A 71,290-nucleotide genomic window follows, 5' to 3' on the forward strand; every position below is an offset into this window, starting at 1 on the left:
ATGTCTGACTCCTAAAAGGGGAAAAAAAAGAAAATGAAGAGAGAGGGCATTAGCCCCTCTTGGAAGTCAGCTGGTGGGGGAAGGGCTTGAAACAATTGTGGGAGGTCCAACAATAGCCACCCGCGTCTTTTTCTGTATCTCTCTGATCACAGGCAGCAATCAGTGATCAGAACAGAGATCCCTGATATTTGGATGATGTGGTTGTTTTTGCCCACCCTGACTTTGACACATAACACACTAGCTGTGTGCAGGTTGCTCCAGGAACACATGCACAACTGTCCGCCAGGGGCTGAGAGTCAGGGATGGGCAGCTGCATTGTGCTAAGAGCTGGACTTGACCAAAATTAACCACAATTTGCCATCCATGCCTTCCCCTGGAAGTTGGAAGCCTTCAGTACTCTCCAAACTTGTTAAATAGTTACATCAGACGGATTCTGCCAGGGTAGTTATTGTCCAGGTAGGGAGACAGATTCCTGGTGCTTCCTACTCTATCATCCTCCCAGGATCCTTTCTCATTGCCCTTCTTTGTTCCTCTTTTTTTGTTTTCCACTTATTTTCTGCCTTTTGTGGTTTTAATTGAGCATTTTATGTGATTCCATTTTCTCTACTTTCTCAGCATATCTCATCCTTTTAATTTTCTTAAGTGGTTACCCTAGAGTTCCCAATACACACTTAGAACTAATCCAAGTCCACTTTCAGGTAACACTATACCACTTCACTGGTAGTGTAAGTACTTCATTTGCAAGGCAGGCCTACTGGTGACAGATTCCCTTGTTTGAGGAGATCTTTATTCCTTTTCACTTTTGAAAGAAGTTCACTGTGAGCTTCACACACACTGTTCGATTTTTCTCCCCTTTTGGATGGAATCTGCAATTGAATATTCCCATCCCCCAGGGTTGTTAGGCTCTGATAAAACACGAATAGTTTAGGCTCTGGTAAGATAAGTTTTTCTTGGGAGTAGACCTTAAGAACTGAATCCTCTGGCTTCTTTCAAACCCCTCTTCTTACCAGAAGCAGATTTTTCTCCAGTATTGACTGTGGGAACCAGGAGGGAACCTGGAGGTAAACTCACAAAAGTGGGAGGGCACCCCTGGTGGTTTTAACCTGCAGACGTATGACACTTGAGCCTCTAGCAACTCCTTAATATAGTTTATTGAGGTTTTCCTACCCTGTACTGGTTCCAGGGGGTTTCTCCAAATGGGTTTCTGTTCTGCAAATTTGTGATTCTCTGTATTTGCCTGTCAAGTTTTGGCACAGCAGTTTGCCCTGTGCACCTCACTGCTCTGATGCATCTTAGAAGAGTTGATTTTTCGGTTTGTTCAGCTTTTTACATACTAAGATGAAGTGATAACCTCCAAGCTCCTTACATAATAGACCAGAAACCTAAAGTCTAAACATGTCAGTTAAACAGTAGAAATTGCCAGGTCTGACTAAAACAAAACAAACACAAGATTCAACTATATGCTGCCCACAAGAAACTGATTTTAAATACAAAGACTAGTAGGGTAAAAGGAGAAGGATGGAAGGAGACACCACAGTAACACTCCTCAATAGAAAGCTGGACTGTGTATGTCTGCAGCAGACCAAGTAGATTTCAGAGCAAGGAATTTTACTAAGGATGAAGAGGACCATTTTATAATAATAAAGAGCTCACCAAGACTACATAGCAGTCCTAGATGTTTAGACCCCTAAAAACAGCTTCAAATTCATGAAGTAAAACCAAACAAAAATGCAATAAAAAATAGACATTCATAATTACAGCCAGATATTTTTAACACCCCTCTCAAGAACTGACATGAGTAGACAAAAATTGGTTAAGGGTCTTGAAGACATGAACACAATTAACCAGCCTGACATAACTGAGCTTTGTAAAATACTCCACCCAAAAAAGACAAAATACATACTATTTTCAAGGTCATATAGGACATTTACCATGATGGACTATGTTCTGGGCCATAACAAGCTTCAATCAATGTAAAGGGATTTAAGTCATAAGGAAATATATTATCTGATCAACAATGTTTTAAATTACAAATCAGTATATCTGGGAAAGTCAAATACTGTAAACTAAGTGACATACTTCTAAATAACCATGAGAAAGTAGGAAATTAAATGGGGGAAAGTAGAAAGTATTTGAAACTGAATATACAGCTGCAGTAATTGAGACCGTGTCATACTGGCATCCAGATAGACACGTAGGTCAATGGAAGAAAACAGTGTATCATAATCATCCACCAAAAATGATCAGTGGAGTTTTCAGCAAAGATGCAAAGGTGAAGAAAAGATACAACAAATGGTGTTGAAATAGTTGGATGTCTATATTGCAAAAAATGACACCACATACAAAAACTAACCGAAAATTCTTCCTAGACCTACATGTAAAACCCCAAACTAGAATTTCTAGATGAAAATATAGGAGCAACCCTGTGACCTTGAGTTTGCAAAGATTTCTTAGATACAATATCAAAGACATGATCCATAAAATACTGATAAATTGGGCTTCATCAAAATTAAGAATTTCTGCTCTTCAAAAGACCTTAAGTATGTGGAAAAGATAAGCCAGACTGGAGAAAATATTTGTAAATCACATTCATAATGAACTTATATTCAGAATACACATAGAATTCTCAAAACTCACAGCCCAATAAAAATGGGCAAAAGATTTGGACATGCAAATTAAGTATGAAAAGATGCTTATCAATCATTAAGGAGATGCAAATTAAACCAACTAAGACATAGCACTACACACGTATTAGAATGTCCAAAATTAAAAATAATACCAACTGTTGGTGACTATATGGGACAACTGGAACTTTCACATGTTGCTAGTGGAAATGTAAAATGGTACTTTTTCGAAAATAGTTTGGCAGTTTCTTGAAAGGTTAAAGATACACCTCCCAGATATGCATTCCAGAGAAATGAAAGCATCTGCCTTTACCAATACTTGTATATAAATGTTCATGTCACCTTTAAGACAAAAACTGGAAATAATGCAATTTTATATTAACAGATGAATGTATACACAAGTGGTGGCGTATATATACAAGGATTACTACGCAGCAAACAAGGGAACGAACTATCAATACACACGACATGGATGCATCTCAAAATCATTACGTTAAGTGAAAGAAGCCAGACAAAAATGATTCTGTTTATACAAAATTCTAGAAAGTGCAAATTAATCTACAGTAACAGAAAGCAGATCAATGGTTGCCTGAAGCCTGGAGAGGGTGGGCCGGGGCGGGTGGGAAGGGAACGGAAGGGCATCAGGAAGCTTTGGAGGGTAATAGATTGTTTGTTGTCTTGGTGGTGGTGATGGTTTCACAGTGTGTATGTATGGCAAAACTGATGGAAGTGTGCAGTTATTTAAGCCTCATTAAAACTGTTGAAGCGTTGTAACCACCAGGGGGCAGGAATATCTCCCTCAAATAATCCCTGGTCTGTTTATTGAATGAGGAATGTAGAAATTGATTGTGGTTGAAATCCGTCGTTCCTCTCAAAGAAATATTTTGTAATTAGAAATGCTCACCTACTACATGCGTAAACTATTTCAATTTGAAATGCTTGATGTGGGGAACCCCAGGGTCTATAAGCACCTATTAGCTCAGTTCAAGTTAAGCTTTCACATATGCGTGGCAAAGAGTACCTTGAAAGAACCACATTTGCTTCTCTTCCTCCCTTGAGGAATATTCAAACTTGTTTCAGCTGCAGATCACTGCATTCAAACTGAGGTTTATCAGAACCCAAAGTGTAAGTCAGGGTTGTGGGGCAGCTGGAGGAAGCTCCTAGGATCTGAGGACTATAGCTTGAAAATCCATCAACTTGCTGTGTGACTTCAATCCAGTCATTTAACCACTCAATCCACCCTCAGTACCCTGTCTCAGCTTTCTAAAAATGAGGAACGAGCTCTCCATGACATGAGTGATGTTCATAAAATCCATACTGCCTGACAGTGTGGCCAGGGCCCATTTCAGAAAGAGGGCACGTATGAGCCAGGTACGGAGGGGAGAGCTGCGGCTGGTGGGCGTCAGGGGACAGATGGCAGTCCAGAGAGTGGAGTCTTCTGAGTCAGGCATTCCTGGGACCTGTGACATGTAAAGTGAAGCCAGCTTCTCTCACCAGTCTAGTTCTGCTGTCTCTAAGAGACTCACCTTTTCAGAAAAAGACAGTGCTTGTGGGAAAATGAGCACCAGGCACCGGGCAGAAGGTGCTTCACTCTGAGCACACTTGGGAGCAATTAGCTGCCTGTATGCCGTGACCTGTACCACGCAGGAGCACCCCTTTTTCTTAGCACTAACTCCAGGATTCCAGACCCTCAGAAACTTGCTCATTACTCTTTTATTGAGACCCTCATTCTTACCAAGAATATTGTTTGGCATGTATTTATGTCCTGTGACTTTAAAACTTTTCCTATAATAAGCATGATAAAGATTGACATTTATTGAGCACTTCACTAGCACTTAAAGTACTAGACAGAGTTGTAATCCACTTACCCATTTAAACTAAAAACTCTTGAGCCCTGTGATTCCCAGATTAAATAACTTGTTCAAGGTGACACAGCTAATAAGTGGCAAGGGCAGGGTTGGTGCCCAGGCAGACTTGCTCCAGTGCCCAACCCTGAGGCCAGGCTGCCCCAATAAAGCTGGACATTTTCCTTTATGCAGGAATCCTTTGAGGCCCAGAGGGTATCAGCCCAGCTCAGAAGGATGAAGGGAGGTCACCGCATTTCAGAGGCCTTTGGAAAGAAGGCTCTGGAGACCTGAGAAGTGAATGGATTTTTGCGTAGGGTTTTAAGGGATGAGTAGGAGTTGTGTAGGTGTGAGTCAGGGGGCCCCCAAGCCGAGGGCCTGGACGCCAGCCCCGGGGCCTAGCAGTGTTAGTGCAGGCTCTGCGGGGCCAGGCAGGCCTGAACCATTCTGAGCCACGCGGCTGTGGAGGCTTGGGGAGCAGAGGGAAGCGGTGCAGGCGTGGTGCATGGGGTGCGGTCATGTGGCCCGGGCCCTCTGCCAGCCTGGCCTTGCCCTGCCTACTGGCGCTTGGCCGGCGAGCCACCACCATCCCTGAGGTCTGAGCCCACGCTCCGCCCAGGGCTCTCTGAGCCCTGGGTGGACATGCAGTTCCTGCCTGCGTTGGGCTCTCCGTGGATGCCAGCCCGGCCTGAGAGCGCCCCGGCCCGGCCAGCCGCGGGCCTGCACGCCGTTCTGCTGGCAGCGGGAAGCAGCGCGAGATCAGGAGACTGTGCTTGCTTGCTTTGCTCCTTTCCTGCTGCGAACCTGAGTTTCCAGAGCCGATCTGGCACAAGGCAGAGAACGGCAAGCGGGCAGCACTAGAGAAGCTTCAGAAGGGTCTTTCTTTGATGTGTTATGCAAAGAGAAACCCTACAGAATAAGAGGCAGAAATAAAAAACTTTCTTTTTTCACATGATGGGAAACTGGGTCCAACCTCTGATATGTATTCAGTGAATGTGTAATATACACAGCTGTGTGGCCGTGCTCTCTCTTCCTTGGGCCTCAGTTTCCCCATCTGTAAAACAAGGGATGGACTAAGTGAACACTGTGGGCTGAGCCCACAGCCTCAGGCTCACAGGGACAGATCTTGATACTCACTGAGCACAGGGTGGTGGGTCCCAGCCCCCAAGCGCGGGGAATGAATGCATCCACAGGACACAGTGCGCAGTCCTCTCATCAGGGCACCACATGGGACTTTCAGCCGCCATCTGATTGAAGCCTGTGGATCAAACACAGGTCACCTGATCCACAGCTTGCTCACACCTAGGGAAGGGCCATGAGGTTGGTTAGATAATGAAGCTTATTCCTGGTGTCTTTGTGGGCTTTACAGAAGCATTTGAGGCCATTAACACATAGACTTTTTCTACTCAGATTTGGCAGGTTGAGAAGTCACCTAAGAACCTAAGAGTCAGCCTGAAGGGGAGGGGGCAGGGCCCCTCTAGATGGCAGCCATGGTGACTCCCCTCCCACATACACACTGTCCCGTGGTCACATGACCCATTCCATCCCTGGGCCCCAAGCCTACTTTCTAGTGGAGCCCTCACTGTCACAGACAGGAATGACTCAAGTCCTGGACAGCACCCAGGCCAGATGGTCACCCACGTGGGGTAAGGATTGCTGGGGAACTGCATAGTGTCCAGGGCAGTGGCCACCAGCTGCTTGTTAACTTAAAAGGCCACTGCTGCCTCCAGAGAGGAACTCTCTTCTCCCTAGGATTTCCCAGTCTTTCCATGGATGAAGGTCTTTATTTAAAAATTTAAAAATAAAAGATAAAAATCACAAATTGGCCCTCTGCCCAAGACACATACAATAATAGCTGCACTTCCAGTAACTGTTGATAGAGAAAAATGAAACCCCTAAAAGGCTGCTCTGAGTTCAGCAGTGCTGTTAAATGATGTTGTATCGTATGCATTGCAAACATCTACACATATTTGAAAAAGAGCACTAAAGACTATATAGGTGCTGGGAGCATAGATAGACACTCAGATCCACTTCCCAGGGCCCTTGTTGGTAGGGGGGGCATAGGTTTATGAAACCAGAGAGCACCCCCACTCCCCAGCAGGTCTGGCCTCAGCAGTGTGCACACAGGCACACACAGTCCTGCTTCACTTTGGCTAGAACTGGCACTAGGGGATCGGGCTGTAAGGTCGTGGTGTCTATGTGATTTCTAAGATCCATGAGCCCCTAGATCTCAATGGTGATGAGGCTGCTCACCCTCAACCATCTTTCTACCAAGGGTGCAATTTCTCTGGAGCCTGAAAGTCCTGGGCTTTGGAGCTAGTAGCTCACTTGGTTCCAGAGGTGGACACAAAGGGGGTCTGGCTGCAATCTATAACCAGACCCTGGGGACATGACCGTGGGGGTGTGGGGGTGTTCTGATTGCTTGCTTATGGGCCTTAAAGCAGAAATCACAGGCTGACTTGGCACCTTCCTCCTTCAGGACCTAAAATGTACAACTCTTCACTAAATAATAAGCGAGTCCAAACTCCAAAGACTGATCAGAGAAGGGAAGTGTGCGACCTACACAATGTTGCTAGGTGAGGTTATCTTCCAGGAAAGCAGCTCGCAGGTACTGGTGAAACTTCCTGAGAGTATGGGCCCTGGTTCTTTCCCTATGTGCTTCCCTAAGAAGGAGAAATTGTCACATGATGGGCGTAGGGTGTCCAGAATGCTGCCAGAACAGTGGTTCCATGATTGCTTCATCCCTAGTCTGTCAAAGTAATTTAGTAGAGTAATAGCTTAAGAGGGGAAAATCTAAGAGACCCCAGAAAAACTGATCATAGTTGTACCCACTCTTGATAAATTTCCTGGCAAACTAAGAGTAGAAGGGAACTTCCTTAATGAGATAAATGGTACTGATTGGAGTAAACCTGGAACTTAATGGTGAAACCTTACAAACATTCCTTCCATTCAATGATGGAACAGGGCATGCATGACTGCTCTTCAGTCATTCGGTTCTGTCCTGGGGGTTGACATGGCACAGCAAGACAAGAGGAGGGACAGAAAGGAACAGAGCAGCCGTCATTTATAGGGGACATGATTGTCCTCCTAGATAAGCCAAGGAGATCAATAGACAGATTTTAAAGCAAATATAAAAGAGGTTTGAGGTGGCCAGATATAGGTGATCACATAATAAATCATTGGGTGGCCTGTGCCCCAGAATGGCAAGTTAAAAAAAGTAACATAAGAGATCCCAGCCATGAGAGTAACACAAATTATAAAAAGCACAGGAACACAGGTAACAAAAAATGTGCAAGAATTTTCAGGGGAAAAAAGTATATCTCTACTGAAGGACATAATCATCTTAGTCAAATGAACACACATGACCTTCATGCATGACAATACTCGGTAGGCAGTAGTGTACACGGATCTGGAGCTTGGACAGAGAGAAATAATAAATGGATGTGGCAGTTGTTGGCACAGGTCTGAGTGATTTCTTCAAGGAAGCATATGGACATGGCAAGAAGAGAAGATCGCCCCAGATGGCGCTGAAGCCACCAAGCCAGAGAAATAGGCGGGAGGCCAGGACGGCAGGAGGTCACAGAAGCCCAGGAAAGAAGCAGTGTCAAGGCAGGAGGCCCAACGGTATCAAATACTGGGAGAGGGAGAGGTTGGGGAAGATAAGGGCCGATTGGGGTCCATTGTGTTCGGTAAGAAGGAGTTAATGAGTGACCTGGGAAGAAGCAGACTTTCATGGAATGGTGGGATCAGAAGCCAGATCGCAGCAATTTGAAAAGAAAAGGAGTTTTTCAGAGGGTAAATATGGGAGATTAAACATAGCTATCTACTTTAGTGTTTTCTTAAAACCACATTGAAATGACAGTAAAGGTGTTTTTTTTTTTAAGGTTATTTTTTTAAAGGCATAAACCTACAAGGATAGGAATAATGGGAGAAAAAAGCAACAAGGTGTTTGAAGTTGGAAATCAGATGGAGGATTGTAACTGGTTTTTAAGACCAAAAAAGTCCCCTGAATCCTGAGGAGGCAGTAGGGAAAGCCTAGAACCAAACCCGACTATAACCCAGAATCCCCCAAAGGCTCAGGGATTGACCCCACGGAGCTCTAGAGATGGGGCTGAAGGAGTCTAAAACAAGAATGGTTGTAAGATCTGTTCAACAGGGAGAAAGATCTCCTCAATTCCCTCCTCCACTCTGGATAGGTGGGGGATTTCTCTGGAAAGAGTGAAATCGAATCCCTCCCCCAGTTCCCAGCCCCAGTGCTCTGAACCTGAGCCTGGACCTGGTGAGGAGGGGAGGGACTTGCCACCAGACACAAGGTGTCCAGGGGTGCTGACTGCTGGATGCTCTCTCCCTGGGCTCCCGCAAGCCCACGAGGCGGGCCGTCAGCCTTTCTTCTTCAAGCTGGATATGGAAGAGGCTGCTCTGGGGAATCTGGGCAAGAAGACCTATGGATAGTGATATCAGAGACTCCTTCACTGAACAGCCCTTTCAGATCACCCTACAGTGATGCCAGGAAAGCCCACCTTTGCACTCAGAACTTCCAAGCAGCCTTTAGACCCTACTTTATTTATTTATTTTATTAAGGTGCCATTGATATACACTCTTATGAAGGTTTCAAAGGAAAACAATGTGGTTATTCCATTCACCCTTATTATCGAGTCCCCCCCCATGCCCCATGCAGTCACTGTCTGTGTAGTAAGATGCCACAGAGTCACTATTTGTCTTCTCTGAGCTACACTGTCTTCCCTGTGACCCCACACACACCATGTGCACCAATCATGATACCCACAATTCCCTTCTCCCTCCCTCCTCCATCCGCCCACCTCTACCCCTCCCCTTTGGTAACCTCTAATCCCTTCTTGGAGTCTGTGAGTCTGCTGCTATTTTGTTCCTTCAGTTTTGCTTCATTGTTATACTACACAAATGAGGGAAATCATTTGGCGCTTGTCTTTCTCCGCCTGACTTATTTTACTGAGCATAACACCCTCTAGCTCCATCCATGTTGTTGCAAATTGTAGGATTTGTTTCTTTCTTATGGTTGAATAGTATTCAGTTGTGTATATATACCACATCTTCTTTATCCATTCGTCTACTAATGGACACTTATGTTGCTTCCATTTCTTGGCTATTATAAATAGTGCTGCAATAAACATAAGGGTGCATATGTCTCTTTGAATGTGAGAAGTTGTTTTCTTTGGGTAAATTCCTAGGAGTGGAATTCCCAGGTCAAATGGTATTTCTATTTTTAGTTTTTTGAGGAACCTCCATATTGCTTTCCACAATGGTTGAACTAGTTTACATTCCCACCAGCAGTGTAGGAGGGTTCCCCTTTCTCCACATCTTCGCCAGCATTTGTTGTTCCTAGTCTTTTCTATGTTGGCCATCCTAACTGGTATGAGGTGATATCTCAATGTGGTTTTAATTTGCATTTCCCTGATAATTAGCGATGTGGAGCATCTTTTCATGTTCCTGTTGGCCATCTGCATTTCGTCTTTGGAGAAGTGTCTCTTCACATCCTCCGCCCATTTCTTAATCAGGTTATTTCCTTTTTGGGTGTTGAGGTGTGTGAGTTCTTTATATATTTTGGATGTTAACCCCTTGTCATATATGTCATTTACAAATATATTCTCCCATACTGTAGGCTGCCTTTTTGTTCTGCTGATGGTATCCTTTGCTGTACAGAAGCTTTTTAGCTTGATGTAGTCCAATTTGTTCATTTTTTATTTTGTTTCCCTTGCCTAAGGAGATGCGTTCAGGAAAAAGTTGCTCATGTTTATATTCAGGAGATTTTTGCCTATGTTATCTTATGAGTTTTATGGTTTCATGACTTACATTCAGGTCTTTGATCCATTTCAAGTTTACTTTTGTGTATGGGGTTAAACAATAATCAAGTTTCATTCTTTTGCATGTGGCTGTCCAGTATTGCCAACACCAGGTGCTGAAGAGGCTGTTATTTCCCCATTGTATGTCCATGGCTCCTTTTAATTGACTGTATATGCTTGGGTTTCTATCTGGGCTCTCTGTTCTGTTCTACTGGTCTGTGGGTCTGTTCTTGTGCCAGTACCAAACTGTCTTGATTACCGTGGCTTTGTAGTAGAGCTTGAAGTTGGGAAATATAATCCCCCCAACTTTATTCTTTCTTCTCAGGATTGCTTTGGCTATTCAGGGTTTTTTGGGTTCCATATGAATTTTAGAACTATTTTTTCTAGTTCATTGAAGAATGCTGTTGGTATTTTGATAGGGATTGCATTGAATCTGTAGATTGCTTTAGGCAGGATGGCCATTTTGACAATATTAATTCTTCCTATCCATGAGCACAGGATGTGATTCCATTTATTGGTATCTTCTTTAATTTCTCTCATGAGCGTCTTATAGTTTTCAGAGTACAGGTCTTCACTTCCTTTGTTAGGTCTATTCATAGGTATTTTATTCTTTTTGATGCAACTGTGAATGGAATTGTTTTCCTGATTTCTCATTCTGCTAGTTCATCATTAGTGTATAGGAATGCAACAGATTTCTGTGTGTTAATTTTGTATCCTACAACTTTGCTGAATTCAGATATTAGATCTAGTAGTTTTGGAGTGGATTCTTTAGGGTTTAGACCCTACTTTAAATAGGAGTTGTCACCCAAAGAAGACTTCTGGTTCAGATTAATTCAACCAAATATTTTAAGAATAAAATAATACCAGTCCTACATAAATTCATAAATAGAGGAGGGGAAATTTCCCACCTCATTCTATGAGGCCAGCATTACCCTAATACCAAAATTAAACAAATACATTACATGACAAGAAAACTGAAGACCAGTAAGTCTTAGGAACAAAGACACAAAAATTGTTGCAAAATATTATAAGGTTGAATGGAGCAAAATGTATTTTTATATAAAACATTAAAAATACACCATGACCAAGTGGAATTCATCCTAGGAATGCAAAGTTGGTTACATTAGAAAATCAATTGATGTAATTCACCATATGAACAGAATTTTTAAAAATCTATATGATCATTTTGACAGAACAGATAAAACATTTCACAAAATTGGCAGTATTCAACAATGGTTCATGATAAAAATCTCTCAGAAAATTAGAAATAGGAGGACTTTTTTTCAACCTGATAAAGACCATCTTGAAAAATCTGCAACAAATGCATATTTAATGATGAAAGACCAGATGCTTTCTCTCTAAGGTTGGAAATGAAGCAAGAATGTTCACTCTTACTAAATCTGTTCCACACTGGGCCTGGGGTCCTAGCCAGCATATAAGGCAAAGGAAAGAAATAAAAGGTGACCAGATCAAAAAGGAAAACAGTAGAATGGTCTTTATTCATAGATGACAGGATTGGATATGTATAAAATCCTAAGAAATCTATAAAAAACTACTAGAACTAAGAAGTGAGCTTAGCAAGATCATACAAGATCAATATACAAAAATTAATTATATTTCCATATATATAGCACCAAACATTTAAAAATTAAAATTAAAAACTATCATTTGTTATAGCATAGAAAAGGAAGAAAACCAAAAGCATGGATAAGATATGTATCTAGAAAACAAACTGGCTAAAAGAAATTAAAGAGAGGAAATAAATAGATATGCCACAGTTAAAGATTAGAAGATTCAATATTGTTAACGGTCAGTTCTCTTCAAATTGATCTATAGATGCAATGCAATCCCAATCATAGACCCATCAGCTGGTTTGCTGAAGTTGATAAAAAATTTATATAGAAATGGAAAGAACCTAGAAATGTCAGAACAATTTTGAAAAAGAAGAAAAATGAAGTCTTACAATATCTGACTTCAAGACTTATTATAAAGGTGCAATAATCAAAGTAGTGTGGTGTTGGCAAAAGAATAGACACCTGGATCAATAGTATACAAAAAAGAATCCAGAAGTAGACCTACACACATATGGTCAACTGATTTTTATTATTTTGGTATCATTAATGTACAATCATATGATCAAAATTATGGTTACTAGACTCCTCTATTATCAAGTCCCCACCATAAACCCCATTACAGTCACTGCCCATCAGTGTAGTAAGATGCTGTAGAATCACTACTTGTCTTTTCTGTGTTATACTGCCTTCCCTGTGCCTCCCCCACCCCCATACATTATATGTGCTAATCACAATGCCCCTTTTTCCCCCTTATCCCTCCCTTCCCACCCATCCTCCCCAGTCCCTTTCCCTTTGGTAACTGTTAGTCCATTCTTGGGTTCTGTGCTTCTGCTGCTGTTTTGTTCCTTCAGTTTTTCCTTTGTTCTTAAACTCCACATATGAGTGAAATCATTTGGTACTTGTCTTTCGCCACCTGGCTTATTTCACTGAGCATAATACCCTCTAGCTCCATCCATGTTGTTGCAAATGGTAAGATTTGTTTCCTTCTTATGGCTGAATAATATTCCATTGTGTATATGTACCACATCTTCTTTATCCATTCATCTATGATGGACACTTAGGTTGCTTCCATTTCTTGACTATTGTAAATAGTGTAGTCAACTGATTTTTGACAAAGTCTCCAAGATAATTCAACAAGGAAAAGGACAGACTTATTGACATGTAGTGCTGGAAACTTTGGGTATCCATATGGAAAAAAAATCTTGACCTTACTTTAGGCTACACACAGAAGTTAACTCAAAATTGATCATAAACCTAGATATAAAAGTTAGATCAATAACATTTCTAGAAGGTAACATACAAAATAATCTTCAAGACCTTGGGGTAAGCAAAGGCTAATGTGTCCGAGAAACATGGAAACCACAGATCATAAAAAGAAACATTGGTAAACAGTTTTCATAAAAATAAAATCTGTTTTCAAAAGATAGCATTAAGAAAACAAAAAGACAAGCCACAGACTGGGAGAAAATATTCACAACACCTGCTTCTAACAAAGGTCTTGTATCCAACTTGGGACATGTATTCTTCTGAATATATAGTATGTACAGTTGCTTCTCATTGTGGATTCCCTATTCCAAATTCATCTACTCACTAAAATCTATTTGTAACTCAAAATTCAATACTCATGGCACTTTTGCAGTCATTTGTGGACATGTGCAGATTTATTAAGAGTTTGAGTTGCCTGATAGGCATGTTCTGGTTGAGGTTGAACAAGGTGACACCTTCATGTTTCACCCCTCATACTGAAACCAAATGTCCTTTCTTTGGTCTATGTGGTGCCATGTGTTTTGAATTTTTCTGCTTTTTGTTAGCGATTTTGCTTTTAGAAATGGTGCTTAAGCATAGTGCTGGGTAGTGTTACTAAGAAAGCTGTGATGTGCCTTTTGGAGAATACACATGTTAGATAAGCTTCAGGAATGAATTCTATTGCTGTAGGCCATGAGTTCAATGTTAATGAATCAAAAAATATATTAAATAGGTGCCTTTAAACAGAAAAACAGATATGTATTTGTCAACTGATGAAAATGTTGTAATTATAGACTCATATAATCTAATCCTGTTTTTAGGAGCAGCAGTTTAGTATTTGCTAAGTCAGTGTTTGTGGTGACTTTATACTACATAAAGTCACCACTACAGAACATAACTACTGTAAATAATAAGAATCAAATATATACCCAATACACACATGCACAAATACACACACATATATGTAGAGAGAGAGCCCAACAGGAAATGTACAAAAGATTTCAAGAGAAGAAATACAAATGGCCAACAAGCACATGAGAAGTCTGACATCATTAGTTCTTAGGGAAATGCGTATTAAAATCTCAATGGGATACTATTACACACCAATAAGAATGGCTAAAATTGAAAAAAACTGACAATATCAAATATTGGGGAGGATATAGAGGAACTGAAAGTCTTATGCATTTCTGTGGGAGTGTAAAATGGTACAGCTATTTTGGAAAACAAAATGGTTTTCTATAAACTTAAATATTCACTGACCACATGACTCAGCCATTCAACAACTAGGTTTTTACTCAAGACTAAAGAAAACATATGTTTACACAAAGACAAAGCTTCATTCATAATATCTCAACCAACCCAAATGTCATCAACAGAAGAATGGGTAAGTAAATTGTGAATATTCATTCAATGGAACATTAGGAAAAACAACAATAAAAAGGAATGAATTGCTGAAAACTCAACAACATGGATGAATTTCAGACACATCATGCTGAGCAAAAGAAGCCAGGCACAAAAGAGTACATTATATAAAATTTCATTTATATGAAACTCTAGATATGACAAATCAAATCTGTAGTGACAGAAAGCGGGTTAGTGGTTACCTGGAATCAATGGCTAGGAGAGATGGAGATTGATTGGAAGGGGCACAAGGAAACTTTTTTATGTGATGAAAATGTTCTGTATTTTGATTGTGGTGATTGTTACATAGGTGTATATATTGGTCAAACTTATCAAAGTGTATGTGTAAAATGTGTGCATTTTATTATATACAAATTATGCCTTAATAAAGTTGGTTCAAAATATGAGCTAACAAACATCTCAAGTTCCTCTAATATGAAACAGAGGCCAAACAAACAGAAAAGACAACTTGAAAGAAAAAGAGATTGTAGAGGGAGAAGAAAGCACACATGAAATTATTAACATCCTCAGAAGAATAAAAGAAGATAATAGTTCCACGAGGCAAAAGAAAGATGTCTTTAAAAGGAAAATCAGAACACAGAAATCTCTTTAAAAAAAAGTGCTAGTAAAAATGAAAAACTCAGTAGAAAGAAGTGTTGGAAGATAAATGAAAGGGACCTCCCAGAAAGTAGAGCAAAATGACAGAGATGGAAAATAGGAGAGCAAAGATCCTTAGAGAATCAGTGTAGAAACTCTAACACCCAAATAATAGAAGTGCTAAAAAAAAAAAAAAAAAGAGGAGAGGAAACCATCAAAGAAATAGCAACTTTGAAATCTTGAATGCAATAGAGCATTGCACACATAATAATTGCCACATATAGAAGGAAAATTACTTTTGGTCCAGTTCTATACCCAGCTCAACTGGGAGTTGAGTGTGAAGGTAGAATAAAATCATTTTCAAAGAGGAGCAGGCTACAAACCAATCACCTCAATTCCCATTAAACTATTTTCTAGGAAGTTAGTAAAGCATGTGTTTCCCTAAATGAAGAAGCAAACCAAACAAGGGACAAGGACTGAACAGACTGCAGGAAACCAGAAAGCTACACAGGATAGAGACAGGAACATGTAGGTGATGATGAGGGGACAGCTGGGCACCCGGTGCTGAAGCCGCCCAACGCATATCAAAAGGCTCCGCGAGAGACAAGTTCAGGAAGAGGACACTGGATAGAACACCAGGCGTGTCTGACAGCCTTGAGAAACTGCCATAGTGTTCCAGTGAATTAATGATAAGTGAATAGAAACAATAAGCCCCTTCCCCCTAAAAATAAACACAAGGCAAAAAGCCACAGACAATTATTATCACTATGGAAAATAAAAATGGAAAGAGAGGAAAAGAAGTCACACCATGTTGAGTGGCTCATCTCTGGATGCATGTGGGGCCACCCCTCGGAAATCTGTGAAGTGTGATAGAAAGATTTGGGTTTGGTTTGGTTTGATTTGGGTTGTTCATTTCTTGTAATTTGGTCTTGGCTTGTTTCTGTGTTGCTCTGTTTTGGTTCCTGCTGACGTTTGTTGTCTTAAAAGAGGCAGCAACCTGGACATTTGCTGAGTAGGAAGCCCCAGCAAGGGGCAGGGCAGCCGCTGATGGCTGGGGGCTGGGAGGAGCATTGGAAGGGGGCGTGAGGTCGGGGGTGTGGCAGAGCACGCCCCGGGCAAGTGCAGGGCTTCATGTCACCTGGAGGAAGGGGGCAGGCTATGGAGTGGGAGGGGAGAGGCAGCAGGAAGGTGCCCAGAAAGGAGTGCGGTGGGGCAGTCCCTGATGGGGCAGTCCCTGATGGGCGGCTGCTGCTGCTTTCCCCTTCCTCTTCTTTTTTGAAATTTTTAGAAGTAGGTGGTAGGAGGTGAGGTCACTCCCGTGCTGGCAGGAGGTGACTAATAAGGGCTTGAGGAAAGCTGCAACTTTCAAATTGCATTTCAGGCCATGCTGATCCTCCATCGCTGGCTGAGACACCAGCTCTGAGCCCCAGAGTGTTTGTAACAGCCCAAGCAGGAGGACAGAAAGAGCCATTTCTTGAGCAGGGGAGAAGGAAGGGCCCGCGGTGCCCACCCTCCAGGCAGGTGGCAAAAGAGGGGCCCCGCATGTGGTCTCACCCTAGTGCTGCTGATGTGGAGACTCCAAGGGAAACAGGCCACATAGAAATCAGGACACCAAGCCCACATCTGCTGGTGTGGTCATGCCCAAGACAGGAAGAGATCAGTTTATCCACACTTGTCAGTGCGCCTCTCCCAGCTGCCCGACAACTTGCAGACCCTGATGGCTTCGTCAGCTGCATCTGTTCTTCCTCACAGCTGTCTGGGAAATAACTCACCTGGACCCAAACTGCCCAAATGAATGAAGCTTGCTTAAGCAGCCTGGGGCTTCCTACTTACTGCTCCTCAAGATTGGGTGGGGGGTTTGTTTTCCCACCCTAGTAGGAACAACATTCTCACTGAGAGAAAAATTTTGGAACAGGAAAGAGTAAGATTATTAATCTGAAACACCTCCATTGAAGGCTTCCTCGCAGATTCACTAGGGTCTTCTGCTACAATGCAGGCAGCTTCCAGAACATTAGCCCTTTTACACCTTGAAGGTGAGTGAAGGCAGCTAAGAACCTGTATCCATCCAGGTGTGGGGGCTGGGGGCAGTGGGGGAGACAAGTGCTCAAGGTGCACAGGGGCCCATCAGGACCACCTGGTCTATGTGGCACTCCTGCATGGATGGCTGCATCCCTGCCTGGATTCCAAGCCAACCGGCCCTGCTTCAAGGCCTGCCTCAGCCACTTAGCAGTGGCCTCAGAGGGGCAATATTCAGTGTCAGAGAACCTGCTAACCCAGCTGCACAGTAGTTACAGCATCTACTTAGCAGGATTGTCATGAGGTGACAGCAAAGAGCGTGCGGGGAGCCCTTAGCTTCGTCACACTGAGAATGCCCACCAGCCACGGGGACCCTCATGTGTAACGAAGCAGGGAACAAAGCTGAGCAGATGGGGAGGGGCGGGAGGGGTGTGCACAGCTTTCTCTACCCCTCCGTCACCCCTTGCCCACTAACCCCCTGCTGGTGAGGCCAGAAGCCCCTCCTCCTTCCATTACAGGGCAAAGAGGGTACTTTTGGGGACACCCCAAAAGGGTTGAGCATCCTTCACCTGTTAGCACCAGGGCCAGAAAGCTGCCCAACTCAGTGAGTGGGGTTTGAAGGGCAGGGCTGCCCTATCGGAGCATCTGGCTGACAAGGCGGCTCCCTGGGCGGGCTGTCTCAGCACGCATTCCTGTCGTTGTTTGCCCAAGGCAGGGACCAGGCTGAGACTGGAGGCCCAGCCCTGCTTTTGGAAGTGAGAGGTCTGTGGAAATATGCTGTCTGTCCACCTGCACCTTCCCTGCTGGTCACCCCTTTCTGGCCTGGGTGATAGGACTGAGTCATAGGACGGCGCCCCAGGCCAGTTCACCTCCTCCTCCCTCTGTACTTCCCATCCTGGGGGTTCCTCCATCCTTCTGGCCTCACTGTCCTGCTGGCAGGTGTGGGGGTGAGCATCTGGTCACTTCATCTGTCAGGGAGGTGGTGGGGTGTGGGGGTGCTTGGAGGCTTAAGGAGCAGAGGTGGGGGTGTGGAGAGCAAGGATACCCAGGAGCAAGAGCTGGCTGGGTTTGGGGACAGTGCCCTGGGGGGCAGGGCATGCTGGCTGGGCAGGGTTTAGGCTGGTGGATGACATGGTCACTGTCATATCATCATCACCATCACCATCACTGACATGCATAGTACAGTTACGAAGCATGTGCTGGGTGGTTTGTGCTGGTGCTTGGGGACAGTGGGGATCCTCACTCTGGCCACAGCTGGATGTGCATCCTGTTTGATCCACAAGATTGTCACCGGTTCTAACCCCAGAAACGGAAGACCTCAGGGTCCCCCCACTCATGGGTAGGGCACTTTTTGCCCCTGGCTGTGTCATCAGTGAAGGTTGCTAATTCAGCCCCTCTGTCTGCATTGCCTCAATGCAAGCATCAGAAAATAGTGGAGTATCTTAAAAGAGGATGGTTATAATGCCCCCTAGGTCATCCATGTTGTCACAAATGGCAGGACGTCCTTTTTTATGGCTGACTAGTATTCCATTGCACACATATACACCGCATTTTCTTTATCCATTCATCAGTGGACACTTAGTTATTTCCATGTCTTGACTATTGTCAGTAATGCTGCAGTGAACGTGGGGGTGCAGGTATCTCTTTGGGATAGTGATTTCCTTATGCTAAGTGAAGTAAGTCACAGAAAGACAAATACTGTGTGATCTCACTTATGTGTGGAATCTAAAAACAAAACACAAGCTCATGGAAACATTGCCTGCCAGTTGCCATGGGCTGGGGGAAGGGGTTTGGGTGCAGGTGGTCAAAAAGTACAAGCTTCCAGTTATAAGATGAATAAGTCTGGGGATCTAATGCGGGGTGTGATGACTATAGTTAATGAAACAGTTCTGTATATCTGAAAGTTACTAAGAGACTAAATCTTAAAAATTCTCATCACAAGAAAAAAAATAATAACTCTATGAGTTGGTAGATGTTAGCTAAACTTACTGTGGTCATCACTTCACAGTATATACATGTATCAAATCATTATGCTATATACACCTTAAGCATCTACAATATTATGTAACTACGTTTCAATAAAACTGAAGGGTAAAAAAGGTAGGCAGCAGGGGCAGGAATGTGAGGGGGTGCTGGCAGGGGAGGGTGCCGCCAGGAGAGCCGCAACCTGGGTGCCAGCTCCAGCACTAAGTTGCCCTGTGCTCTGGGCGAGTCTCTTGGCCTCTTGGGCCTCCTGCTCTTCTTCTGTAACTTCCCAGACCTGGCTGTCTCCATCGCTGCTGAATCCTGGCTTCTCATGCCCCAGGGAACCAGGGGCCCCATGGGTCTGGTCAGGGGACCTGACGCTCTGAGGCACTTCACTTGGTGGTCAGAGGCCTCTGGCACAGACGCCCTCCTTCCCAAGGGACTGAAGTTTAGTTTACTTGGTGAGGCTATTTTAAACTGTGTCATGGCTGATTAAATGTTCAGTTCTGTGGTGAAAAGCAAAGCACCATCCCAGTCTCTGACAACACAGGGATGTGGTTAAAGAATAAATACATGGGAATACCTATCATCTGCTGGGGTTGGAACTTCAGGGTCATTCTAGACCTCCCCCTGCTTCTTTCCCACAGTGGTGACAGAGGCGGGCACCTCCTCAGTCTTCCAGCCTGAGCCAAGTCCTGGAATCCTCCCAACAACCTGTGAGGCAGGAAGACCTTTCCCACTGCACAGGCAAGGACTGGGGCTGGGCAAGAGCACTTGGGTCGGCTCAGCCTCGGTGCCCTCGGTCACTCTCTTCCATCTGTTCACCCCCGTCTGGCCAAGTCTTTCCTCCTGCCCAGCCTGCTGCTGCCGCCCAGATCTGCAGCACCTCACACCTGGACAGCTGCCACTGCCAACAGGTATTCCCGGCAGGTGCCCTTGGTAAGGCTGGGCTGCAGCCTCCTAGCCCCGAGGGGCTTCTGGCTTGGTGTCCCTGACTCTCACGTGCTGCTTGGAACCTTCAGGATCGTCTGTCAGTGTTGTGGGTGTGAAGGGTTTGCATGGCATGTCTGTGCCCCCTGCTTCCAGGGGAACAGGGAACCTGTCGCTGCGAGTACCACATGACAGGTGACTTCAGGGCTCTGCAGCCAGACCCCTGGAACTGGAATCATGCTGACTTGCTATGTGACTGTGGGGAAATCATTTTATTTATAAGGAACCTCTGGGCCTCAGATTCCTCCAACTGGAATCAACCACAATACAGCCGTAGCAAGGATTACATGAAGTAAAGTGCTTTGAGCAGCACCAAGCCCGCCGCCAACCCCCACTACTCCCCACTCCCCCTTCCTCCCCCTCCTCCGGGTCCTTGGCAAGTCTTTCCCCTCCAGTCCCTAGAGGTCCTCCTGGCAGGCGTTGGCGGGAGGAAGTCCTGGAAGCTGAGCTCCCTGCATGCATCAACCCCCAGGTACCGTCTATAGAGCCTGGTGCTGTGACTGTGCCCATGTTACCCGGGAGGGAAGAAAGAGGTTACTGCTTGCAACCCAGAGTCTGCCTCCAGTGCCCCAGCCTTTAGGGCTGACCCATGGGTATGATGGAGAGAGGACAAAGGCCTTTACATCTTTCAGAAAGTAGGGGAATCACTTTGTTTTTCCAAATTGTGTTATTATAAATGCTCTGGGTGGATGCCCACATGTGCAGGGGCACTTGGCTAGGCCAGTGGCGCATTGTTCCCTGAAAGGCCCCATTGTGACCCTGAACTGGCCAGAGTGACTCTCGGAACAACAGGCCTCTGTGTGCACCCAGGGCTGGCAGTGTAAATGCTTTGCTGTCTCTTTAAGGTCAGCATAGGGATGCCTTAAATCCCCCACTTGGGCTGCTGGGGCTCTGATTGGAGGTGCTTTTAAGGGTCTGGGTCTAGAATTTCTGTGAAGCTCAGCTCATATAAACGGTGTCCTCTCCAGGACAGATTCAGTGAGGACAGACTGTGAGCAGCTCAGGGGGTCAGGGGCTGGTCACCAGAGGACATGTGCAGATGAGGCCCTTCCCAGGCCATTCCTCCGGCACAGGGAAGGCCGCCAGGACAGTGTCCCCAGAGCCCCGACAAAGCCCCGGGGCCACAGCCACTGAAGTCACAGGTGAGAGCCTTCCAAATGTCCTGGCAGGATTCGATTCACACTGCCTTTCGCTGTTGGCCTCTGTGATGTGCACCCTGACAATATATTTGTGGCAGCTGTGGTTTGTTCTGCCTGTGAGCTTTGGCTCTTGGTCACATCATAGACATCAGCTTCTTAATCCTTTCTCAGGCCCTTGGAGGGATATAATTCTTTGTTCCATTAGCTTAAAAACACCCAGTCATTTGTCTTCTTTACAAGCGTCAGCTGGACTGTGGGAACCTTTGGCAAAGCAGGGTGCAAAGTAGGACGTGGTAACTGCTGGTAACTTGTCATCAGTGTGCAGCTCAGAGCAGACTTTCAATAAGACTACTGAGTCCAGCACCTGGACGCAGACATGTGGCCTCCTGCAGACCTTGCTCGTGATCTGGAGTTGTCCCACGTCCCAGGCTTCACCCCCCACTAAAGGTCCCATCCACTGGCATCAGGTCCACTGCAAGGTCTCTGTAACTGCTTGAGAGGCGGGAGGGCAGAGACACGTGAGCACAGGTCTGGGCACCCTCAGGTGGTAAGCAAGTTCACAGGAGCTGGCCCTAAATCCAGCTCCAGATCTCACCGGCTGAGTTTGTTTCCTACCAGTAAAATGGCAGTAGTGGCTCATCCCACAGCCTCTGGATGTGGGTGACAAAAGGTTGTATATAGGTAAGGTGCCTATGCAGGGCTGGGCCTAAGGCAAGGGTGCCACAAATGGCAGGCAGGGTGGTCACACAGGTGCGGACGTGGGGCCTTTGGACAGCTGTGTTTGGGTGTTGGCACTACCGACCTTGGGACCAAGTCAAGGACACGAAGCAGGCAATATTTAAGGAATGTCCCGCCTGCCCTTGGAGTGGAACCCAAGGTTATGTCCCAGAGAAGGTCTCTTGCCCAAGGTGCAGGGGCAGACAGGTGAGGCATGCAGCTGCAAGAAGCTTTGGGGACAGACACCACTCCACCCTGGGGGACCAATGGCCCCTGCAGACAGTAGGTGCTCAGTGGATGCCCATTCTCTGTGTTCTGAGTGTCTTTCAGCGACTGCCCAGAAGGCTTAAATGCCGCTCTCCAGGCATTGTGTGTTCCCAGAGGAGTGGTGCTCTTAGCAGCGGGGCCTGTGCGTCAGCCTGCACTCCTACCTGCAGGCGCTTCCTACACAGCTGATGCAGGCAGAGCTGAGCAGTGAGATGCAAGCACAAGGAAATGGGACCAGAGGTAGGTTGTGGAGTAGGCATGGTCTGCATGAAAGAAAAAGCAAGACCAGGAGGGGTCATTTTAAAACACTGAGAAACCTTTGGGAAATTCAACCTAGCCTCTGCTTGCTTTTTTTGATGGGGTTCAAAAATGTTCCTGCTAGCATCAGTTTGCTGGCTTACCAGAATGCAATCACGCAGTTTTGTTGAAAAAAGAAGAATCTTGCTTCAATCAACATTTGATCACAAAGTTTGTTAAATGTGTGACACACTTCCTATCATTCTCAGTTTGTACTTTAAGTTTTCAGGATAGAGCCCCAATCAAACCTTTGGCTCCTAATTTGCTATGAAATTTTTACTTCAATTTTATTTTAAGTGGATTCACTGAAAGCAGCCTTTTTTTCTGGTACAATTATCCTGAGATAACAAAAGACCTCCTGGAGATATCACTGAGACGCAATTTGGTCACAGGCTCCCCACGTTGGAAGGGGAGTGAAAATGTCCACTAGTCAAACCTTTGCCTGAAGCTTGAATCTTTGCTCTACACGGCTGCTGGTAAGGGGTCAGCCAGTCTCCATCCGCACCTCCACATGGGGAGCTGGCCAGTTTTGGAGGCGCCTGCTCTGATGTCCCAGCTCTGGGATATCATTAACCTCTTTGAGCAAAGGGGTAAAGAAGGATTTCGTAATGGGAGTGGGGCTTTCAGGATTCCGAACGAAGCACCCTCCTTCCTAATTTTTCCCTCTCTTTTCAACCCAGACACCTCATAACCAAAGCGTGGCACTCACCACCTGTCACTGGACTTCCTCTCTCTGTAGTCAGGTCCCTTTGCACTTCTGTGGAGTGGTCCAGGGAAATCCTAAAATCAGTTTATTCTTCACATCCCTCATTGGAACTGAACACAGATCGCACTGCCCAGCATTTTGGGATCAGTTTCACAACGAGTGAGAAGAAACTTCTGCCCCTTATTTCCTTTTGGCTAAAAGGTTTTCTAATTGAGCACAGACCCCTGTGATTTGCAAGAAGATGAAGGCATCCTCCAGGCTGGCACTTGGCAAGTTTCCAGAGAGGGTGAAGCTGGAGGGTACCGTGTGAGCTGGGGAGGGTGGGCACCCAGCAGGGCTCCCTGCGAGCACAGTGACCGAGCACACAGCTGTCATCTGAACTTCCATGTGCTGCTGCCTCTAGAGAGTCAATTTAAGCCAAGGGATTGCTCAGAAAGAAAGCTGAAATGATGGCATCCCTGATACTGGGGAATTACAACCAAAACCAAAAAAAAAAAAAATCCACCAGAGTCTTGAACATAAAGGCACTTTATAAAGTATTTCAAAGGTTTAGCATCTTCCACTGGGGATACCTGCAAATATTTGCTGGGTGAGTTTTAACTAGCCCGTGACAGGTAGATAGATATCCATGAAGACTTAGAAACATGCATGCCCAAGATGGGTGCTCAAAAGAGCCAGTGGAAAATTCCAATAGACAGTTCTCAAGATGTGGGCCGGGGATCAGCAAGGGATCTTTGTTTTCACTGTGTTTTCCCAGATCACAATGCCCACTTCCCACCACCCCCCGTCACAAATAGAAAACGACCCTAGAAAGACAGCTCAGTAGTTGGAGGTTAAACATAACAAGCCCCCGCCACTGATGTGAAGATGTGCAGGCGGGTAAACAGAACACCTACAAGAAACAGAGCCTTGCTTTTTTTGGCCTTCTTTTTTCCACCACCGAGAGCATTTCTGCGTTCCCAAATGTTATGCTGGAAGGTGGGCTGATCTGTTAACATCGTCTGGGTTTTCAGCTGCCGTTTTATGAAGATTTCCATCTGATTAAAGAAAACACCGCGTGGACCACGTACAGCAGAGTGGCTACGTAGGAGAACACCTGAAACCAAGATAGGTGACCGTTAATGGGCGTGCACGGCAGCGGGCAAGGTGCAAGCAGCCCACACTGGGCTGGCTGCTCGGTCCTGCTGGTCGCATGGCTCCGGGGATGACAGACCCACCACTGCTTCCCATCTCTCTGCAGGCACCCTTTACCACTGAGCCCTGGCCCCAGAATGCCTGCAGCACAGAGCTCCAGGTGACCCTAATGATCCCCTGGACTTGGCATGCAAGGCCAACTATCTACCATCGCACATCATGTGGGTGCCACCCAAGCCGGAAAGGCAGGCCATAAGGCACCCCTCAAACGATACGTGCAGGTGAGCACCCACTGCTCCCTGTGGAAAACTTCCCTCCACACCAGTAACGTTGGAGTCCACTGATCTGTGATCCCAGTGGCCTCAGCTAAGAGAATGTGAACATGTGGGTTTGCTGGCTCTGGCTGAGGTCTTGATGCTGCCCCTACCAATATTTTATTCTAGGTTTCTTAATTGCATAAGCAAGGGAGCCAGTCTCACAGGAAATGAGGGACTGGGATTGGTGGGGAGGGATTCTGAGCTTCAGCTGAAAGGCTGGGGCTTACTGAGAGAGCTGCTGGGAAGACCTAGTCAGCTGTTACGGCCTGGAACAAAGACCCTGGAAATGTGGCAGATGGTCCCTCTGTGCCCTGTAAAGGCCCTGATATGCTGTGTTTGCTTGAGCACCATCTATTCCTACCCCCTACTCTGGGGGGCTGACCTCCCTGAAGGTTTGCCTGCCCCTAAGTCAAATATCTGCACCTGGTTTTGTGACCTTGGATGTGGGGCGAAGAGTTTCCAATCCAGGCACAACATTAGGGTGGCTACGCTTCTGTGACTCTTGGAAATGCCCATAAACACCGGGGCTCACCGTGCCTGTTCTCTCCCTGCCTCCACACATGGGTGAGCCCTTCACCCTCATCAGCCAGTGGCCATGAGGAAGCTGAGTTACTTAGTAACAAATGTAACAGAACTCATCCAGGGGAACTTATACACTGTCTGAAAGGAGCCCTCACACTTGATAAGCCCCCAAAACCACCTGCCCCCATCAGTGGGAGCAGTTTGCTATCTGTCTAATTCCAGACCCAATGGCAGCTGTTGGCAGAAGCACCTCTGAAGTCCCCAGTAGGGACAGGAAATGAGACTTACTTTCCCAATGAGGTCAGGAAAGGGCACCCCATGGGGACACAGAGCCAGGGACATGGAAGGACATACTCAGGTCTGCAGAAACTCCTCTCCCTAAATGGCTGTCATTAGTGCCCACCACAGTTAAGGTCCAGGAATCTCCAGATTTCTGTAGAAATTTCCAGCTACCCTGAGTCAATGCCCAGAAATCCAGGGATCCCTTTGATGCAGACTCCCTGCTGCCAGAAAAGGAAGGAGAGGGAAGCTTGGCGTTTGAGGTGGATCCCGAGTAGGAATCACAGAGGGATGAGAGGCAGGCCAGAAGCTTCCAAGGTCTAGGGAGAAGGAGACGCCTCTCCAAACCCCCGGACTGGCCACCCCTGAGACCATCAGAAGGGCAAATCGTGGTTGGGCAGAGGCTGTGGTTAAATCCTGAATAATCCTTCTCCCTGCACACTGATACCATTGATGTTTTGCATAGGAAGGCATGACTTTACATGGAACTGGGCTCCTATTTCAGCTCGGTGGTTTCAGCCCAGCGCGTTCACCTGCTGGCAACATTTCAATCCCGACTCTGGCACGCCTGGGAGCGCCTGGGCCTGCTCATGTTTCTCCAACTCAACTAACAAAAATGTGGGTACCTGACCACTTGGGGCATGGATGAATAGATTTTGTTAAATCCTCAGTAGAATACTATACAGCAGTGAGAATAAACACTCTACATCTCCACCCAGCAGTGTGGATAAGCCTCACAAACCTGCAGTTGAGAGAAATAGGACAGGCATAAAAGTTGTGTCAATCCATTTCTGTGAAGGTCAAAAGCAGGCCGAATGGAGTAGGGCAGCTAGAGTTCAGGGCTGTGGGTACGCCTCCTTTGGGTGCAATAGGATGAGGGGACTTCCGGGAGCTGTTTATTGTGTTCTGTTTCTTAATTTGGATGCTGGTTGCACAGGGAGTTCACTTGATGGAAATTCACCAAGCTTTACACGTGCATTCTGCTCACTTGTCTGGCTGTATGCTGTATTTTGATAAAAAAGTAAAAAAAGGAGAGTCGGGACATGGTGGAACCCAGGTGTTCTCTACTAGAGATCAGTCTAGCGGGCAGGGGCATTAATGCACCCCATCTGGGCTGCTCCGTCACGTGCTGACCCCCTAGCCACATTCCGTCTACATTTCACTGTTGCTGCCTGCAATAATTTCATGGAAACCATGGTCAAATGCTTGCTGACATCTCTTCTGAGAAAAGGCTCCTGGGCTTGGGAGCCAGGGAGGTCTGAGGTGCTCCACGGTGAGGGGAGGTGAAGCCCTCTGAAGGATGATGGGGGGGTGGGTTACCACCTCGCAGGGGAAGGAGGAAAGGCCAGGCTGCTCTCGCTTGGAGACCAGCCATCCTGGGAGGATGTTCCTGCCCCATGGGAAGCTTGAAGGCGTGTCAGGGGCCATGTGGCGGCTGTGTTTATGGAATTTTGGAGTAGGCTGGAGGTCAAGGGGAGTGTGTGGCTTCCGGAGGGCAGGGGATGGGCCCGTAAGGACCAGCAGACAAGGTTTGAGGAACTGTCCCCCAGACCCTTCACTCTGGGAGCAGGGAGGGCACCCCTGCCCTTCCCAGAGCCCAACAAAGCCCACCCCTGTGGGTTTTCTCCCAGCCTTTGCTCTGTGCTTGCTGGAAGAGGGCATCACTCAGCTTTGGCACCTGGAGCTGCCACCTGGTGATCTATCATCACATTGCATAATTCACGGGGCAACCTCTAGAAATCTGAAGAGTACTATTTCTGAAATCTTTTTTTCTTTTTAAAACAATACCCATGGTTGGTAATCCATTCGATATCATGAATTAGCTTACTGGCACAAGCCCACACAGGCACCACTCTGGAAAAAAGTTTTATGAAACAAAACATTCTCTTACGCCCTGTCATTCTGATTCACTCCATTAAAAAGACAATCCAGGCCATGACCTCGCAGTCCACCGACACCAGCGGGTCTGACCCCAGGGCAGAAGGTTCCTTTAAGAGCACAAGACCTGTGTGCGCTCTGGGCACACACAGCAGCACCCCACTGTTCCGCTGGTGGGGTGGATGAGGCTGTAGCAACTGATCCACCCATTGCTCACTGTTTAACATCTCTGTCGTCCAGGGAAGTGGACAGGAATTCCCATCTCATTTCATAGATGAGCAAGCAGAGGCTCTGAGAACGGAGGGACGTGCACAGGGGAGCCCTAGTGATGTGAACTCCGGCCCCCTCCCATGGGCTCTCAGCTGCCAGGCAGAAGACACGGTCATGAAGAGCTGACATCTACAGCGGGGGTCTGGAGACACGGGCCCGCCCACAGGCTCTGGCCCAGAGCCAGGGTTTGGTGAGACATGGTCTCCCATCCCTGGCCTCCCCCACCCATAACTGTGCTACCATGAAGACTGCTCAGGAAGAGCCAGATGACCCACGCGGCCAGGCTCACTGCTCCAAACCAGAGCTGGGGGTGTGAGGACAGAGCACCCGCCCTGACACCCAGCCCAGAGACGCCAGGTGACCTGGGAGAAGCTGTCTGAGCTCTTGGTACCCTGGCTCTCCATCTGTGAAATGGGTATAAGTGTGCCACATCCTAGGGCTGCTCTGAGGGTGAAATAAGAGCTCATGGGCAGCTCAGGTGCCAGCCCTTATGGCCACGTCTCCTACGTCTGCCCTCCCCAAAGCCCATGTGGGTGTGGACCCCTGGGCTCACCCAGGTCTGTGCAGGATGGTGCTGACTGGAGGGATAAGGGGGTGGGTTCCTCCCTTCTCCGGGGCTTTGTTTCTTCAGAAATGATAAGAAGGTTTACTTTGTTCAACAGCTAGTGAACTAACACGAGGGCAGTGGGGCAGCCTGTGCTCCTGCCCCCATCAGTGGGCAGTGGTGGCTGTGAACACGGGCAGGCGGGCTGGGGGACTCACCACAGCAGAGATGTTTTCGTGGTAGTATTTGTAGGTGTAGCCCTCTTGCATCTCGATGGTGGCCAAAGCCTCCAGGACGGAGGCGCTGAGGTAAAACATGGCAGCAACACAGTGGTAAGCTGCGTCCTGCAGGGTCAGAAAGAACCGTCAGGCGGGTGGGGGCCCGACGTGGGGGCAGGGCAGCTGTGGCCGCAGCAGGGCCCGTTACCCCCACACGGCTTGGGCCCCTCCAGCACCCGCTACTTCCTTCCCTCCCCGGCCCCCTGCCCCCTCGGCCTCCCTCCAGCCCCTTCCCCAGGGAGATCATGCAGTGAGCACTGTGCAGCTGAGTTCCGTCTCCCTGGTTTGGGGCCAGACTAGAGGCTTCGGTAGAAGGATACTGCTTTCCCCAGAGGTGGGATCCACATGAGGTGAGGCCAGGAGGGGCCACTTGGGATTTTATAGGGAGAAACTGGTTCTGGACCTGAGACACCTCATACACAGTCACAGTCCGGTCCCCATGTGGCCTCGGTGACCGGTGCAGGGTGAGACAGGCCCAGGCCATTTCTGGTGTTGTTGTGCTGTTCATTTCTGGGGAGATGAGGTGGGAGGGTCCAGGTAGGTTTAAAAGCAAAAAAAGCCCTAGAATGGGGTTTTGAGTAGTTGAAATTTGGAGGTGATTTCTAAACTATAAGTAGGAGGCCTTTTGATGGGGGGAGGCCTGCCAAACGGCTTGCCTCCCCTTTCTCAGTAGGTAAAAGGCAGGTGTCCCATGATGAGTTTTATGGACCTCAAGGCAGAATTATGCAGAATAGAGACCACAGGCCATCCCTGTCCTGCCTCCAAGTCTCTCTCTGGGGACCCTGCTTTCGAAGGCCATCACTGGGAGTTGGACAGTAAACGTGCATCCCCAGGACCCGCACACAGATGGAATCCATCCTTGCTGGACAAAAGGAGGTGCCAGAAGGCACCCGGCAGGTGCAGGTGGTGTGGGGAGGGGTTGGGGGCTGCTGCGTATCCATGAGAAAGTCACGCAGGGAAGCAGAGCAGGTCCAGCGAGAAGCCGGCAGTGACTGTCAATGCCGCCTTCACCTCCTCCTGACCTCCTCACTGCAGGGAGCTGAAGGCCTGGGCAGCTCGGCCTCGGAACGTGGGTGGGAGATGCCTATGGGGGGGCAGTCTCCCCTGGCACTGGAAATGCCAGCCTCCCTGAGGAGAGGAGCTAATACCACACCCTCACCCACAGACATCCCGGGCTGGGACTCACCAGGGTGATCCAGGAGGACTCCCCGCCATGGGCACCAATCATGTACAGGATGAGCAGGACTGTGGTGGCCACAAAGCAGAACACAGACACGAACATCACCCAGCCTTGGACCAGGGGCATGGGCACCCGGGATGAGGCGACCAGGATCCACACCAGGCCCCCAAAGACCTGCAGAGGGAGGGAGGCAGAGGTGACTGTCGGGCCAGGACAGCCCATGCCAGGCAGGGCCAGACCAAGGGGTCATGCGGTGTCAGGGCCAGAAAAACAAGAAGAGACGAGCGCTTCTCTCCCCAAAAATGTCTCTTTCATGCCACTCAAGGATCTAGCCTGGATCTCCAATCTGTTGTTCCAATCCCCTACTTGCTTGCCTTTATTCATATTTTAAAATAGAGTTTTAATTTTTTACTTTAACAAAACCTTAAATCACACTTATATGATTAAATCCTACCCAGCGTTTTGATATTAAAATACCCTTCCTTTTATGAAACAGCAGTGGTCCGCAATTCTTTTGGTCTTTACTTGGCAAAATAAATTAGCCACCCACTGCCATTAGGATAATTTTTTTGAGATTGGAACCCTTCAATCTCCAAGTCCAGGGGTCAGGCAGGAAGGAAGAGGTCAGCCTGGCCTCCTGGGACAGCCGAGGACCGGCAGGAGAGAAGCACTCCCCTGTCGTTATTCAGAAGACACCCCAGTTGCTGTCTACAGGGTCAGTGAGCCCCATGTTTTCAAAGAGAAGCATAAGGACGGTGTAGGGGTTGTAACACCACTCAGTGCCGCTGTCCCACACCCCCTCTGGACAAGGGTGTGCTGACCCAACTGGGATTCTCTCTACTTCTCTTCCCTTCAGCTTGTCCTCATCTGAGTGAAATCAGCTTGACCTCACCGCCCGCCCCCACCCAGGTGAGGATGCTGCTGGGAGCAGGCTGGGACATGGGGTGGGGGGCAGCTTTGCAGTCAAAGGTCTCCCAGGTACCCTGAGTGTCTGGGGGCCGAGGACAGGCTGCCTCCCAGTCCTATGTTCCCTGTGATGTGAACGCAAGGGGTACCCTGACCCTGTCTCCTGTACCAGCTGCCCACCCACTGGGTAAGAGATACCACTGTCCTCACTGGTGTTCTCTGAGCCTCAGGAGAGAATGAGAAGCATCAAGAGAGAATCATATTTTGGTACAAAAATCAGTGCCATGAAGAATCTGGAGTTATCAAAACTGAGCTGGGCCTAATGAATCAGATATGGGCCTCTCTGACCAGAAAACTTTCCCTGTCGATGAATCTGAGATTGCCTGAAGGCCCATGACAGAGCCAGAGGGACATACTTCACATCTTAACAATAATCGGAGCGAGATCAATGAAATAAAACTCCTTAGGCTGCTGACGAATAACACGTGTGTGTAGATTTCATCCATAGTTGCCTTTATGATCAAATTACGTGGCCTTTTTCATAACAGGCACTGACAGAGGGAGGCAAGCACGCCCACGGCTGGACAGGGCTTGGATTTGGGAGCCTTGAGTGTGGCAAGGAGAGAGGGAGGACAGAGTGTGTCCATCTGGAGGGCAGAGGCAAGGGCGTGGGACACTCCTCTCCTTGGCCTGGCCACCATCCAAAGAAGACGAATCTGTCAGGTCCCCCTTTCATAGGCTCTCAGGGAGCCTGTACTTCTCCTTTACAAAACTTAGCGCAAACCAGGAGTACTTAGTTACAAAATGGCACTTTCCCTGACTGGGTGATGGAGCGGTGAGGTCCGCCTTGCTCACAGCTAACCTTGGGTGTGGGACACCTGTCCAGTCATGCATCACTGTCTTAGTTAAACTGGCCTCAAGGTCTCCTGTTAGACGTGGAAAAACCAGAGTGATTTATGAACCAAATCCCAAAGGGCCACCTTGTGCTGCAAGGGGAGGGGGGAGCTCTCTGTTATGGAACCCCACATGGGACCAGTGGGTGGGAAGTATTTGTAGGTGGCCAGTGGATGTGGTATTGAGGAGCACTGAATGCCATTTTCCTCTCTCCCCCACCCTTTCTCTCTCTTGAATGCGCGCGCACACACACACACACACACACACGCGCAGATTCCTGATGTCTATGGTAAGAATCCCTCCCTGTCCATAGGAGCAAAGCCCACCCTGTGTTCCAGCCCACCTCTTGCCCCTGGCCCCTGGTAGATCTTAGCACCCCACCCTGCCTTTGGGTGGGTGACCATCTTGCAAAGATCCTTTTAAAAATAATGTTGACTTTTTTTTATTGCATGGTTTATCCACAGCAGGAGGTTTCACAGTAAGATGGTGGGGAGAATTCTCTTTTAGACAGCTTTCATGAGATAACTCACATACTCACAACTTAACCACCCACTTGAAGTGTACAGTTTTTTATGGTTTTTAGGATATTCCCAGATATGTGCCACCATCATCCCCAGAGCCAATCATCTCAAGAGAAACCTGGTACCCTCCGGCTGTGGTTCCGCCCCTCCCATCCCTGAGGGACTGCTGCTCCGCTTTCTGTCTGTATTTCCCTGTTCTGAACTTCCATATGAGTCGAATCATATAAGACGTGGGCTTTTGTGACAGCTGCCTTCATTTAGCATAATGTCTTTCAAGGTGAGAAATTCTCAAGGGGATTTTTATAAACTACCCCTACCATCAAGTGTACCTGACTGGCCCATTCCAACCCCCACCAAGTGGGGGACACTGAGTGCATGTGTCTCATCTCTCTGGAGCCTCCAAGCTGGAAAGAGCTGAGGAAGCTCTGGTTCCCAGAGACATTCTCATAGGAGACATGCCACCATGCAGCATCTGCCCCAGAAATATATTTTAAGTTACACATCACATGAAGTAATGTCCTCAGCATAGATGAGATGATTAAACCCGGGGTCTGCTCCCTGGTGGCAGGCAGCGCCCAACAGTTGCTCTGGGAGAAATGCAAGGTGACGGCTGCAGGAAGGAGCCACAGGCGACCGTCTGGGAAGGGTGCTGAGTGCGGTACAGAACAACCCTGAGTGGACAGGAGTGGGGAAAGAAAGAAGAGACGAGCTGAGAGATTGCAGTCCTGCCTGGGTGTCCGTGGGCGGCGCCCTGGAAACAAGCAGGCTGCTGCGGGGCAGATGCGGGTGGAAGCTGTACGAGCCAGCCGGGCGTGTGTGCAGCTGCGCCCCTCTCAGCACTAGCTCCTGCAGTGCCCCTGCCCCGAGACCCACCGAGGCGTTGGCTCGAGGAGGTTGTAGCATAGATTCAGCCTTTGGGCCTCTGCTTGCTCAGCTGTAGATTGGCAATTTGCAGCTGTCTCCCCACACTGCAGGCCGGTACAAACTGGCTGAAACCACGGATGTGAGTATGAAGCTTCTGGCCCTATGCCCAGCACCACCCAGCAACTAGGGTAAGACATTGCTCACTCAGGAGCCCAACGGCCCGGTGGAGACAGGCAGTTACATTGCAGGATGAAAACCGGCCCCGACAGGGCAAAGCAGTCTGGACTGGGGCATGGCCCCGGTCAAGTCTTCAAGGGACAGGTGGACCTAACCAGTTAACTGGGCCAAAAGGTCAAGAAGTGGGTTTCACTGGGGAGGAAAAGGTACATTACATGCCAATCCAGGGGATGCTGAAGCAGCAGTGAGGGCATCAGAAGGCCAGGGCGCCAGGCATGAGTGTGGGGGTGGGGGAGACATGGAGTGGCAGATGGGGCTCCAGGGAGGACAAGCCCCAAGACAGAGCTGACAGCTGGGCTGCCGTGCAGGCATCCGAGGCCCTGCTCAGTGGAGAGCTGGGATTTAGCATGAATCATGGGACAAAGCCAGGGCCCACCTGACTCCACCTACTAGGTGTGCAGAGAGCAAACAGAGAGAGCAAGCATCCACACCCAGGCAGATAAGGCGTCCGGGCTGGGAGCAGTCCCATCCATCCTGGCCTCAGGACCCCACTGACCAAATATTTGTCAAGAGAAAGGGGGTAGGTCAGGGTTCAAACATTTCCCTTTGTAAAGAGAACTCCAAGCGCTCCAGGTGATAAGTGCTCAGAGGTAATCATTTTGAAACTGGTCACACAAGACACAGGACCCCAGTTTCGGTTCATCTCTGTCAACAGGCTGGACTTCCCATGACCTGCCTGCCTGCACTGGGGTCACTGTCCTCCATGGTGGGTTGGATGGTCTCAGACACAGGTCTCTAAGTTGGGGGGCCCAAGAGCTCTCTGGGCCCTGCATTCCCCAGCTGGAAAGTGGGGGTAGGCTGACCCTCACTCTAGTTAGAGTTTTCTGAGGCTCCTGAACAACCCCAAAGCTCAGGGTCTGACTCGACTGGCAGGAAGGCAAGTTAGAGGACAAGGAACAGACATCCCAGGCTCTTCGCCAAAGACCTTAGAATGTGTTTCCATAACACAAGCCTGTGGATTATGTTAAGTCCTGTCAAACAGAAGCAACAGCTCTGTCTCCAGCGCTCTGCCCGGCCTGAGCCACACCGGCCAAGATGCCCCTCCAGTTCCTCACTGGGCTGTGGGGGTCAAGTTCCCTCTCAGTCCTCTCCTCTCCTTAAGCTTCAATTCCTGCCTTGCCTTGGTTGTGAGTCTAGCTCGTCCTGAGGTGGCCCCTAGATGCGGGGCCTCAGCCCCAGTGTCCGTGAGTGGGGGTGATTTGAGCTGGCGATCTGAATTCTCTACCCACCCAGGATCAGAAACCACCTCTCCTTAATTCAGTCCAGTTTTGAGTGCTGAGCACGGCTGAGGTTCTCTAAGATTCAGGAAAAACAGACAAAACCAGACAAAAAACTTGCAAAGACTTAAAAGAGTTTACATTCGGGGTCTCCTGGATTGAATTATTTTTGTGGAAAAGAATTTCCTCAGGAGACAGTCTTCAGGGAAGCTCTGGTGTAAACTCAGAGAAGATTCTCACTTTTTCTCTCTGAATTAACCCATGGAAGGCAGGTGAGCATGGTGAAGAGTGTCGAATTTAGAGCCAGTTAACTGAGTTTGAATTCTAGCTCATCACTTACGAGCTGGTGGTGGGGCTGGGGGCTGTTGTCCCTGGGCAAGTTACTGAACCTCTCTGTTCCCTATCTCAAAAACAGTGATACCATTAGTGCCCATGGTGCTGAGTGGAATGGGTTTATGTCTGTGGAGCACCCAGCACTCAGTGAGGGCTCTAAGTACTTGCTGATACAACCGTCAGGTGATGGACCCAAATGAAAGTCCCAGTAGGTCCAAGTTCTCTACACACACAATTACCCACTCCAACCCTATGGGGACCTAGAAATTAAAAATAACTTCAAAAGCATCAGAGAGAAAAAAGCCTCTTATCTCTTAGAAACCAAAAGTTGGAAAATGTGCTTGCCTCAGTGCAAGGACACACAAAGGACATGAAAATATGAGAAAAACCTTCGTCCAACAATGAGCTGTGGTTACGAAGGGGGGAAAAGGAATCCTCCAGCACATTCTTGAGCTTCGTAGGGTGCGCCCCCTGCTTGTACAGGGCCCAGAGGGCTCTGAGTCCACAATCGCCCAGTGTTTTTGCTGCAAGCCTTGGGAAACTGAGGTCACTGCAGAGGGATTGCTCAAATTCTCGAGATAGTTTCCTGGGGCTCCATTCCACTCTGCCAGGGTCTCCACATACAGACACTCTTGAATAAGCCAAGACTTGAATAAAGAGGACTTCTCTTGCAGGGCTCTCCATGCACACTTGGTAGTGTGCCTTTTGGTGCCCAGCACCAATTCCCAGTGACCCAAAGGGCGTGGTGTGTGCCTGGAAGGCACATGTGAACAGAACTTTGTGCCCTGACCTCTGGAGAAGTAAAGGAAACCTGTCACAGAACATAGGCTGTGCACCCAACTCTAAGTCAGCCTGCCACGTTGGTTGAGGGGCAAAATCCTCTCCCAGGGAAGGGAAAGACAGCAACGCCAGGTGCAACCTGTCCAGCTGCTGTGAGCTCCAGCCCTTTGATGCTCTTCCAAGGCCACCAGGAACAGAGCCCCAGTTTGTGCTGCTGGAAATGTCTGCTGCTGAATGATTTTAGCAGCCAGGGGTTACTGCAGTGCTGGGAGGGTGTGTCGTGTAGGTGATGTGAACAGCACAGTCACTGTGCTCGAGAAGCTCAACTACTGGTAAGAGCTGGTTGACTAAAATAATGAATCATTCTCTAAGTTTGAGTAGAGGGTCTTTTCCTCTGTGTGGAATGTGTGCAGAGGCTGGTTAAGGAGAAGCTTCTGCAAAGGGACATGGCACCAAGGTGAAGCCAAGAGGACATGAGCACCAGGTAGTAGGAGAAGGCACAGGAGGGGTCAGAGTGGAAAGACTGAGACCCCAAACAGGGAAGCCTTCCCCCATGGCCCCCAGCTCTTCCCTTTAGAAACCAGGTCTGACAGAGAGAGGCAGAGATGCAGGAAGCAAAGACCTGGGGCTCACACCAGCTTCTGTGGTCCTTGTACCAGCCCACTCCCCTCACATGGAGGAGCCCAGCTCCCAGCAAGTCAGAGAGGCTTCCTACACTCGCTCACTCCCTCACTCATTCCTTTGCTCACTCACCTATGTAATAGATGCTGGGTGTGGCCATGACCATGGGCATCACCGAGGGCAGCAGGCACACCCAGCGAGACAGACCTTATCCAAAGTCGCACACTCATGAACAAAGCCCATCGCTCCTGTCTTGTTTTCTCTCTTCCAATCTTACCACCAGGCCCCACTGGAGCAGCTCTGGGCCCACCAAGGGCAGAGTCAGGTCTCAGTGAAAGTATCTGGGCCCCAGTGAGGCTGGCCAGCTAAACAGCTCTGCCTAGGATAGTGTGTGGACTCCCTCCCCTCTGCCAACTGACAAGGCAGCTTCACGGAGAGTCTGACCTCTGAGGCTACTTCCAAAGTGAACACTAGGAGGGGCTGAGGCTGCCTGACTCAGTTTACCTACGCCAGTACTCTGCCCTCCTGGCCCCTTCGTTGGCAGGCTCTTCATTCTAGGGGGCTCCATCATGCCCTTATCCCTCCCAAGGCAGACGTAGATAGTGTCCTTTTATCTACTCTCGGGAGCCTTGACTCTGCTTGTGAAGAGGGGGATAGAGATTTGGAATTCAAAGCCATAGGGAGGGAGTTCAGGCCTGGAGTTTATTAACAGGGCGAGTGTGGGCTGGAAGAGGCCCCTGCCCAGACCTGCAATCCACGTTCCTCGAGTCCCAGGGAAACGTCCTCTTCCAGGGAACCCACCCCACATCTGCTCCAAAGCCCTGACAGTCCCTCACTCGTGAACAGCCCCTGGTCAGTCCCTCACTGGGTGGAGGACAGTCCCAGGCCCCGGAATCAATGACAACTGCTCTCAGGTCCACAAAGCTGGGGTCTTTTAGACAGGCATGTCCTCATGTAGATGGAAAATTTTCCCTACTGTGCCTATACCCACTGGCTTTACCCAGCAGGACGAACAGAAACAGGGAAGTTCTGTGAAAAACATTGGTAAGGCCCCCGTAAAAGGCAAAATCCATGGAAATGCTAGAGCAGAAGGGAGTGGCTCATGGCAAGAAAAACTGAAGGTACAAATGGGAGCCACCAACTAGGTTAGTAATGGGGTGAGCACATAAACAAAAGAGGTGTGTACCTGCAAACAGAAGAAATCGCCCATGTGGGGCTTAGCTCTCCTCTCGGGGGTCCCGGGGGTTCTCTCTTGGGAATTGCTGGAGATAGCCAGTTTCACCTTCTGTGTGCCCGTGGGGTCAAGGATTCATCTTGTGATTTATAAATGTTAGCCAGGTGGGAGACGAAACACCAGCCCCTCTCCTACCAATAATACCAGGCGAGAACAAACGTTTGGAGCGCATAGTCTTTGCCAGGGACAACAGCTGATTCACAGTCCACCTGGAAACAAGCAAGGGCCTGTGTTACAGGCACTGACCGCTAGAAAGGGGTGCTGTCATGGTGGGCTTCCAGGTGGAGGTGTTGGGGGGAAGCCCAGGCATAAAGCATAGAGGGCTTAGCCCCACCATGCCACCTGCACCTAAGGAGCACATGAATGGAGACCAGTGAGGACTATAGGGCTGGTTCTGGAAAGAGTCCCAGGACACAATAGTTGGGTGGTTCCTTCCCTGCCAGGCCCCTCAGTCCAACTGGGGCTGGCCAAACTCCAAGCAGCAGGGCAGGATGGAGGCTGGGGGAGGGAGCCTCTTGTGCTAGAGGCTGTCCTGCTGCCGAACCCAGGGCCTCCCCGGGCAGATGCAGCAACTTGTGCTGGACTTAGAATTCACATAGCTTCCCCCACCCATCCTGGCCCCAGGCTAGCAGGATAGCACCTCCACAGCCCTCTCTTCCCCTGGCCACCCTGCCAGGTGGGCCCCGTACAGCTCGAAGCACAGGCGCCACTGGGAGCCTACAGAGGGTTGTACCTGGTGACCCCAGGGGCATGTCAAGTGTGTCCTCAACAGCCCTGCCCACTTCCAAATCTCACTCACCCTTGCCTCACACACACTGCCTGAGAAGGGCATTGAAGGCAAAAGATGCTTCTGGATTGATCTTCTGGACTTCCCCACCCCCCTGCAGTTGCCCCCATGGATAGGCCAGCTAATCTTGGAGCAGGTGTTTGAGTTATTAGCACATTAATAATAATTGCATGTAATAGCTACTGAGCAGTGCATCGTGTGGTTTTAAGAGCTTTGTGTTTATTACACTCACTCCTCACAGAGATCCTTGAGGTCAGGGCTATTCATCCCCATTTTGTTGACGCAGAAGCCCAGGTGCAGTGGCCCCCTTGCATTCCCGCAGCCGCGGAGTGCCAGCTCCCTCAGGCTAGACTGGAGCCTCGCAGTCACCCACGTGGCCCACGGGCAGTCCCCCATGAAGTCTCCTGTGTCTAGGCTCGGCTTCAGAAGTGGCCATGACAGCAGTATCACCCAGGGAGAGGAGAGCAGCCCGTCAGCGTCCCCAGCTGCCCTGGGTCGGGAGAAAAGAGGCCAGTGAGGAGGTGGCCGGAGGCAGGCTGCCCCCCAGCCCACCTCCGCACTCAACAAGCTCTGTTCTTTCAGAGGAAGAGGATACCAAGGCTTGTGTTTAAGACCAAAAAACAAGCAAAAGATCAGAACACTGAAGAAAATCACTCCCTCTTGCGCAGGCACAGGCAGCCACTGTCAGCCGCCCCCACGGCCCTGGTCCACCAGCAGGACACCTGGTATGACCTGCACCCCCACCCCCAGAATAACAGGTGCAGGGATGTCGCTTCACCTCCTGCCCTTCCCTGTCTGCTCTTTCCCCGGAGGACCCCCCACCCCCTGCCCCAGCCTTAAAGCCTGTACCCTTGGCCTTCTAAGAGCCTCCTTCAAAGCTGGACCCAGGAGTTGAAGGGGCCCCCTCCCCCCTTGTGCCCCCTCCTGCACTCTGACAGGGATGGGGCTGTGGTGAGCAAGCTCCACTCAGCTGAGTCTGGCTGTGAGGCTGCAGGCCTTCCTCTTCCCACTGCCTGTGCAAAGCAGTGTGTGATGGCCAGTGACGAGGCTTTGCTTTTAGTTCATATGTATTTTTCTCAGGCCCTTGGGCCTTGGTGCATTAAAGTGACTCAACACAGGGGTTGTTGTGCTCCAGTGTGAGCAGAAAATTAGCTATTAATGAGGTGGGAGGGGCAGAGCGCCTGGAACTCAGGCTTGCAGAGAATCACTGCCAGTCCCTTACCATAAGAAATAACTTGAGTTATGTGGATGGTGCCCAGCAGGGGTGAATCATGAACCAAACTTTTCCATCCAAATGTAGCAGGCCAGTCCGGGGCCTCATGATGGAGAGAATACCAGAGACCTGCTCCATGTCCATGGGAACAATCTGAAACCTGTGCAGAGTTGGCCTACACTTTCCCGTGCCATTATGATGCGGGGTGCCATTCACCCACTGTCCTCCCCTCCAGCAGCACCCGAGAGACCACCAGCCTCCTACTGGGGTGTCTATCAGTGACTGTCCATGGTGGCCTCTGGTCCAAAACAGTGTCTGGGACTTATACTAGAGAGCCCAGGAAGAAGCCAGGCAGGCCTGTGTTAGGGCTGAATCTACCAGGAGGCAGTCCTGCCCCACCCAGCTGGTTGCTGGCCGGTCCCAGGTGGCCAGGACCCGCCCCAGCCCTCCATCACAGAATGTGCCTGAGCCCAGAGCAAAGCTAAGCCATTCCTAAGGCTGTGTGGAACGGCCTGGCAGGCAGCACAATGCCATCTCCCACTCCCCACTGCAGGGAAGGTGTAGGTACAGAGAGTCAGCCTTTGTCCCTGGTCTGACCCGGGTCCCCCACGTGGCATCTGAGACTCTCACGCTCCATCCTAGTGCCTCCACCACTCCTGGTGTTACTCCATTTGCGTCAAGTCGGGGAGTGACTTATAGACAGCGTAAGAGCGGCCCTTCTCATTGGAGCTCAGTTGGGATGACGTATGTGTGACCCTCCAGGAGCTGAGGTCCATCCACACTGAGCAGTTTCCAGAGAACACCTCAAAGTCACTGATTCCTGACCAGAGCAGGCCTCTGGTTCCTGAAAAACCAGAAAAGTCACTTCTAAGTCCAAGAACAAACCCCTGACAGACCTCTAATTCTTCCCCTCCTTTCAGAGGAGGGAAGACGAAACCCCAGGCAGCATCCGTACCCCTCTCCAAACAGAAAGGGGCCTGTGACACAAGGTGGGGACACGGGCCAGGAGTCAGCGGGTGCAGCCAGGCAAGGCTCAGCCACCACCCTGCACTGGCCAGCAGGGCCAGCCCCACCTCTGGTGACCGTCGAAGAGGTCCTGGCTGAGGCGGCAGGGACGTGTCACCAGGAGCAGAGAGCGGGCCTGCCCCAAATCGGGGAGAGCCTCAGGGCCCCTGGCTCCCTGCCTCAGTCTCTCACTGATTCCTGTCCCACAGAAACATTGAGGGGGTGGGATGGCCTACCAATGACCTCTCCAAGCTTTGCTGAATTGGTGGGGGCTGTGCAGTGCTTATCAAATGCAGATTCTTGGGCTGGCCCTGGTTCAAGGGGCTCAGACCTTCCAGCATGTGTTTTTGATAAACAGGCCTAGGGGGTGCAAGCTCCCCAGTGGCTCTGAGCTGTCCTTTCACTCCCTGGGGGCAGAGAAGGGAAGCTGGCCTTACCCAGGGTGGCCAGGTGGGCAGTGCTGCCTATTCATGATCTCTTCTGCTGTGGGCAAAACTTCCTCTTGGGCATTCAGGTGAATGCAGAAACCTGGACCCGACCGGTTGTCACAGTGAGAACTGCTGCCCAGAGATCCAAACCTGGGCAAGCTGACCCGTCGGGCGAGCCGCTGTTTCCTCCCAGCTCTGAGTAAGTGAGGCTTTGTGATTCTCTATCTCTCATCTCCTAAGAGTCCTCCTGGAGCCAGAATGTGGACCACCCACCAGAACTCAGCTTTATCAGCTGCCCACCCCACCCCCACATCTCAATCCTGGCGTTGTGGGGCCCTTGTTCCCCAGACACATGGAAATCTAGGGTAGGCCTGAGCACATGTCTGGTAACTCTCAAATAATAAAAAGTCCCCAGTCACTTTGGGTCACAAAAACAGTCTCATTTTAGTGACTACTAGGTGACAGGAAAAAATAAAAACTGCAAATGGATCCTAGGCCACTGGAAAGCTTGAAAATGCTCCGTCCCACCTCAAGGCAGGCTACAGGTAGCCTGTCCCCAGCCCCTGCCCAGCCCTCAGAGAATGTGCTTGAGCCAGAACAAAGCCAGCCCATCCCCAAGGCTGTGCAGAACATCCCCCCAAGGGCACCCTAAGGGCGTTGGCTCTCAGCAGCTGACCCGATTTCTCTGTGCCCCCCAAGCTCCTGGGGTGTGCATGCAGGGAGGGGGAGGCCTGCCCCTGGAGAGGTGCATGGCACTCTGAGCAACCTCTTCAAAGTAAAGAGTTCTCTCTGAATTCCCGGGGCGTTTTGTCAGGCTCCAACTCTTTTATAGGATGGGGAGGAGAGAGCTGGGTTCATGGTTTCATAACTTGTTTTCAGGCATTTCCTTCACAAGTTCTGAAAGGCGGGGTGAGGGGTTCTCTCCTGGCACTTGTGAGAGAAATTTCCTCTTGAGGCCCTGGCCAGAATGGCACAAAAAGCATCTCACGTTAACATCCTGTTCTGGGGATGATGGCCCGAGTGTCATGACACTCCTAGCTTGCGATTCTGTATCTGAAGGGATGAGTGAAGAGGGAAAAAGAGACTGTGGCTCCAAAGGGAAAAGTCCCCCTTGGGTGGGGATGGGGGAGCAGACCAGAAGCAGAGCCCTGAGCTGAGTTGTTGGGGGACACACTGGACGTGCCATCCTGGGGGGGCTCGTCTGGTGATCCCCTGATGCAATAGTGGCCTGGCCCTTGTGGCTCTGGCCGTGGTCCGAAGCAGGGTCACACCATCTGGGTGGGCCTGCCCTCCACTTCCTGTGAGGACCTGGCAGCTTTCTGAGGTCAGGAGCTCTGGGGTAAGGTGCTGGGCCGTGCCCCCTGAGGCGCCGCCCTTCCCTGCCCTGCAGGAAGTTTCCCTGCGTGGCAGGGCCCTGGAGCTCCACCCGTTGGCCCTGGGGCCTGAAGGTTTGACAAAGGCAACTCCCAGGCTATAGGGAGGTCAGGCATGGGGATATGCACTGTGAGTTATCAACAACTCACCTACTTGAAAAACAATCAGGCATTTCACACCCATCAGACTAGTAGAAAATTATAAAGCCTACAAAATGACCAAGATACTACCAAGTGTAACAAGGATGACGGGCAATGGAGGCTTTCATACTGCTGATGGGACATGGGAAGGCCCAGGTCTGGCCTGAAGCTTAGACAATTTGGGAACCTTCTTTATAAAATATGAATGAAGGAAAGCGGGGTCTTGGAAGGGGCCTGAGCAAGTGGGGCCCTGAGCTTGATTAAGCCTCATCAGCTTCCCAGTAACTGCTCCTGGAGTGTGTAAACTGGAATTACCCTTGTGGATAACAATGAGGGAACATCTGGAAAACGAAGATATGCATTCCTTATGAGCCAGCAAGTCAAGCCTTCCCTGTGTTCTTGGAAGGAATTCCCAACATATAACTAAAGAGGCAAGTATGAGACTTTTTGGCAATGCTATCTGCAATAGCAAAAAACAACAAACTGGAAATGGCCAAAATGTCCACCAACAGAAGAACGGATAAATAGTGTCAACATGTGTAAACTCAAAACAAGGTTATATGAAAAATGTGTTGCAAAAGGATATGTAAAGGATGACACTATTTTCATAAAGTGTGAAAACATATAAAACAATGTCATGTGCAGTTCATAGATAGGTATGTGCAGTTCACAGATAGGTGTACGGCAAAGGTCTAAACCCTGGTTGGGAATAATGAACACCAGTTAGCCTGGGGTCATCATGAAGAGGGAGGGAAGAGGATCAGGTAATAGTGGAATATCCAGAAACCTTAGATGCCATCTGAAAAGCTTTATATCCTTCATACTAAAAGTAAACAAGGCGGAATATGAAAATTTGATAAATTTGAAAATTTGACAATAAGTGTGTGTCTCTTAAAGTATTATATATCCTTCTCTATATTTCAAATATTTCTTTTTTTATTTTAAAAATTGAAGTTCACATAACATAAAAGTAACCATTTAAAATTGACTAGGTCACTGGCACATAATCCATTCACAATGTCGTGCAACCACCATCTCTAGCTAATTCCGCATTTTCATCCCCCAGAAGGAAGGCCCAAGTCCATTAAACAGTGTGCCCCAATTTTCCTCCTCTCAGCCCCTGGCAAGCCACCAGTCTGTGTTCCATCTCTGTGGATGTACCTATTCTGGGCATTTTATAAAAATGGAATGCTGCAATATGTGACTTTTTGTGGCTGGTTTCTTTTACTTAGCATAGTGTTTTCAAGGTCTCTCAACTTCGGAGTAAGAATCATTTGGTCCTTTCTATGGCTGAATGATACTCCACTGCATGGATATATCACAATTTGTCTTACATTCATCTACTGATGGACATTTGGGCTGTTGCTACCTGTTGGTCCGTGAATAGTGCTGCTATGAACACACATGTCCATATACCTGTTCCAGTCACTGCTTTCGGTTCTTCTGGTTATAAACCCAGGTATAGACTTGCTGGGTCATATGGCCATGTTTTGAGGAACCACCAAACTGTTTTCCACAGCACCATTTTACATTCCCACCAGCATTGTAGGAGGTTTCCAATTTCTCCACATCCTGGCCACTACTTGCTATTTTTCAGTTTTTTGATAAAAATCATCCTAATTTCATGTGAAATGGTAATGTCATTGTGGCTTTGATTTGGATTTCCATGACTAATGATGTCGAGCATCTTTCATGTGCTTCCTAGACATTTGTGTATCTTCTTTGGAGAAATGTCTATCCAAGTCCTTTGCCCATTTTCTAACTGCGTTGTGTGTCTTTTGGTTGTTGAGTTTTATTGTCCATAATTAAAAAAAAAAGCAAACCAGGACCTTTTAATTCTCACTCTTTCCATACATCAAGACACATAAAGCTTCGTATATACAATCTTACATAGTCTTGCAGAGGAAAACTTAAAGGACTGCTACCTGCTTTATTTTCTGCTCTCCCAAGCACCCTGTGAGCCCATCCCCAATCTGGAGAGGAAGAGATTCAGAAAGGAGAAGTGAGACATCCAAGGCATCTAGGGGTGGGGGCAGGGGTGGTGTTAGGGGGAGCAGGGGCTGAGGTGGAGGAGAAAAAAATCACTTCTAAGACAGACGAAAGGGAAGCAAGGGAGAATCATTTCTTCCAGAAGCCCCTACTATCCCCTACTAAAGCAGGTCACAAAACCACCCCGGAGGAGTAAATTTCTACAGATTCATGGTTCCGAGCTTTCCTACACCGGACATTCTATTTTTACTTGGTGGATTTGGGGATCCTCCTGTCCTGTCCAGGGCAGACTGCTCTGCCAGGCTGTGCCTTCGGTTCTACCCTCGGGACACTCCCTCCCCTCAGCTGCGACACCGAGAGGAGGCAGAGGTGCTGGGAGGCCATCCTTTGTGTGAAACCAGTTCCCCACTGCCACCACCTGCCACCACCTGAACCTGCCGTCAGGGAAAGAGGAAGAGGGTGCACCAGAGCCTTCTGCATGAAGCCCAGCTAACACACACTCTCATGATTCTTGTTAGAGGGTCCCCAAACATCTACAAAGGCAAAGCGAGCCACTCCTCAGGACAATTTAAAAAACACTAGAAGAACTTTTACTTAAAAATCTCTGTCCCATAACACCATCAGCCATCATCTCTTGGTCCTGAAACTCTGCCTTTGTAAATAACAGCTGCCCCTGTAGGAAAGAGCCACTCATTACTTATTCCCTCCAGCCTGAGGCAAGCACAGGCTAAGTGCTGAACAGAAGCACTGAGATGAACCACTTGGGGAAAGAATGTTCCAGTAGATGCAAGAGCCTCCCCACTTGGCCTGGGTGTCCCTATGTATAAATGGTAGGGCTGGGCTTAGGACTTAGAGGTGTCAGCGTTTCATCTAGGTGTTACCTCCTTGATTCTAACTAGTTCCAGGATTTAAAGGCACTCTGGATACACCCACGTTGGGCTCAACTCAACTCTCACAAGTCCAGTGATAATGGTGCCAACCAGGCAAATTCAGCACCCTTCGCGCTTTTCCCCCGAAACCCTCGATGGATAACAGAGTCTTCCCTTTGCTGTACACACCCTCTCACCTCTGAGCAGACAATAAAGAGCTGGAGTCTGTTTTTCAACAGTCAGGTTTGGACATTTTCTTTTCCAACCAACTCTCCAGGCAGCCACCTCTGGCAGGGGTGCAGGAAGTCTCCGTGGCTGCAGCGCTCGCAACCACAGGATAAATACAGCTGCTCCCTCCCAGGTAAGGACCTGTGGCTCCCGAAGGGTTGAGGCTGAGGGCCGTCTGAAGCCCCTCCACGTGTGCCCTTTACCAGGAGCCCAGGGTGGGCAGCACTTTCCCGCAGCGGGGTCTGTGCGGCTCCAGTGTAAGGAGGACCCACGGCCAGTGCAAGGGGGGGTCCGACCGCTCAAGGTCAGCCGGGGCTCGGGACCCTCGTCCCCACCAGTCCCTCTCCCTTCCTCCTGCCCCACACACAGGGCGCAATGACTGCGGCGAGTAAATGATTGCTTGTGTTACTATTTCCAGATCAAGGTTGTCGCAAATACTCCCAGAAACTTTGAACAGCCAGAAGAGAGTAATCCGGATTCAGTGCCTCCTACCACACCAACCCCAACCTCCCAACCACGCTTGGTGATGTACTCAGGTTTCTTTTACTGATTTGTTTTTTAAAATCCTAATTCTAACCCTGGAACAAGCTGGGCATCTCTACAGGGACGTCGCTCTCCAGCAAGGGCGTCCTCTGCGCGCTGCGTTGGAGCCAGCGCGCAGCGAAGAGACCCTGACGCGCTTGCAGGTATCTGACCCATGTTGCGCACTTGGCTTTTCTACCTAAGTCCTGGAGACCAGAAGGGGCCAAACGATTGGGGGTCGGAGGAGAGAGACTTTCCCGCTCTGGAGCCGCTACCCCGGCACTCGGGGGACCCGTGCAGCGGCGGCGGACTGAGCCCCCGCGAGCGCAGCACCACCCATCCCGGGCACCGCGCGGGGCACGCGAGCCACTCACAAACTCCAAAATGAAGAGCAGGTCCGGGAAGGTGGTGAAGACTGAGAAGCCGCTGGGCAGGCTGCTGCCACCCGATGCCGCTGCGGGGGCCATGCCGGCTGCTGGCGTCGCCTCGGGACGGGACGCACGCGGCTCCCCGCTGACCGCTCGCTAGCTCGCTTGGCGGAGCCTAGTGGCTGGGGCGCTCCGCGCTCGGGTTAAGAGTCGGGCAGCTGGGGCTGGGGTAGGAGGAGCCGGGGCCGCCCCGCGCCCCGCCCAGCCCGCGCCCGGCCAGCAGAGCGCGCTGGGGACCCCGCCCCGGCACCGCCCCAACTCACCCGCGTACGTGCTGGGCTGGAGCTGGGGAGAGGGCTTGACTCCCGGGTCCTACCTCCTGGTGCCGCCTCCTACAGAGAGCAGGACAAAGCTATCTCGGTGTGACGGCGTCGCACGCTTTGTACTCTTCGTAGGCGCATCACCTTCCCGTAAGAATGATAACCATCAATCACTAGGTCCCCAAACTCCCCACCGTGGACTCCTCGGGTCACCACTGCTGTAACCGTTCTTAAGCTGAAGCTCCTCCTTTGCGCTGGGTGCTTTACCGTGCGCGTCCTCCCCGTCCAGACTCGGTGAGACCAGCTCCCAGTCCTGCCCGCGGCTGCAGGCCGGCGGTCTGCAGCGGCTGCACCGAAACCAGCTCTCTCCATCCCGCCCTTCCGGCGCCTTCGGAACCCCGGCCGGGACACACGCGCCCGCGCCCTTTTCCTCTCTTGGAGCTGCGTCTGTGGGTCTGGGGGTAGGAGGCTGTCCTCAGGGCTGCCCGCCCCGGAGGAGCGCTGCTGGGGGCAGGCTGGGGCAGGTCTGCTTTGAATCTAAGTGACAGGAAGGGGCACTTCTGGAGTAGACCTTCCCCTTTCACTCAGAGGGTAGCCGGGCGCCTCTGCTGATGGGATGAGCCCTCCCTCCCCGTGTCCTTAGACTGCCTGTTGACTGCCAGGGTTTTTTTCTAGACCACAATCTCTTTACTCATTTTGCCTTTAAGTCAAGTATCAGACTCCAGAAGTTACCCCTTTATTTTGATGTAGAAACTAGTGCTGAGTTTTGATCTACAAATCCTAAAGCCTAAAATCTGTCCCCAGCCCAGACTCCGCAGTGCTTCTGTGGCCTCACCCGCAGCTGGCAGCAAGGCTCAGAGCTGCCCTCTCTCCAGTGGGACCCTCACTCTTTCCCCTCTGCACAGCTCTTTTTCCTTCCCAGTCACTATGAAGAGAAGTAATTGCCTGGACACATTTTCCAAAGCGAAAATCCGTGCCCAAGAACTGTACATTCTGACCATTTATGGAGAGGGCCCAGGCATTTGCAATAAGAAAATCCCACTGCACTTCTGTGAACTGCCTTGGGCTGCTTGCTGGCCTTGGTGGCTGGAGACCTAGGGTGAGATTGTGCCAGGGCCCGCTGACCCCTGCCAGGTGTCCAACACTGGACCTCTCTGCCTAAATGAGCCTTCATGGGCACAATGGACTGTGTCAGGGGCCCTCACCCCAGGGCCCCACCCACCAAGGTCATCTTACATGGTATCGTTAGGCCTGCTGGCTCTGGAAGGACATCTTCCTCTCCAAGAGACTCTAGTGGGAACAAGCCTGAAAGCAAGGTGGCCACAGAGCCATAGCTGGCCTAAGGTAAGATGGACTCTCAAGCAAATCCAGCCAAAGCCACTTGGCAATTTCTCTATCATAGTCACAAATTTAAAAACGCAGAGGTCTTCAGGGAAATGCAAATTAAAACCACAATGAGATATCACCTCACACCAGTTAGGATGGCAACATCCAAAAGACAAGAAACAACAAATGCTGGCAAGGATGTGGAGAAAGGGGAACCCTCCCACACTTCAACCATTGTGGAAAGCATATGGAGGTTCCTCAAAACACTAAAAATAGAAATACCATGTGACCCAGTCATTCTACTCGTAGGAATTTACCTGAAGCAAACAAGATCCCAGATTCAAAAAGACATATGTAACCCTATGTTTATTGCAGCACTTTTACAATAGCCAAGATATGGAAGCAACCTAAGTGTCCATCAGTAGATGAATGGATAAAGAAGATGTGGTACATATACACAATGGAATATTAGTCATAAAAAGAAATCTCACTGTTTGCAACAACATGGATGGAGCTAGAGGGTATTATGCTCAGTGAAATAAGCCAGGTGGAGAAAGACAAGTACCAAATGATTTCCCTCATTTGTGGAATATAACAACAAAGCAAAACTGAAGGAACAAAACAGCAGCAGACTCACAGACTTCAAGAAGGGACTAGCGGTTACCAAAGGGAAGGGGTTGGGGTGGAGAGGGCAGGAGAAGGGGATTAAGGGGCATTATGATTAACACACATAATGTAGTGGGGGGCACGGGGAAGGCAGTATAGCACAGAGAAGACAAGTAGTGACTCTGTGGCATCTTACTACACTAATGGACAGTGACTGCAATGGGGTGTGTGGGGGGAGACTATAATATGGGTGAATGTAGTAACCACAAACCTTCATAAGAGTGTATATCAATGATACCTCAATAAAAAAAAGATTGTGTATCAATGATACTTTAATTTAAAAAAACAGACATCTGAGCAACTCTGAATAATCTCTTTGCCTGTGGAGGTTTTTGTCTTTTGGTTTGATTTTTTGCTAGCTATTTCAAACCTTTTCTGCTAAGTCCTTCAAGCTTGGGCCTGTGACTTTGGGGAAAAGGCTCCCTGGTGTATCACAGTTAAGCTGATCGGCTCCAACCTTCACTTGATAAGGCCTAAGAAGAAAGGCAGCCTGGCCAAGGTCAAGTGGGGCTTGCCCCTTGCTCTGTGACCCTGTAGTCTTTTGTGTGATGTTCACCTTCCTGACCATACTCTACCTTCTGCAGGGTGTCCCTACCCCCACCCCACCATCGGCCTGTCTGTTTCCCGGTTGTACCCTCAGCTCCTAACCAAGAACCCAGCCCATGGTAGGTGCTCAATAAGTGTTTGCGCAATGCCAACTTTGTGCTGACTGCCTGAGGAAGTAGAGATGGGTCGTCTTTATTTCATAGCAGAGTTCCAGACGGTGCTCTGAGCCACTTGCTGATGGCCTAGGTGGTTCATACTTACAAGAAGCCCAGGACCATAGTTTGGTTTCCAGCAGGAAATAAGAAAACCACCTCAGACAATAACACCTTACAGTCTCCTGTCTTCCTAGCAGCCTCGTCGGTGTGAATGTGGGGGTCTGTCTGGGTGGATCTGGGGCTTCTCTCAAAATAATAACATGGCCTAGGATGGCTATGTACAAAGTAGAAACTAGACAGTGGGGAATGCTATGCCAGCCTGAGGGTGAAGACGTCACCTCCAGCTTGTGTGAGGAGAGGGAACTGGGAAGGAGGAGAAGAGACTGGGGAGAGGGATGTGTTCAGGGAAGAGTTGTGGACAGGAATTGCCTACAAAAGGTGTGATTTGCTTTTGAGGCCTATAGAATGACTCCTGCTTTACTGATGTGGTGGTGGAGGCTCAGAAATGTTAGCAGCTTCCCAGGTCCATGGAGTGGGTGAGTGGTGGAGCTCAGCCTTGAACCTGAGTCCTGCTGTGCCTGTACAGCTGCAAGTGCGTGTCAGACAGCTTCCAGGATGGGCATTGCAAATCAAATGCCATGCTCTGTGCAGACCATCAGCAGCCCCCCAGAGCCAGGCTCAGTGGTCCCGTCAAGCATGACACTGGGCACTTGTTCCTGAGGCACCTCTGCTCGGTGGACAGGGCTCTGGACCTTCCCTCTCTGACTGGGAACATGAGTTAGAGGTCATCATCCCCACTTATGATGGGAAGCTGGATGAAGGCCAAGTTCCGTGAGCTCCCCTGGGCCAGCACTTACCTCGAGGGACTATTTTTGTCCCAGTCACCCACAGTACCAGATTTCACCCATGGCACGAAGCAGTGAGGGCACCTGCTGGGCAGATGGATTAATGGGAGTCACAGGAGGGTGGAAGGGAGCCAGCGTAGCTGAAGGCCTACTACATGCCAGCATATATGAGGGCCTACTATGTGCCTAGCACTGCCATGGTCATTTTGCCCACATGACCTCAATTTAACCCCACAGAGCCTTTCCAGTAGGTGTCACCCCACCGTACAGGTTCAGGGTGGAGAGGGGATGTGTCCAGACCTCATGAAAGGCGCTGGGCCTCTTGACTCTGGAAGGCAGGCATCCCCACTGCCTCTGTGCCTACTGCATAACGTCCACATACTTGAAAACTAGAGGTGGTGGGTGCTCACCAGAGAGCTGGCCTGTGATGGACCGATGGGCACCTGAGTCCCGCTGCCTCCAGTGACAATGAGCTACTGTGCGTGATCTTTCCCCTTGTTCCCAGTCTCCTCTGGGCTCCTGTTTCCTAGTGCCAGGGAGCCTCAGCACTCCCCCCGCACCTGAGAGTCATCACCAGGCTCTGAGGTTGCCAGCACCAAGCAAACGCTGGCATTGCCTGGGTGTCATGGGGACAGGGACAGAGGGTGGTGGGACTGTAAGGAGGGAAGACAGAGTCCCTGCTCCCTATGTGAGTTCCACCCAAAAGGGACATTGAAGTCACAGTCTGTAGACACCTGGCCCGGACGCTTGTTCTCACTGCAGGCCAAATGCTGAGGTAGCTCAGGGGCCAGTAGTTCTCAACTACACTGGGCTGGGGCAACTCCCATTTCTGAGCACTTTTCCAATGCACTGAAGATTTAACAGTGAACTGAGTGGAGGCCCCTGCGCTCCAGCCTCCCATCAGTGCCAGTTCAGTAGGAGCTGCACACCAGGGACAGAGTGTTATTAGGGCAACCATGATCTACCATTTGGAGGCTTATCATGGGGCTCAGGAGGCAGAGCTCAAACACCCTTATAGTCAAGTGTGTGATGAGGTTGGGTGCTGGAAGGAGAGTGTAGGGAACCCCAAGGAGAGCATCTACCAGCCCAGCCGGGCTTGGCCTCCGGATGGCAGCTTGCAGGAAGAAGTGACCCCTGAGTGAGTGGTTAACTAGGAGGTGAGGAAGAAAGAGGCTTCCCTACAGAGGAAGAGCAGGCGCCAGCCCCTGGCCATATCCTGGGAGAGTGTCAGGTTCTGCTCTGCGCCTTACGAGGGCTGCAATTATACATAAGGAAATCCATAATGAAAGTCAGAGGCACAGGGGCAGGGGCGGGAGGTAGACCGTGAACAACTGTAGGAATCCAGCCTTTAAAGGAAATGGGCAGACAAGCCAGTTCTGGAAGAGCTGTGGCAGAGGACTGATGCTGCTGGAGGTCTGCTGAGGGGGTCTGAGCAGACGGGAGCTAGCAGGGGTGAGCCAAGCCAAGGAAGCAGTGTGGGTGAGCCCTGGAGGCCCAAGAGCACGTGCTCTCTGTGGGGAGCAGGGTCAGAGCTGGTAAGGCAAGAGCAGGCTGGGCCCAGGAGGAAAGAGGCAAACTGCAAAGGGCAGACAGCCTACACCAAGCTTAGTCGTCTCCCCCTGTCCTGCCCGGAGACTAATCAGGTTCGTTCTTTCCTCAAGAGAGGGGCTGGACCCTGCACCTCTACAGGAGAGCTCACGACCTACCCAGCAAGCTGCACGGGGAATTTGGCCCAAGCTGCCTGAAACAGCAGGAAAAAACATGAGATGCGCAGAGCAGGGCTGGGCCAGTGGGTCCTTGGAATGCAGTCTCAGCAGGTTTGGGGCCAGGCTGGGCTGCTCCCACGCTAAGTGCTTTCCTTTGAGGTGACTCACGACGCCCCTCTCGGACAGCCTTTGCCACACCGCGTGTTTTTTAGACTCCGAAGCACTTGCTGACTAAATACCAGAATTTAGCAGACACTTCCTGGAACAACTGTGGTCCCCAGGCCTTTCACTCTCAAACTCTTACCCCCACTTGGGGCTCCCTCCAAAGCCTCCCCATGGAACTGGCCCACTGTGGATGATCAGGAACCCACCTTTTGGAGAAACCACTTGCCCTCCAGTTACTGAGAGAATAAGGAGAACTTTTCGCCTCCCACCTACTGTGCCAGTGGGCCCTGTCTTGCTATCTCTTTTTCATAGCATTTCTGTTTTCTGTTGGAAAAAAATATACTTACACCTAGAAAACATTGAAAAGAATATTATACTAATGCCCCCTGGTTCTTCTAAATCAAGATGACTATTTTCATTTCTGCATGTTCTCTTTTAGAACTCAGGAAAAGGCAGCCATTACCTCTCTGAGCTTCTCCACATAGTGAGTTGTCCCTTCATTCAGCCTCAAATGCACCCCCTCAAGAGTGACGCACTCATGCTGTCTGAGCACAGGGAACCAGGCTGGCAAGAACAGCATTTGTGGGCACCCCGATGGTGAAGGTGAGGTCGTTGAATCTGCAAGCATTCCAGGTGGGGGCCATCAAGGCCCTTGCCAAGGCCAGCATGAGTTCCCTCTGGGGGACGGGAGGGCAGTCCAGCAGGTGCCCATGTTTCTTCAGTCCTTGGAACAATCAGTGCCAAGCGCTTGGAGCAGAGCCAAAGGAACAGGGGTGCAGGGACCTGCCCCGAGGTTTCTGACTTGGCCTGGGGTCCCTGGAGATCCGGAACAGCATGAGATCAGAACACACAATAACTGCAACCAAGCGGAATATGAAACCTGGTGCAGGAGAAGAATGGGATATTCTTCTGGGGAGTAGTAGGAACTTGCTAATTCATCTCTTGGTGCCCCATGCTTAGCACAGTGCCTGGTACATGGGAGGCCCAGCAAGTGCTCACTGAAAGACAGGGAGAGAGGGCTGGAGAAGGGGTGAGAAGGGAAGAGGGATGGAGGTCAAGCATGCAGGCAGGCTTCTGGAAAGCCGAGGAGCCCTCAGACTCTACTGACCTTTTCGCTTGTTCCCAGCCTCTTCTAGTTTCCATTGGTGTCCCGCTGCTTTCCTGAACTTACCAACCATGACACAAAGTGTATCCTTTGGGTGAACTGATTTCCTACCATGACAAACAGACCTGTTTTTTCCAGCTGTGGGGCATAAAGGAAGACAAAGGAAAAGATTTGACTGCCCTGGGTCTTGGTCTGTGACTCAGAGCAGTCAAGCCCTTGGAAGAGAAGGGAGGGGACCTGCTACTGCCTCACCCAGGAGGAGGTTCCCGAGAGGTGTGCCCAGAGGAAACAGTCCAGCTGAAGAGGATAGAGGCAACCGCAGCCTGTGGGGAGGCGGGCTGAGCCCTCACCTGGCCAGCCCAGCTGGTCTGGGGACCAGTCCTGACTCTATAGGGCTGCCCATGGCCTTCTGGGGGACAATTCAGACCCCATCATCTCTGCACCACCTCCCAGACCCATCTTCTCATAAATGCCTTGCCTCAAAGACCAGAGAACTCCCAGACCCCACTGTTTCCCTAAACCACCATCTCTCAGACCTTAGCATCTCTCACATCCTAATCCCCTAAACATCAGGGGAACCAGAATCCTGGCATTACCAGCTTCTCTGAGACATGACAGCCTCGCTCCACCTCCTGCACCTCTGATGCATTGCTCTGTGGGAAGGAACAGCCCATTCTCAAGACAGCCTGTGACCACATCTACTCAGCATAGGACAAGTCACCCAAACACATGAGCTCTGTGTCCATACTGTGGGATGCCATGGCCACACTGGAAAAGGGGCAATAGACATCCATGTGCTGGAGGCGCAGGAGGATGGCCAGAGAGCATCTTTGGGGGAGAAGAGAAGATGCAGACCAATGAAAAAGCATAATCCATGTTTTTTTCTTTTAAGAGAATGTAAGTTTGTGAACGGGTAGATAGATAAATCTCTGGAAGGACAGAAGACACTCTTTTCACAGGGGTTCCCTCTGGGGATGGACTGGTGGGTGAGGGAAAGGTAGGGCTGAGGGTAAGAGAGATGTCACCTTTTCTTCAGCTGGTGGACACAGAATATAGAATTTGTAATTGGAAAACCCTTTGCAGGAAAGGACATCCTGGCTCCTGCCTGCTGACCTGTGGAGTTCTCTTCATTCTGTCACGCCAGGGACTCCTGTGCGCAAGGCCAGCTAGCGGGGGGCTTGGATCTCAGAGCTCCCCACTTCTGGAAACGTCATTTTATTTCTCCCTACCCCCACATGGCCCCAACTGCTAACAGGCTAGAGGTGCGGCTGGACAGAGATAGTTGTGCATGAGGCCAGGGGCGAGGAGGCATGTCTCCCAGCTGCTGGAGGTGACTTCTAATTACTTGATTTTTGTGCTTTGATTTCCTTGTCTATAAAATGGCAACAGCAATCTCTCTCCCACAGGGCTATTTGTAGAAAACGTGTGCCTGGAGTGCTTTACAGTGCCTGACAGGAGGAAAATGTCAAGCCTTGGAAGCTGGTACTAATAGATGCTCACAAAATTCTCCCAATTTACCACCGTCGTGTGTGCACGCCCCTTCCCAGACCTGCACTCATAGAAGAAAGGTGTTCTCCCCAGCTTGGATGCAAATCCCATTAGAGAGCATTCTGGTTCTCACACACCTGCCTCTCTGCCTCATTTCCTCACAGTCACCTCCTGGGCCTGAGGCTGTTTCTGTCCCTTTCTCTTTCAGCAAGTGGAAGTTTCTGTTCTGGTCACTGGAAGAGTCCCCAACCATGAATTCCTGTAACTTGGAAGATGGCACAAATGAAACCAAAGGGTGACACTGGGCAAATGTCATTTGCTGCCTAACTTTGAGCTCTTAAGAGGGGTCCCCATGGCCTTGCAATGCTGGGGAAGAATGACAAATTCAAAAAGGCCCAGAGTTTTTATCAGCAAATAAAACCTCTCAGTCTCAGTAGAAACCCAGCTGCTGGTGGACTCACTTCCTGGGTGGGTCACCCCTACTGCTCCCACTGCATGACACAGGCCAGGTGCCACCTAGGGTGGCAGGGGAATGCCTTCTCCCCCGGCTCACCCGGTCTTAGTCACCTGGCCAGCCTGCTCTGCACGTCTCACCCTTGGGTGGTGGCCTCTCAGGCCTGTGGGGGTGGGCGGGGCCAGCCCAGCTCTAAAGTGGGTCCCAAAGCAGAACTGCTACTGGCAGCCCATCGGGCTCTACCCTGGGTCAGGCCTTGTTCACTGGGGACCTGAGCAGCTGCCTTCAGCCCAGAAGGCTCCATTTTGTCTTTGTGGAAACCAGGACCTCCTGGGTCCTGTTCTGCCGGGCTAGATTCTGAGTCCCCACCCTGGGAGGCAGAGGGGTGCAGGTGTGATTACCTTCGCTGCTCCCACCCCCCAGCCTGCTGGCACTTCTCCTGCTACCCCTACCCCCTCATCTGCAGGACCCCGTCCCAGTCACCCACCAGCTGAGCCACAGATTCTCTTTCCTTAGAGAGAGAGCTCCTGTGGCTCATGTGGGCCACCACTCCCCTGGTGACAGGTGGGAGTGCCTGCTGCTGCTAACATAATCACCTCTTTGCTCAGGTGGTTCCCTGTGCTCACTGTTTTACATATGTTGTTTCATTAATTGCGCAATAACTCTACTTCAAAAAAATTTATTATTGTGGTAAAATGCATTTAACATAAAATTTATCATCTTAACCATTTTTAAATGTATGGTGCAGTGGCATTAAGTACATGCGTGTTGTGCAGCCCTCCCCACCATCCACGGCCAGAGCCTTTCTCATCTTGTAAAGCTGAAACGGTCCACTTCAAACACTACCTCCCCATTCTCCCCTCCCCCAGCCCTGGCAACCGCCATTCAACTTACTGTCCTTATGTTGACAATTCTGAGTACCGCGTGTAAATGGAATCACACAGTGTGTATCTTTTTGTGACTGGCTTATTTCATTTAGCCTAATGTCCTCAAAGTTCATCCATGTTGTACCATAAGTCAGAATTTCCTTCCTTTTTAGGGCTGAATAAAGTCCATTGTACATATAGATCACTTTTTGTTTATCCATTCATCCTTCGATGGACACGTGGGTTGCCTCCACATTTTAGCTATTGTGAATGATACTGCTATGAACATGGGTGTACAAATAATGCTGCTATGAACATGGGTGTACAATCTGAGACACTCCTTTCAATTTGTTTAGGTATATACACAAAAGTGGCTGGGTCATATGGTAGTTCTAATTTTAATTTTTTTAGGAATCCACCATACTCTTTTCTATAGCAGTTGAACTATTTTACATTGTCACCTACATTGCACAAGAGTTCCAATTTCTCCACATCCTGTCAACACTTGTTATTTTCTGTTTTTGTTTTTCATAGTAACCATCCTAATGGGTATGAGTTGGTATCTAATTGTAGTTTTGATTTACATTTTCCTAATGATTAGTGTGATGTTGAGCATCTTTTTTTGTGCTTATTAACCATTTGTACATCTTCTTTGGAGAAATGTACATCTAAGTCCTTTGCCCATTTTTAAATTAGGTTATTTGTTTTTTGGTTATTGAGTTTTAGGAGTTCTTTATATATTCTAGATATTAATTCCTTATCAGATACATGATTAGCAAATATTTTCCCTCATTCTGTGGGTTACCTTTTTACTCTATGGACAGTCTCTCTTGATGTAAAAAATTTTTTAATTTTCATGAAGTCCAATTTGTCTATTTTTTCTTCTATTGCCTGTGCCTTTGGTGTCCTACCTAAGAAATCACTGCCAAATCCAATGTTATGAAGCTCTTCTATGTTTACTTTTAAGAGTTTTATCTTACATTTAGCGTTAATTTTTGCATATGGTATAAGGCAAGTGTCCAACTTCTTTATTTTGCATGTGGATATCCAGTTCTCCTAACATTATTTGTCAAAAAGATTTCCCTTTCCCATTGAATGGTCTTGCCACCCTTGTCAAAAATCATCTAACCATATATGGAAGGATTTAATTCTGGGCTCTATATTTTATCCCTTTGGTCTACATGTCTACCTTTTTTTCTAATACCCATACTACTTTGATTACTGTAACTATGCAGTAATTTTGAAACCAGAAAATGTGAATCTTCCAGTTTTGTTCCTCTTTTTCAATATTGTTTTGGCTATTCAGAGTCCCTTGATATTCCATATGAATTTTAGGATAGGTTTTTCTGTATTTGTAAAAAATGTCATTAGCATTTTGATAAGAATTGCATGGAATCTATAGATTGCTTTGGATAGTATTGACATTTTAACAATGTCAAGTCTCCCAATACATGAACATAGGATGTGTTTCCTCTTATACATGTCTTTAATTTCTTTCAGCAACGTTTTGTAATTTTCATTGTTTTAAGTTTTTCACCTCTTTGGTTAAATTCATTCCTAAGTATTTTATTTTTTTTTTATGGAAGTATAGTTGATATACAATATTATATTAGTTTCAAGTATACAACATAGTGGTTGACAGTTATCTATGTTATTAAATGCTCACCCCAACCAGTGTAGTTACTATCTGTCAACATAAAAATATATTCTTTATGCTGTACTTTCATAAAAATATGGAACACTTCACAAATTTGTGTGTCATATTTGCACAGGGGCCATGCTAATCTCTGTATTGTTCCAATTTTATGTGCTGCTGAAGTAAGCACCTAAGTATTTTATCCTGTTTCAAAAAAGTGAATGGAATTGTCTTTGTAACTTCCTTTTCAGATTGTTTATGGTTCATGTGTAGAAATGCAACTGATTTTTGTGTGCTGACTTTGTATCCTGCTATTTTTCTGAATTCATTTATTAGTTCTAAGAGTATTTTGGTGTAATCTTTGGGGTTTTCTACATAAAAAGTCATGTCTATAAAGATAATTTTATCTTTTTCCTTTCCAATTTGAATGTCTTTTATTTATGTTTCTTGCTCTGGCTAGAACTTCCAGCACAATGTTGGAATAGAAGTGGTGAAATGCTGTTCCTGATCTTAGAGGAACTATTTTCAGTATTTTTTCTTTGAGAATGATGTTTTCTGTGAGTTCTTCATATATGGCTTTTATTATGTTGAAGTTGTTTCCTTCTATTTCTATTTTTGAGTCTTTTTATCATGAAAGGGCATTATATTTTTGTCAAATGCTTTTTCTGCATCAATTGAGATGATCATGTGTTTTTTTTCCCCTTCATTCTGTTAATGTAGTGTATTACACTGATTGATTTTCATATGTTGAGCCATCCTTGCATTCTAGGAATAAATCCCACTTGGCCACAGTGTATAACCCTTTTAATATGCTGCTTAATTCTGTTTGCTATAGTTTAGTAGATAATTTATCAGTGTTCATAAAAGATATCAGTGTATAGTTTTCTGTAGTGTCTTTGGCAGTGATATCAACATGACGTTGGCCCTGTAGAATGAGTTTGGAAGTGTTCTCTCCTCTTAAACATTTTAGAAATTTGAGGATTGATATTAGTTCTTCTTTAAATGTTTGGTAAAATTCACCAGTAAAGCCATGAGGTATGGGAGTTTAATCTGTTGGGATATTTTTGATTAATGATTCAATCTCCTTACTAGTTATAGGTCTATTCAAATAGTCTAGCTCTTTGTGATTTAGTCTCTGTAGACTTTGTGTTTCTAGGAATTTGACCATTTCATCTTCTAGGTTATCTAATTTGTTGGTGTACAGTTGTTCATAATACTCTTCTAGTTTTTGAGTTGGTTAATGTCCCCCTTTATTTCTGATTTTAGGAATTTGAGTCTTTCTTTTTTTCTTAGTCCATCTAGCTAAAGGTTTGCTCATTTTGCTTACCTTTTTGAAGAATCAACTTTTGGTTTTCACTGATTTTCTCTATTGGTTTTCTATACTTTATTTCATTTATCTCTGCTCTAATCTTTATTATTTCTTTCTTTTTTCCAGCTTCTAGCTTAGTTTGCCTTTTGTATAGCTCATTAAGTTGTAAAGTAAGGTTGTTTGAGATCTTTCTTGTTTTGTAATGTTTTCATAGCTATAAATTTCCTTTTTAGCACCACATTAGCTGCACCCCATTATTTTTGGCATGTTTTGTCATTCAGTTTTCACTCATCTGTAAGTATGTCTAATTTCCTTTGTGATTTCTTCTTTGACCTATTGCTTGTTAAGAAGTGTGTTTAATTTTCACAATTTTGTGAATTTCGCACTTTTCCTTTTGTTGTTAATTTTAACTTCATCCTGGTGTGGCCAGAGAAGATACTTTACATAATATCTATCTTTTTAAAGCTATTGAGACTTAATTTGTGGCCTAACACACAGTCTATCCTAGAAAATGTCCCATGTACACTTGAGAAGAACATGTATGTTGTTAATGGGTGGAATGTTCTCTAAGTATGTGTTAGTTCTAGCTGGTTTCATTTAAGTCTTCTGTTTCTTTACTTATCTTCTGTATGGCTGTTCTGCCCATTATTGTGAGTGGGATATGAAAGACTTCCCATGGAAGTAGCAAGCCTTAATAGATTCCAGAGTTCCACAATAGTTACATCAGACAAATTCTGCCAGTGTCACTGTTGTCCAGGTGGGGAGACAGCTTCCTGATGCTTCCTACTCCACCCTCTTCTCAGAATCCTCACACCACCACTGTACGTTTTAAGTGGAAACTTTGACATGATTGCAAATGGAAGCATAGCATTATTTACCATACATGGAAAGGAGCTCTGAAAATAAGTACCATGAAACTAAACAGCAGGATTACATTCCAGAAGATTCTGTGGCCAACCCAGGGTCTCCAGTGGGGCTTAAGAAAATGTGAAGATGTGGACCCAGATAGAGCATGAGAAGGATGAGGATCTTCTGGCTCTCAGGGTGCAGCCTCCTCTGCAAATCCCTGTGGAGTGGGGTGAACTGACTCTGCCTCTCCCAGTGCAGGGATCCTGTCACTCCACATCCCCGACACATAGAGTTGTCAGGTTCTTACCATTTTGCCATTCTGAGGCATATAAGATGGTATTTGTAGGTGTTCTTTATATTTTCAAATACTAGTTTGTTTTATCTTCTGTAAATGCCTTTTCCTGTCTGTGACTTACCATTTAATGAGCAGAAGGGTTTTTGTTTGTTTGTTTTTAATGAAGGAGAGTCTATGAAGCTTCTTCCTTGTGGTTTGTTTTCTCTGTCTTAAGAAATTCTTTCTTATCCCAAGGTCATGGTTTTCTTTTCTCATTTAGGACTGTAATCCACAGAGAACTGACATTTGGTGAAGGCAGAGATCCAATTTCATTTTTCATACAGTGGATCAGCTGTCCCAGCAGCATTCACTAAATTGACCAGACCTTCCCCGCGGCTCTCGGCCCTGCTCTTTGATGCCCAGGGTGACTCGGGCATGTGCACAAGAACCTGATCGTAGTAGTTGCCTCCTGGGACGTCAGCTTGGTGGTTGGGGGAGAGGGGTGGAAAGAAAAACTTTTTTTTTCCCATATACCCTTTTATACCTTTGAGTTTTATTTGAGGGAATCAATAAAATAAAAGGTGATTTATAGAAAAATTAAAAAGGTAATACTTTTCTTAACATATTTTGATGCCACTTACAACCTGAACTCACCTAGCTTGGGGATTCTGATCTCTCTGAGTGAGTGAAGATGCGGTAAGGATTGTATTTACACCAATGAATGAAGAGTTTGGCTCAAGTACAGGGAGTGTTGGGGTGGGAGGCCCTGGGAACTGTGAGGCTACTCCTGGCAGGCCAACAACTGACTTAGCAAATGCCTCCCTGAATCTTTCTTGGTTGTTATTCTTAAGAGGAAGGACAGTTACCTCCCTGCACTTTCTGATTAACTTGTAGACACCCTGAAGAACAGCTTCTGGGGGACCTTCTATGCAGTGCTAAATTTGGTACCCATAAATAATAAGTTCAGTATTTCCCTAAGAAAGCTGTCTGGCAAGGACTGTTTAGCTAAGGCATCTGCTGCTGGTCCTGCAAACACCCATGTGGTTACAGTTCATACAATTTTGAGAAAGGTCACCACGTCACAGTGTCACCCTGAGTTTCTCCTGGGTTTTCACTGTTACTACCTTCACATTAATGAACATAGCCTTGGAGTAATTTACTGATTTCTTTTGTTGAGTGCTTTGTTCCTGCATCAACGTCTCATTTCCACTTTGTTAGGGGCTTTGTAGACACCAAATTCTTCTGGCACTGGAAAGCAGGAACAAGTCTGATGGCTGGCCACCGAAAATCTTGCAACCCTTGGCTCAAAAGTCCTCAAGCAGGGGCCAGAAGGGAAGCCCTATTCTGGCCAGGGCATCCAGCAGAGAAAAATGGTATATTGGGTTTGTTTTTACCAGCCGTGGCCTGACTGACAGAGCCAATAGCATGAAGAAGAGAACCCAACTCTTGAAGAACAGAGTAGAGCCTGTGGCTCTAGGCAGCACAGGGGTGGGATGGGACCAATGAGTAAAAGGATGGTGGGAAAGCAGGGCATGTGGAACCTTAAAGCAGAAGTGAGAGTGAAGCTAGAGGGCCTCTGCCCTGCTAGAGCTCAGGGCCAGTGGACACCCACCAGGCAGCTTCATTTCCTTCTCATCAGCTTTGTACCAAAGCCCACGGAGCCACCGAGCTTGCACCGATCTAGCTATTCTCTGTCTCCCCCAGCACCCTGGTCTAAGCCTGAGGCCCTGCTCTCATGACCAGTGGGCAGCCTCCTTGCTGGTCAAGAGGAACTTGCTCAGGGCACAGCAGGCCTGTGCTCACAGGCTCGCACTGCATCTCCTCCACAGCGCTGGCTCGCCCCTGCCCACCCCATCCTCATCTCAGCTGTTGGGAGTTCAGGGTCTCACCGGCCCTCCTCGCCCCTCCTCCAACAGGATTCATGTTCCCAGGCAGGGCTTTTGTGCTCTTTCTACCCAGAGGAAGCAGTCACCCAGCTCTTCTGGGAGACCCTCCCTGATGAGCCCACCCCAGGAGCCCCTTCCTCCCCACATCACTTATGTCCCCCAGATCATTACTCATGACACTTTCTTCAGTGGAAAATTGTCCAATATTTCCTTGTTTAGCGAGTGCTTGCCCTCTAGAATGCCTATCTTGTTCTCTAAGGCTGGAATAATGCTGGCACAGAGAAGGTCCTCCGTAAACAGCTGTCAAGTGAGCAAATGAATCTCATAAAGTCATACTCTGAGAGCCTTTGAGAAACGGGAAGCTAGCCTAATTCATAAAGTGTTGCTGGTCCTTTGTGTTTACACGTATGAGAACTAATCTGCAGCTGGCCCTTGATGCTGAGCTCTCGGAGTGAGCACAGCAGAGGGGTGCTGGGATGGAGACTGCCAGCTCAGTGAGCAGGGCCAGGTAGCACCACGCTCTGAACTAAGGTCTGCTTCATGATCCATGCTGCTTTCATGAGGCTGAACCACTTTCCTAAATCTCTGATCAGCAGCCTCATTTTCCCTCATCGATGCACTTCTCCTCTGCCCCAGACATCAGTCAGAGGTCCCTCAATGTGTGCGCAGTCAGCTCTAGACCCGGTGTGTGATGTGACACTCATAGGCCCTTTGCACAGTGACCAGAACCTTCCCTGCCCTTCTCTGCAGCTATGTACTGCCTTCACTTGGTGCATGTCGACTCCAGGGACCAGCTGTGGGCCTCCAGCTCTCCTTCTCGCACCCCTAGGGCAGCTCCTTCCTGGGCCCCTTGTGGCACTTTACTCATCCAGCATTTCTCCTCTAGTAATTATTTATTTATTATCCAGTGGAGCAGGCATACAGATTCACAGATTGCTCATCTGGGTAAACAGGGTCACAGGCACAGGATCTATGACAACCTCACTTTACAGGAAAGCCCAGTACATGGTCAGCAATTTTTGCCCTAATGGTATAGAGCATGGAGATAAAAAGGGTAGATTCTTGCATCAGAAGCCCATGGGCAACTTCTGGACAGCAGAGGTGGTCCAGAGACCCCTGGAGCCAGAACGGGGTTGCCAAAACCTCTGTATGAAGGAGCTGGGCAAAGCCCTACCAGGAGTACTGGCCGATTCTCATTTGGATAGCTTTTAGAGGACCCCCCTGATAAAGGGCTGATTTGTAAGTGGCAGCATCAGGGAGCCTAAGTGGATTTGTAACTGAGGAATATGGTCCCTCCAGAATGCAAGGACTCAAAGATGTTGGCCTCGTAAGTCTTTAATAAAGGCATTATGCCAATTCCTTGGAGAAGTGTGTCATCAGTGTGATGTCATAGCTGTGCTCCTGGACAAAGGCAGACAGAGTTAAGACCTTGCCTGCAAAGACTCTAAGGGAAGAGCTGTTGAGTACCCCATGTGAAACCCAGAAAAGGCATATTTTGTCCCTTCAGAGTGTTTGAAAATGTAAATTTATTATTATTCAGGTATGGTGAGGCCAACAGATCAGCTTCTAGACTGCCATTGAAAAGACAGTTTGCTACTCTGTCCCCAAGAGGAGGGGGCACGCCACACAGGGAAGCCCTGGGGTCCGTGAGGAGGCAGTCGGAGCTGGGGAGGGAGGCCTTGACTTTCTCAGGAAGGAATGGGCAGGGTCGGATAAGCAGGCTTAGGATTGGCTGCTTGGAATTATTTCAGTGAACTCTGGGTATAAGGGCTGGGCCTGCTGTTTGATACCTGGCCCTGGGATGATCAGAGCAGAGGAATATTGGCTAAAGAGCCAATACTGATAAGAGCCAGACAGAGGGTATAGATGGGGGAACAGGCTTTGGGTTGATTGCCCATCTGTTACTTCTAAGAATTGGCTGACTCTGGGAGGCAGTCTCTCCTTGTCAGCAAGACCTCAGATGTCAGTGTCAAGAATACTGGAAAATAAGAAAACAGTCATTACACAGAGGTGAAGGCAAATTGCAACTGAGAAATAGGCCCTAAGAACATATTATCCTTATCTATAATAGCTAAGTATTTATTGGTTGCTGATTGGATGGAGTTAGAGATTTCAGTCATGGGTACTGTGTATGGGGGTCTTAACAGATGGAGCCACAGCACTAAGGTTGCAATAATTCACCATGAGGTGCCATATATATTTCACAAGCTTAAGAGCAGGCAAATCGGACTGTCAAATGGAGAGGCGGCAGGGATAAGCACCATTCATCAATCAGATCTATGTCATTAGCTTTAATCCTTGAAAGCCTGGTTTGAACCTACATAGGGCCGTATTAACTATTATAACTGGGGGCTCATGGGGTCCCATTTTGTCAAACCAGTTTGTAAGTGCCAAAGACTTCACTGAATGCTTACTTACCTCACTGTGTGAGAGCGTCTATGGGATATATCAGGACAATGGGCAGTGTGACTATGGGAAATTTAGCCAAGGCTACAATGAGGCACACCTGTTTTTTTCTCTCTTATATTTACCTTCTCTTTTGCAATTACAGGTAACATCATGTTTAATTTCAGTGGGGTCCTCAGGTATAACTATAATTTGAGCCCCAGTATTAAGTCCAAGAAACTTTTTCAATGGGCATTTAAACAAACGTTGGAGCTAATTTAGGCAAAAAAGCCAAGCAGCACTCTTATTTTTTATTGTGGTTACATAATTTCTTAAAGTTTAGATTTTTTAATTGAGTCAGTTATGGACCCTTGTTTCAATTTGATTATACATATGTATGTATAATTTTATATGTATATATACTATATATATATAATTTTGTTTCGTTTTGTTTAAACTTCTTCCCTGTGTATCCAGGTTTCTTCTGCCATTCCTCTTCCTCTTTCTCTCCCTCCCTCCCTCTCTTTCTTTCCTTCCTGGCTGGGGGGCTTCCAGCAGCCCAAAGGCATGGTTTTTAGTTTTCGTCTCTGATAATAGATATGGCCTTCTAGGAGGTTCCAGGAAAACTGTGGTTAGGGGACCCCGGGGGGGACTCCCCCCCAGGTATTTGGGCTTGCACTTCAGAGGATAACAGCATCTCTGAGGTATCACTTTCTCTGCGTATCAACATGGAGGCACTTACCCAGGCCCCAGCACAGGCCTAGGCCTTTCATTACCTAAGCCATAGGGTAGCTTGGGCAAGTGTGGGGGTGGGTGTAACTCACCAAACCCCTGAGGGCCTGGGTGCAGGAGGGGGGCAGCTGACAGCAGTGAGATATGCAGCAGCAAGAAGATGGTAGGCAGGGCCCCCACCTGCACACGGCAGTGAGACCCGGGGTGTTCCCCACCACAGGGCCATCCCACCAGCACCTTCTTCACAGGGCTCAGCTGCACCACATGGGCAAACCAGGCCTCTGCCCCAAATACTAATAAAGAAAAATGACACCAAAGAAGTGATGAGCCCTTGGTCTGGACCTTGGATAAACCCTGGATGTTCCGGAAAAACATCGAACACCCAGCCTGGAAAAGTCTCACACAAGGACCTATTACTCATGTTGCCCTAACGTGGGCCCGCCTGAGCTAGAACGCAGTCCCCAGGGTTTGGCCAATTAGCACCGCTCATTTGGAATGTTCCCACACCGAGGAAACTTGGGGCAGGACAGAGCGGCAGCCACAGCAGCGGGCGACGAGGCTAAGGCGCAAGCGCCCATTCTGTCCAAAGCCCCTCCCCCTCGTCTGGAGCCAATTAATAAGCCAAGAGCAGTCTCCCCATGAAACCATCCACGAGCCACGCCATCCTGCTCAGGGCACCAATTGTTTCATAAGATGTAAAGATTCCTTTGATGTTGGTCACAACACAAAGGCCCTCAGAGAGATGAAAAGCGACTCTTTGTGAATTTCAGCTCCAAACCAGAGTAATCTGCCAGGCAGGGCACCACTGGGGCTTATGCCCAGGACAGGGTGACTGACAGGCAGCCAGAGTTGTAGGGAGCAGCTTGTGTGTGGCAAGTGGGGTGGGTTCCTAGGTTTCTTGGACTCCCTATGCATTGGTTAATTTGAATAATTTTTCGAGCTCTCAGAAGGACAGCTTAGAGGACAGGTCAGGGCTGCCGTGGTCGTCTGGTGCCCTGTCCCACAGAATCAGGCTGGTCCGTAGTGTCTGGAGTGTGCGAGCCACATAAGGCAAGTGGTTGGGGTGTGGACTTAATCAGCTGCCCAAGAAGGACCACTGACAAGCCTCTGGTCAGGGCTTCAAAACTGGGTGAAGACTGTATCTTAAAAACAAAAAACAAAAAACTATATTGCAACTGGCACAGGTGCTGGGGCCTCTTCCAGGGCTGAGGGAGGATTCAGTCAGCGTCCCTGGACCTGCTCACTCCCACACACCAGATGGGAAGCTCTGGCCAAGGTCAAGCATAGTAAAGCGATTCCCAGTTATTAGTTCAGGCCTGGGCAGGCACCACAGCCCTAGCACATTGTAAAACTCATTCCTTAGTCTTCATTCATACATTTATTCATCTCGTTGGTGCTGAAACCTGATACTCAGGGATAAGCAGGAACTGTGTCTGGGACCCTTGATGGGAGGGTGACTTGGACAGGGGGCCCTATCCATGGTGTTAAGTGGGGAAGGGAGTGTGCAGGTAAGGCCACTGAAGTCCCTCCCGGTTTCAGCAGATGTCAAGGTGACACGTGATATTAGGTTTTAGTTTTAGGCCTTACACCGCATAGGGGAGCTCCTGCAACATGGCTTTTTAATGTCCTTGGGCATGATATGATACTTGGAGCTGTGGCAGCCTCTCTGAGATTATGAGGGAAAAGCCATGGAAATAACAAGAGAGGCTGACCAAGGACCTGACTATGGGTGAGCTACAGGGTTATGGTGAATAGTTCACCAACCCTGAGGTGCCGTGCCTCCAGTCTTTTCATTATGTGAGATACGGCATTACCTTCCTTATGCTTTAAGCTGCTGTGGGCTGGGGAGCTGTTCCTTGCACTCAGATGCAGCATTCATACTGTGTGAGTCAGTGCATTTCAGGGGCCCAGCTCTACACCGCCAAGGAATGTAGGTCTGCTGTGGCTTCCTCTGTCTCTGAGTGTGTCTGATATGCCATTTATATGGAAAGTCTAACGAGCTGTGGTGCCTCCCTGGAGGGCTCTGGGAAGGGGCAGGAGGATGCCCTGGAGAGCCCTTGGGAAGGAGGCCCCCCTCTGGCAGGACTTGGAGGTCAGCAGGGCTAAGGTGAGTCATGGGCCAGTCTGACAGCTGGGGAGGTCAGAGTCAGTGATCCCCTCCAAACCAGACAAAAGGAAGCTGTAGAAGCTGTTGGTGTCACCAATGACCCGAAGACCTGAGGAGGTCTAAAGAGCTGGCCGCTGGGAGGCTAAGGTGTTGGGACCAGTGATCTAAGTCCTGGGCTGCAGGCGGCCCGGCACAAGCAGGCAGGGGAGTGTTTGTAAGTGGGAAGGCCCTGGCGGCCTGTGCCAGGGCCTGAGAAAACTCTCCTGGGGGCTGATTGGTGTTGGGGGCTCCTGTTTGTAGTCCATGACTTCTGGGCAAGGTTGTTGGTACAAGAAGCTGTGTTGCTGGGTTTTCTGTTGGTGGCTAATGCTATCTCTACCTCCGCTTCTGAGAATTACAGGGCAGAAGTAGTCATCTATTGAGCATGTATTCAGTGCCAAGGGCTTTGTACTCTTATAAACAGAGAAAGTGATGCTCAAAGAGGCCAGGGACGTCCCTAACCCCCACATCAAGGGAGAGTGGTGCCTGAGTGAAACCCATGTCTGACCTGGAACATGGAGCCTGCTCTGCCCCAGCCACCATCCTGGGGTGCCCAAAGCCCTGGGCAGTTGCCACTGTGGCCAGTGTGTTGATATGGACAGGCTGAGCCATGACCTGGCCCCTGAACCTCAGTCTCCTCATCTGTAAAGTGGGGCTGGTGCAGCTGTGAGAGAGCAGCCCTTGACAACCTCCCTCATGTGGACTGCCTCATTTAGAATTAACCTCCACCCATCAGGAGAAAAAGACGAGACAGAGCTGATGGGGGCATTGTGGAGCTGGGTCCTGGGCGCTCAAGCATATCACAGGCTACCCCGTCATCTTGTCTCAGCCATGCACAAAGTCTGCCGCCTGCATGGCCCCTGGTGTGCTGGGAGCTGAGGTACACAGGCGGCTGTGTACACATGGGGGTGGGGCTGACAACAGGCTGCAGGGTTTATGGCCTGGTGAGAGACCCTGGAATGTGTCTGGATTTCTATCACTCTCCAGCCACAACTGGACTGGACACTGCCAGCTTGTGCTGGGCTGGGCCACTGGTCACTAGGAGCCTCTAATCTTCTGTCAGCAGTGGACTGGGAAGCCTGGAGCCCAGGGAGCCCACAGCTGGACTGACTGGCTGCTGGGGTCCCCACCCCTGCAGCTCTGTGGGCCCCAGCAGCATTGGATAAAGTGCTCATAGAAGACCTGTCCTAATTCCTGGCCTCCTGGAGTGGACAGCGTGGTGGTTGTGGGGCAGGGAGAGAGGAGACCTAAGGAGTGGGCCCTGGGAGGCCTGCTGGGTCACATAGCATGACTTCAGGTCCATTTCTGTTCCCTGGAAGCTGTAGCATATTATTTCACTGTGATAAGCCTGAGCTCCCCTCACTGGTGAAGCAGGCACATGAATGGTGGCCCCCCTTGGTGTTGCTGAGGGATTAAACAAATCTTTCCTGTCTCCAGCCCATCCCATCTGAGCAGTTAATAAAAGATAGCCTCGAGCACCAGTTATGATCCAGAACACCTTCCAATCTCTCCCCTGCTCTGCGTAATCCACCCAGCCATCATTCCTCCCCTGGGCCTGCCCCATGCCCTGGCCCAGGATGGCCCCTTCCTCTCCGACCCCCAGATCCTGCTCTTCCTGCAGGCTCCTCCAAGAGCCTTCCAGCCTGCAGGAGCTTCAGCCACAGATTGGAGACACTCAATTGAGACACTGCTTTGCTTGCAGTGGGATCCAAATGCAGCAGTATGGTGGAAGAGGACAGCTCCTGACTGAAGCAAGGCCACATGGAGCACCCAGCTCATGGTCTAGGCAGGCTTCTGGACATACTTCTGCTTCTCCTCCAAGGGCCCTTGCTCAGAATGACCTCACACCCTGCCATGCACCCTCACCCCTTGCTCACCCTCCACGAAGACTTCAGCTACTATGGTGCTATGGACTGAATGTGTTCCCCCAAATGCATATGTTGGAGCCCTACACCCCACTGTGATACTATTAGGAGGTGGGCCTTTGGAGGTAATTAGGTGAAGGTGAGATCATAAGGTTGGGGTCCTGCAATGGGACTAATGCCTTTTTAAGAAGAAAAGAGTGGCCAGGGCTCCCTCTCTCTGCCAATGAGGACAGAGAGAGAAGGCAGCCTCCTGCAAGCTGAGACGAGAGCCCTCACCAAGTCAGCCCCTGGAACTGTGAGAAACCGTCTTCTGTTTTAGCCACTCAGCCTAGGGGAATTTGCTGGAGCAGCCTGAGCTGACTAATGCACAAGAGAAGGACCTCACCCTTTGCTGTAAAACAACACTGAGTGCTACCATGTGGTCTGTGCAGCAGCCACTGTGCTAAAGCTTGCTGTAGATTAGCCCACATCAGCTCTGTCAGGGAAGTATTGCTGGACCACCCATTACACAGATCAGGACACGGAGGCACAAGAAGATGAGATAACCTGCCTGAACTTTCACAGCAAGAAAGTGGCAGAGGTGGGATCATAACTAGATGTACAGCTTCAGGGCAATGCCTCCCCTGCTTCTGGTCTAAGCCATCAAACCACACAAATAACTGAAGAGTAGATTTATTAAATAATGGGATACACAATGCATTTTGAAATGATTGCTGTGGTAATGTAAATTTAGAGCAATAGGTAAAAATTGTGACAGCTAAGAAGAAATCAAGTGTTATCTTGACTAGACGTTCCCTGTTTTAATCATGGCTTTGAGGTCCCTCTGGCTCCCTCCAACCAGCTCCCAACAGGAAGCTTCCCCTGTGGCATCTTTCACTGTCTTAGAGAGACATTTGTGGTACAAGAAGTTAGCCAGAGGTTGCTCTGCATTACGGTTTTAACATTTCATTCGTTAAATTCACAAAAAACAAGTTTTTACTTAAGCATTTAATTTTAGCCAACACATTTTTAAATTTTATGTATTTTATCTTACATATTTAGCAATGCTTTTAAGAACACCTTTATATCTTGATAATTAAAGTCTTAAGCTTTTAAAATTGCATTTATATAGTTTTTATTTTCCTTGTATTTCAATTATTTGGTTTATACAAAACCTTCCTGAATATTTAAATAATTCATGACTAATAGACTAAACTTAGAAATATTGTGTTTTAAGTCCTCTCAAGTTCTTTCAAATATTCTAATCCTGTTGCTAAAGTTAGGATGTTTTAACTTAAAATTGCAAACCTCATCTGATGACACATTTAAAATTAATCAAAAGGTGGCCTCTCCCCCTACGAGGCCAAATTCGTTTGAACTTGACAAGATGCCTAGAACCTAAAATGTGTACCAATTTACAAAGTCATTTTTATGAGTTCAATTCACAAACAATTCTGTACTTCATTCTAACCTTCCTGGGCTGTGGTCACAGGCAGGGAGGACCCAGGCCTGCCCAGCAGAGGGGAGGCTGGAAGTGAAGGCACTGGTGGCAGATGGCAGGCTGGCGGGGAGGCCGCAGTCCCCATTGGGCCTGGCCTGCGGGAGGAGCAAGGCCGCGGCCAGAGCTTATCCTGCCCTGCAGGCGGCCCCCCCTCTCAAGGGCCACATTTCGAGGCAGCTGTGATGGGAACAGGGGCTTTAAAAGCCCTAAGCCAGAGGGGATTTCACCACACCTGCCTTGCAGGTATGGGCCTGGGACGGGCCATGTGGAAAACCACACCGTGAGCCCGCAGTAATGGGGAAGATGCTCTGATCTGCTACATGGAAAGGCGTGTGTGTAGGATGGGTCCAGCTAGCTTCACAGGTGTGCGGCAGATGTTAACATCCGGTCAGCGGGGGCTTTGACAGTGGACGCTGCGTTTCACTGGACCCTGACCCTGATAGCATAGAACCAGGAGAGGCCAGTGCAGACTATTAGAAGTGAGGCCTGGTTCTCAACTTGAGCAGTGAGGACAGGAAGGGAGAAGCGCAGGTGCGTAGCTGTACAAAAGGGAAATGTTACAGCACAGAGACCAGATGCCTGCTCAGAGAGGAGCCATCTTTAAGTGCATGAGTGTACATGTATTACAGCCTTGCCCTGGCAAGCTGTGAAACCCAGCAAGGGCCTCTCAGGCCACCCCTGCAGCGCTGTCTTAAGGAAAGTTGTGGACTGAGAAGGGAGGCTCTTGTGGGAAGCCCCTGGCACGCTGTGCCCTCTTTCCTCACCACTGTCATCTCCTTCCCTGCCAAATAAACCTCTTCCCTCAGGGACCTTTGGGATTCCATTCTTGTCTGGTAGAAACCACCTGCAGAACTTCCACCGAGGTGGGGGTGAAAATCGGTTACAAGACTCCTACCTAAAGGCTACTCACATCACAGGGTAAAACGCTGAGAGCTGTGCGGAAAGAAGAGCTT

General features: G+C 48.7%; 1 protein-coding gene and 1 pseudogene across 1 annotated transcript; both read right to left on the reverse strand.

Moving 5' to 3' along the window:
- Positions 1 to 23,711: 23,711 nt before the first annotated feature.
- On the reverse strand, positions 23,712 to 46,323 carry MAL (mal, T cell differentiation protein). Its single transcript, XM_036880031.2, has 4 exons — positions 46,140 to 46,323; positions 29,610 to 29,777; positions 28,364 to 28,489; positions 23,712 to 24,297 (listed from the first exon to the last, which is right to left on the reverse strand). Exons 1-4 carry the CDS (start codon positions 46,230 to 46,232, stop codon positions 24,223 to 24,225), a joined length of 462 nt encoding a protein of 153 aa, XP_036735926.1. The 5' UTR covers positions 46,233 to 46,323; the 3' UTR covers positions 23,712 to 24,222.
- An 11,179-nt stretch (positions 46,324 to 57,502) lies between these two features.
- LOC118909540 (U6 spliceosomal RNA) lies at positions 57,503 to 57,601 on the reverse strand (annotated as a pseudogene).
- Positions 57,602 to 71,290: the final 13,689 nt, after the last annotated feature.

Source organism: Manis pentadactyla, chromosome 2 (assembly GCF_030020395.1).
Source record: "Manis pentadactyla isolate mManPen7 chromosome 2, mManPen7.hap1, whole genome shotgun sequence".
In the NCBI taxonomy this organism is placed as follows: Eukaryota; Metazoa; Chordata; class Mammalia; order Pholidota; family Manidae; genus Manis; species Manis pentadactyla.

Excerpts from the sequence above, each read along its gene's own strand:
- MAL (XM_036880031.2), bottom strand. The coding sequence starts at position 46,232 with ATGGCCCCCGCAGCGGCATCGGGTGGCAGCAGCCTGCCCAGCGGCTTC. Across the intron at positions 29,778-46,139 it reads TGCTCTTCATTTTGGAGTTT|GTCTTTGGGGGCCTGGTGTG; the intron begins GTGAGTGGCTCG and ends CTCCCTCTGCAG. Across the intron at positions 28,490-29,609 it reads AGTCCTCCTGGATCACCCTG|GACGCAGCTTACCACTGTGT; the intron begins GTGAGTCCCAGC and ends CTGACCCTGCAG.